The sequence below is a fragment of the Gossypium hirsutum genome, chromosome D04, assembly GCF_007990345.1.
Source record: "Gossypium hirsutum isolate 1008001.06 chromosome D04, Gossypium_hirsutum_v2.1, whole genome shotgun sequence".
Classification (NCBI taxonomy): Eukaryota; Viridiplantae; Streptophyta; class Magnoliopsida; order Malvales; family Malvaceae; genus Gossypium; species Gossypium hirsutum.
This window is the reverse complement of record NC_053440.1, coordinates 8,722,404-8,794,492: the sequence shown is the minus strand read 5'-3', so window position 1 is coordinate 8,794,492 and position 72,089 is coordinate 8,722,404. Positions and strand designations below refer to the sequence as shown.

The window sequence follows — 72,089 nt, the reverse complement described above, 5'->3', positions numbered from 1 at the left end:
TGTTTTTTATTTCCTTCATTTAAAAAAATGAAATAAAATAACAGAAATAAAAAAAAATCGACAACTACCTCTTCAAATTTTCTTTTTTGATTGCTGTTTTTTTTATTCATTCTCTATAAAAAAATACATTGATGAATCATGGCTTTTATAGCCGAAAAATACAACGTTTTATGCTATTGTTTTTTGCTGTGTCTGTTGTGCTTTTTTTGTCTTATCTGCAAGTACTAGGCGGGTGGAGGATGGCGTACGGCGGTGGTGGCGCAGGTGGTGGCAGCTAGGGACAGCGGCTGAAGAGGGTTAGGGGCTAGGGTTTATTTTTTGCTGAAAATAGTTTAGGTTGTTGGGCTTGTAATTTTTGGTATAGGGTTTCTAATTTGGGCTTGTATTTGGGTCTACTAGATTTAATGTAATTTGGGCTTTTTTTATTTTATGTTTTATTTATTATTTGTTTTTTTGGGCCCGGGCTAAATTGGGCATACTACAATGTTTTAATAGAGAAACACAACTATTCTCTTTTGGGAATACCTAGGGGCGACGACACCTAGTCTCTAGGAGTAGGGTTGCTACCCACTTCAGTCACTAGGCTAGATCTTTCGTCTCATAGTCCATGCGGTCTTAGGTGATTTCTTCGTTTCAAATGCGCCTAAGTTAGCTAACTCTCGCAAAGTAAGAATTCTCACAAAATTCTTCTTAGGCACCAAAATATAGTAGAAGCAATCTCAAAGATAAAAGAAGCTTGAAAGAGCAAAATAGCCATAGAAAAACAATTCACATAAGGTGTTCGAGTAAATGCTCTCAATTTATTTTTTAACTTAAAAAATATGATACAATGGATGATTAGAAATGAGGGAAGACTCTCTATTTATAGTTGAGCTCCCTCAAAATCGACAGTATAGATTGAGTTACATCAACGGATGAGATCAAAGCCTATTTGTAACACCCCTACCCAACCCATTCGCCAAATCTGGGTATAGGCATCACAATTGAACCGACTATTGTACGTATTCATAATTCACTAAATTTAAGAGTCAAACTATATTTCCTATTTATTTACAAACTGTACAGTAGTGCCTATAAAATTTAAAATAAAGATTTACTATCTCAACTCTGGTCTTTGTAGAAGCTATTTCATTACAACATATTTGTTCCATTGGCGAAGTCTCTGAAGTCCCCATCCTATGTGCATAACTCTATTCTAATGATAAGTCCTTGATTTCACACGATCTGACTTGGTCTCCCTCCGAGTCCCTTATCTTGTGTATCCTCCAATCACAAATCAACCCTCGTAAGTTCAGATGAATTTAGTGAGTGTCTTTTTCATAAACATACCCCACATTGTCAGGGTTTAAATAGTAATACTAATAGTAATAATGCAACGATTCCCTGCTCATTTGGGCATTTCTCATGAATCGTCATAGTGGACTTTTTCCTAGTCCAAATCTTAGCCATTGGTAGATAGACCGTTGAGCAATTTCCTTCCAACCATGTTACCGCCATCATCCAACCTTGACAGTTCCACTGAGTGTCTCGCTCTCTCTGCAATCTCTACCCTTTACTTAATCCCTTTCTACCCTTTGTCCCCAATGTGGGTATATTCTTTCCACCACTATGCCCTATTAATGAGGCCTTTCGTATTATGTCCTCAATGGCCATGCAAAGGAGAATATAAGCAAATATTGACTCATTGATTACTTAATTTAATATTTATCTAATATTAAGTTACATTATGTGGTTGGATAATAATGCGAAAAGACAACTTATATTAGCAAGTAATCTTAAAAGTTCATAGTTTGATGAATTGAAATTGAACAAATCAATTAAAGACTATTATGTCATTTATCAAGTCCAATAGGGGAGACACCTTCTCTTGGGTGGCGGAGTGGTTGATCCTAGAAGATAGAGGCATAGATATGATTATCTAAATTGACAATACATCAGATAAAATCCAAGTTGAAATAATATTGAATTCGTTTATGAATTTATTTACTTGAAATGTTCATAATGTGACTTACCTTAATCTTGAGTAAATGAATGACTAAACATCATGACTCATGTACTTTAATATACTGAATGTCTAAAATCAAAACAATAATAGAGTTGATGTACTTTGTGTTTTAAATCAGATTTAGTGTGAGTTTAGATGGGTGGTGCGTTTAGCTGTTGTTAGTGTAAAAACAACAGTGGCGGTGAGATAACATACTGTAGCATGAGACAAAAAGTAAGCTAAACGTATCACACCGCATCCCACCGTCCATCCAAACTCGCCCTCAAACTTTTCATTTTTTTTGTTTATTTTATATGTCTAGCCTTGCTCCTTAGTCCTCATTAATTTGTCGATCATTGGGCCCACCAAGACCTCATCCCCACCTATATATCCTCAATTATGTCTGCCCTCAAGCAAACCTCAAAAAAGACAAACTCGTTCGAAGCAACAATCTAAAGTCATCGATTCTTATCCTTTTTGGCATTAGGTTATATTTTTTTACCCAACCTGAACATGGTGGTTGTTAATGTTAAAAAAAATGAAAAATTGAATCTACATAAATCTTCTTCATGTTTTCCCCCTTAAATTGTTTTATTTATAAGATTATTGTTTTATTTATAAAAATATTATTTTAATAATTAAATTTCATGTTAACAAATGATAATAATATACATTCGTTTATTTATAAATAATTTTATAATTTTGTTTGTATTTTTTATAATGTCTTATGTATTTTTATTGAAAAATGAACTTTTAAATAATATTTGTATCTTTTTCTTTGTTTTAATTTTTAATAATCAAGACTAAATTGATAGAATGTGTAAAGTTGAGCACTAAGTTTATTGAATTTTTAAGATTTAGGACTAAGCTGATGAAATATGCATTGCAGGACTAAATTTGTTATATTGCTAATAAAAAAAAAAGGCCATTGCTAGTAATTTAATGGAGGAGTGATCAAAATATTAAATTTCAATAACGTTAGTGACTAAAATAGAAAATTTTAAATTTAAGTAGGGGTGTACGTTCGATCAAATCAAATGAAAAAATTCGAGTTAATCGAGTTGACGAATCATATTTTATCATCGTAACTCTCGAATTGATTCGAGTGAGGTGGAATTCGAATCGAATCGAATCAAATATATTTGTTTGAGTTAAATTTAAAAAATGACTTTGGATCCTTGTAACCACTGTCATTCACCGTAATCAAATTTTCTATTAACTTTCATCTTCTCATAATTTATTTATTAATCTTTTATATACAAGTTAGCTTCTTTGCTTGATTAGTTGCTTCAATTTTTTTTTTGATTTTTGCTACTATTTATTTTGAAATTAAAAAATATTAAATATAAAAAATGTAATTTTTTAACAAAAGTTATCTTAAAGATAAAATGTGAAATTGATACTAGCATATAATTTTAACACGAATATTTTATGGCATCATCAATACTTCAATTTTAACATAAATTTTTAAATATTTAATATGATTAAACAATTTAATAATATAATTAGTACAAAATGTGAAAGGTAATAAATAGTAGACATAAATAAAATTATTACTATTTAGGTTTATGGATTTTTTGGATGATTTTCTATTTGGGGGTAAAGGGTGAAAAATAAAAATTTAGGGGGGAAATAAAAAGTTTTGAGAGTTAGGGAAGTAAATTTTTTTTAGGGGGGGGGAAGTAAATGGGGAGAATATATTCAAAAAAAAATTGGGGGAAAATGGGTTTGGGATAGATGGTGGTGGGATGGGAGGGAGTAAAAGTATTGGGGTGAAAGTAAAAAGATTTGGAGGTTTGGGGTAAAAATGTAAAATATTATAATTTGGTATTCAGCTTATTCGAGTTATTTGAGTTTTTCCAATTCGAAAATTAAACTTGATTCGAATTTGAAATTTGAAAAAAAATTGAGTTGACTAAAATAACTTGATTCGTTTAACTCGAAATTCAAAATATTTTTCGATATTTTGAGTCGAATCGAATTTTGCTCCTCTTAAATCTAATTGACCAAAACAAAAACACACTAAGTAACTATTTTTATAATTATCCCAAATCACAGCCCACCATTTTGAATTAAAATATTAAAGAAAAACTTTCGTTGACTTGTGGGATTAGGCACAAGGCCAAATAATTAAATCTCCAAAAAGATGGTCCAAGTTCAATTAAATTATTTAATTAATGTTCCTATTTAAATATCTAAAGTCAAAATTTAACATTTCCTTATGAATTATGTCGAGTAATGATTGTTTTGTGAGAAGTCTTTGAAGTATTGTCCATCCGGTAGTTAGTCAGATTTTCAAGTAATAGTCAGTGTTGTTCTCGGATTGTATCGAGGTTTTGTTTCCGCCTTTATTGAGAGCCAACATGCTGTGAGTAATTTGATTCACAGAGAGAGAACACCTTGAAGAATTGGGCCATACCAGGACGCCATTGGGCGAGACACTCATGTCCCCTTAGTAAGTGGCCTTGTGTCCACGTATGGCTCGATTCCTCAAGGTGCTCTCCTTATATTAGTGAAACTGCTCATGGCACATTGACTCTCGATAAAGACGAAAGACAAAATCTCAATACAACCCGAAAGTAATATCGATAATTATTGGGGTCTAATTGACTACTCGAGAAATAACACTTTGAAAACTTCTTTAAAAAGAGTACCACCTTCAATCAAATAAAGTAATAAATAATAGATATAATTGTTTGCAAGGTCGGAGAAATAAAGTTATATAAAGGTCCATGACAAAAATAACAGTTACATGATTTAGAGAAATTAACACAATAGTTCAACATAAATGGAACTAGTTCTCTCATTGTGCCTTCTATCTCTACCGGCCTCCACTACTGGTGCTTCAAATGTAGGTCTCTTCCTCATTTTTGTATAAAAAAAACAAGCACATGTACATGTAAAGTATTTGTTACATTCTATGATGCATCCACTATTCTTTTTTATAAGAAAATCCGCATCTGATACATTTTCATAAACAAGTATAGATATACATGAAATATTTATGTCGGATACAATATTCCTATCTTACGTTAACACTTGAGTTCGACAAATATAAATAGTGAAATACTTATGTTAGAGGTAAAAATAATGATGTTCAGGATTGGCTAAACCATGGTGGAAATATGCTAAATAGGAGATTTGCAGACAAGGAAACCATGATAAGCCCTAAAACAGCTTCAAGACTACGATTGAAGTGGAAATTTAATGCAGGTCAAGATATTTCTGCAACACATGCAATATTTGATGGAACCGTTTATTTCCTAAGCTGGGATGGATACATTTATGCTGTCAAAGCATCTAACGGAGTATCGAAGCAATGGTTAGCATGTAGCAATCACATGTTTTATTATTATTATTATTATTTGGATGTAATGATGTAACTTAGTTGTATTCCAACTAAGTTTGTTAGTGGTAGTAGGTGGTGATTTATTTTAAGTGGATGTAATGATGAAACTTAGTTGTATTCCAACTAAGTTGTCAAGTTGTAAGCTTGTATAAATAGGCTTTATGCCATTTTAAAATATGAATGAATTCAATCAAGATTTCATCCATATACTCTCTATTTTAGCTTTGCTTAAAATTTATTTCATTTTTCTTCTTTGTTTCTGCCGCAAGTCTCGATTCTTGCTCGGCAAGCTTTTTGTTGAACCTTGCTATTTGTTGCACTTAGCTCCAACAATTGGTATCAAGAGCCTATTTCTTAAGGGATCTATTATACAAATTCATGGCTTCATCAAGCTTTTCATCAGCTGCACCTCAAGTCTTCAATGGAGAAGGCTACCACATATGGGTGGTTAAAATGAAGACCTACCTACAAGCTTTCGATCTGTGGGAGGTAGTCAACTCAGATGTTGAACCAGAGCCACTTAGAGGCAATCCAACAGTGGCTCAAATCAGGCAGCATGCTGATGAGAGGACCAAGAGGCACAAAGCCATGTCTTGCATCTAGAACTCAGTGTCAGATGTGATTTTCACAAGGATTATGGCCTGTGAATCACCAAAACAAGCCTGGGACAAGTTGCAAGAGGAGTTTCAAGGGACAGAGAGGACAAGGCAGCAACAGTTGCTGAACTTAAGGAGAGATTTCGAGAATTTGAAGATGAAGGAAGAAGAAACTATCAAGCAGTACTCTGACAGGATTATGGCTGTGGTTAACAGCATAAGGCTCCTTGGAGAGCAGCTCAAGGAAGCTAGGATAGTGGAGAAGGTTATTGCAACTCTGCCCGAGAGGTATGAGGCAAAAATCTCATCTCTCGAGGACTCAAGGGACCTGTACACCATCTCCCTGACAGAGTTAATCAATGCTTTATATGCTCAAGAGCAAAGAAGAGCAAGTAGACTGGAGGAGCATCAAGAAGGTGCCTTTCAGGCAAGAACAAACACTGCCTACAAAGGCAAGAAGGCCTGGAGAGACAAGCCAAGGACTGATGTTGCAAGAAAAAAGGGTCAGACTTGCAAGCACTGCAGAAGGGCTGGTCATCCAAAAGAAAAATGCTGGTTCAATCCAGATGCTGTATGTCAGCATTGTAAAAAGAAGGGTCATGTTGAGAGAGTCTGCAAGAGCAAGGCCAAATCAAGGCAGAGTCAGTTTCAACAGAAGAAAGCTGAGGCTCGAGTAGCTAAGGAGGACAGTGACCAAGAGGAGCAAATCTTTGCTGTGTTATGCTCAGCTGCTCAAGAAAGGTTTTCATCTGGTTGGCTTCTAGACAGTGGATGCACCAACCACATGACACCTGATGCTGCAATCTTCAAGTCTTTAGACAGAAGCTGCAGAACTAAAGTCAAGATAGGAAATGGACATTTTATTCAAGCTGAAGGCAAGGGTGATGTGCTGATATGCACCCCCACAGGTGCCAAAGTGATTTCAAATGTGCTTTTGGTGCCTGAAATTGACAGAAACCTGCTCAGCATAGCTCAGTTGCTGGAGAAAGGTTATTCTGTTGTGTTCAAAGACAACCAATGCCAAATCAATGATCCAAGTGGATCCAAGCTGATGGCAGTTCCTATGGCTAATAAGAGCTTTGTAGTTGACTGGACCAGGGAGTCAGACATTGCCTACACAGTCACATCAGATGAATCCAAGCTTTGGCATCAAAGACTGGGACATGCCAACTTCATATTGATGGCTCGAATGGTCAGAGAGGACTTGGCTGAAAACTTCATCAACTCAGTGGATCATGATGATGTGTGTGAAGTGTGTCAGCTAGGAAAGCAGGCCAGACTCCCATTTCCCTCGAATCAAGCCTGGAGAGCCTCTGAAAAACTCCAACTGGTGCACACTGATGTGTGTGGCCCTATGAGGACTGAGTCATTAAGTGGAAACAGGTACTTCATACTGTTCATTGATGATTTTTCAAGATATTGCTGGCTTTACTTCCTAAAACAGAAATCAGAGGCGGCCTCAGTGTTTTGGAAGTTCAAGACTGCTGCTGAGACTGAAACAGGTTGCAAGCTGAAGTCCATAAGGTCTGATAATGGGACTGAGTACACCTCAGCTTAGTTCCAAGCCTTCTGTGATAAGGCAGGCATCAAACATCAACTTACCAACACATATACACCTCAGCAAAATGGTGTAAGTGAAAGGAAGAATAGGAGTTTGATGGATATGGCCAGGTGCTTGATGATTCAGAAGAATCTGCCTAAAGCACTATGGGCAGAGGCAGTTAACACTGCAAACTACATTCAAAATAGGCTTCCAACCAAGGCCTTGGATCAGAAGACTCCATTCGAAGCCTGGTTTGGATTCAAGCCATCACTGGCTCATCTGAAGGTCTTTGGATGCATCTGTTATGCTCATGTACCTGCTGTCAAAAGGGACAAATTGTCTGAAAGGGCTCGACCTGGTATTTTGGTGGGCTACAGCACTGTTAAGAAGGGCTATAGGATCTTAGATCGTTCAACAAAGAAAGTGTCAGTCAGTAGGGATGTGGTATTTGATGAAAAGTCATGTTGGAACTGGGAAAAACATGAACCTGAGGAAGTTTCAGAAGGACTTGCAGCAGATCAAGCTGAGCCAGATCAAAATGTTCCTGAAATGGATATTGATGATGAACCAGTTAGAGGAACAAGACCATTGACTGAGATTTATGAAAGAGCTCATGTAGCCATAGCTGAACCAAGCAATTTTGAAGAGGCTGAAGCTCAGCAAGAGTGGAAGCAGGCAATGGCTGAGGAGATTAGCATGATTGAGAAGAACCAGACCTGGGAATTAGTTGAAAGGCCAGTCAAAAGGAAGATAATTGGGGTGAAATGGGTGTACAAAGCCAAGCAAAATGCTGATGGTACCTTGAACAAACTGAAAGCAAGGCTAGTTGTCAAGGGGTTCAGTCAGAGGTATGGCCTGGACTACCTGGAGACCTTTGCACCAGTGGCCAGGCTAGACACCATCAGATTACTGATTGCCTTAGCAGCATAGCTCGAGTGGAAGATCCATCAACTCGATGTGAAATCAGCCTTTCTGAATGGTTTCTTAGATGAAGAGATCTATGTTGAACAACCACAAGGGTTTGAGATAGCTGGCAGAGAGCATATGGTCTACAAACTGAAGAAGGCCCTATATGGCTTAAAACAGGCTCCAAGGGCCTGGTACAGCAGAATCGATGGCTACTTGACTAATTTGGGATTCGATCGAAGCAAGAGTGAGCCAACACTATATGTCAAGAAGCAAGAGACACAAACACAGCTCATTGTATCCTTATATGTTGATGACCTGCTGGTGACAGGAGGAGATCGAGCAGTGCTGGTCGATTTCAAGACCAAGATGCAAGAAGTATTTGAAATGTCTGATCTAGGGGAAATGTCTTATTTCCTTGGAATGGAGGTGACTCAAGCACAAAATGGGATATTTCTAAGTCAGAGAAACTTTGCCACAAAGATTCTGACCAAGTTCTCCATGCAAAACAGTAAAGCAACTAAAACACCTGTTACTGTTGGAGAAAAACTATCGAGCCAAGGTGATTTTGAGAAGGTTTGTGAAACAACCTACAGAAGTCTAGTTGGTTGTCTGTTATATTTAACTGCCACTAGACCAGACATAATGTATGCTGTAAGATTGCTCTCAAGGTTCTTGCATTGTTGCAATAAAAAGCATTTACAAGCTGCTAAGAGAGTGCTTAGATATGTCAAAGGCACTTTGAGCTATGGTTTAAGGTACAGCAAGGAAGGAAATCTGAAGCTGGTTGGCTACACTGATAGTGACTGGGCTGGCTCGATAGATGACATGAAAAGCACCTCAGGGTATGCTTTCAACCTTGGTTCAGCCATATTTTCCTGGAGCTCGAAGAAGCAAAGTCTGGTGGCTCAATCTACTGCTGAAGCAGAATATGTGGCAGCTGCAAGTGCTGTCAACCAAGCCATTTGGCTAAGGAAAATCTTAGCTGATTTGAAAGTGCATCAAAAGGAAGCTACTGAGATCTTCTGTGACAACCAATCTTCAGTTGCAATTGCTAAAAATCCAGTGTTCCATGGAAGAACAAAGCATTTCAGCATCAAGTTGCATGTTGTTCGAGAAATGGAGCAAGCTCAGGAAGTGAAGCTGATCCATTGTAATTCTGAGGATCAACTTGCAGACATTTTGACTAAAGCCCTTAATGTCACAAGGTTCGAATGTCTAAGAAGGAAGCTAGGTGTTTGCTCCATGCAAACCAAGGAGGAGTATTGAAGCAATGGTTAGCATGTAGCAATCACATGTTTTATTATTATTATTATTATTATTATTTGGATGTAATGATGTAACTTAGTTGTATTCCAACTAAGTTTGTTAGTGGTAGTAGGTGGTGATTTATTTTAAGTGGATGTAATGATGAAACTTAGTTGTATTCCAACTAAGTTTGTTAGTGGTAGTAGGTGGTGATTTATTTTAAGTGGATGTAATGATGAAACTTAGTTGTATTTCAACTAAGTTGTCAAGTTGTAAGCTTGTATAAATAGCCTTTATGCCATTTTAAAAATATGAATGAATTCAATCAAGATTTCATCCATATACTCTCTATTTTAGCTTTGCTTAAAATTTATTTCATTTTTCTTCTTTGTTTCTGCCGCAAGTCTCGATTCTTGCTCTGCAAGCTTTTTGTTGAACCTTGCTATTTGTTGCACTTAGCTCCAACAGAGGTCTTGTTTGGAAGAAAAAATTGCAACAGCTCACTGGCCTTAATTCAACAAAGGCTGTATCCAATATAGACCTGAATATAACAGTGTCAAGAACAACTCCGGTGATTGCATATGATTTGCTCATCTTTGGAATGAGTGGACTAGCTTATGTTGTTGCAGTTAAACGATCCAATGGAGAACTTGTCTGGTTAACCCAACTCGATAAACACCCCAAAGCTATTATTACCATGTCAGGAACTTATTACAATGGTTCAGTCTTTTTCTGCTATATATCATCTTCTTATGCTCCTCAACTAGCTAAAGGTTTCAACTTGATTCATTTTTAGTTTCTTTTTTTTTGGGAAATTATTTTTCATTAAAATTTTAGGGTCTGGTCAGGATTATACTCATTAAAATACTCAACTTTTTATTTTATAACTATTTTATATATTTTAATTAAAATATCTTAATTTTTATTAGATTTTATAATATGATTTTGCTTTAATCTTGTAAAATTTCTAAGCATAGAAAAACCATTTTTCTCGAGGTCAGATTGCGCTTTAAAAGTATTTAATTAAATCAAGTTGGAAGTGTATTCAAGCATACATACATAAAAATCAAGTTGAAGTCGAGACAAATCAAAAACCCCTTGAGCTGTCCTATGACTGCAATCACTAGTTGAAAGCTATGGGAGATGTCAGATAGAGAGGTTTGGTTTTTGAAAGAAAATAGTTAGGCAACTAAAATAATAAAATTTATAGCAATTTGATAGAAACAAAATTAACCATTTGTCGTTTGAGCATTGTATAACTAGATTCTGTCATGTAATAGGCAATATGGCAGACTGATTGGTTTCAATTCAAATTGACTCAGGCATTTCTATGTTGGCACATCTTCAAGCGGGGTGACTGTCAGCATTGAACAATGTTGTATCTTCTGAGGAAGCTTTGTCAAACTAAATGCCCGAACTGGAAAAATCTTGTGGCGAACCTATATGTTGCCTAACAATTTAGGCCAGCGCGGGGAGTACGCAGGAGTAGCTATTTGGGAAGTAGCCTGTCAATCGATATCCGCCGGAACCATGTATATATTGGCACAAGGAACCTCTACTCTGCACCTAAAAATGTAAGAAACTGTCAGGAAAGACAAAATAATCGAACAGATATGCCTTCTACTGATGAATGTGTGAAGCCTGAAAACCACTCAGTTTCGATTCTAGCTCTTATTTTGGACACTGGAAAGGTCAAGTGGTTCAATCAGTTAGGGGGCTATGACGTTTGGTTTTTTGCATGCAACAATGTGCCCAACCCAAAGTGTCCTCCTGGTCCCAAACTCGATGCTGATTTTTGAGCAGCCCCAATGATGCTAACAACATATGTCAATGGAGTTAAGAGAGATCTTGTTGTTGCTGTTCAAAAAAGTGGAATTGCTTGGGCTTTGGACCGTGATAATGGCAACCTTATATGGTCCACTATAAGATGTCTTCAATTTTCATATTATGAAAACAATTAATTCATTATCTTTACACTGTAACAACCGACTTTCGAGACGTCTCTCTCAAGATACCAAGATCGGAAGTATTGTTCCTTGAACTATCAATTGGTTTAGTTAGATGACAAAGCCTTGATGGGGTATAGTATAGGTAGGGGGAGACGTCTTGGAACTCATTTCTTACATTACATCCATGCTTAACTGGTAATTTGGAATGTAGGAAGTTGGACCTGGTGGCCTGGCAACAGGAGGAACATGCTGTTGCGCGGAAGCGTGTGAAAGAGTAAAATTATTGTACTAAAAAATCACACTAAGTTCAATTCCCAGGAAAGAGAGGTAGATCACGAAGATCACTTAAATACCAAGTTTTTCCTAGCCAGAATATCCCTCTATCGTAATTTAATAGCACAATAAATCACTACAATCACATTCACAAAATATGCAAAACAAATAATAAAGAACACCAGAATTTTAACGAGGTTCAGCAAATTTTGCCTACGTCCTCGGGCACTACCAAATATATTTCACTCCAAAAATTACAAGTGAAATTTACAAATAGAGAGAGAGAATAATGCCTTAAGTAGAGAATGGCAATTATGGGATGAAGAAAGTAAGCAATGGTTAGGCCTATTTATAGTTGAGGTTCAAGGATCAACTTGCAATGTCCCTATACAATTAGGGACCAAAATTGCAATTATCCCATGCCAACTTTTAACCCAACTTGCCAACCAATATTACTTTCTACTTTCGGTGCCCACCCTTTTTGACTTTTCAAACAATGTGGGTGGGTTCCAATAATCTCCACCTTGAAGATTTGATTAGGATAATCTTATCTTCACACAATTTTTTCTGCCTTTGACAACAATACTTGATAGTGCCTTCTTCAACTGTTAAACTTGCAGGATATTAATCAAGTTCAAACAATGTTCGAACTTGGTTGCTGTTACCACCTTGGTCATCATATCTGCGGGATTATCTGCAGTCTTGATCTTCTGAAGACAAATTTTCCTCTCTTCAATAATTTCCCACACAAAATGGAATCGTACGTCGATATGTTTTGTACGTGCATGATAGACTTGATTCTTTGCTAAATGAATAGCACTTTGACTATCACAATACACGTTAATATGCTCCTGCTCACTATACTAACTGCCTGTGAAATGTCGGGTCTTGTACACACCATTGCATATATCAAGCTACCTACTGCATTAGAATACGGAACTTGCAACATGTATTCTCGTTCCGTATTCGTCGAAGGAGATAGTTGTGCAGAAAGCTTGAAATGAGAAGCCAACGGGGTACTTACAGGTTTTGTCTGCTCGTTCATGCCAAACTGCTGTAGTACCTTTTTCAAATACTGCTTCTGAGACAAGCTAACTCTATCATGAGCTCTATCTCTCCATATTTCCATGCCGAGAATCTTTTTAGCTTCTCCTAGATCTTTCATCTCAAACTCGAGATTAAGTTGAGTCTTCAATCTTTCAATCTCAACTTTGCTCTTAGATGCTATTAGCATATCATCAACATATAAGAGCAAGTATATGAAAGTTCCTTCTTGTAGCTTCTGAAAATACACGCAATGATCAAATTTACTTCTTGTGTACCTTTGCCCTTTCATGAACTGATCAAATCTCTTGTACCACTGCCTCGGAGATTGCTTCAATCCATAAAGCGACTTTGTCAGTTTGCAAACCCAATTTTCTTTTCCAGCAACCTTGAATCCATCTGGCTGAGTCATATAGATTTCCTCTTCCAAATCACCGTGTAAAAACGCGGTCTTCACATCAAGCTGAACTAGTTCAAGATCATATTGCGCAACCAAGGCTAGCAAAATTCGAATAGACGAATGCTTCACAACTAGAGAAAACACTTCATTGTAGTCTATTCCTTCTTTCTGAGCGTAACCCTTTGCTACTAATCTAGCCTTGTATCGAATTTCATTTTTATCAGGAAATCCTTCCTTCTTTGCATATACCCATTTGCATCCAATTGCCTTCTTTCCCTTGGGTAGTATCACCAACTCCCAGGTCTTATTTTTATGAAGAGACTGCATTTCTTCATTCATTGCTTGCTTCCACTTTACACCATCAGGGTTACTTATTACTTCTGTGTAAGTAGAAGGAACATCATCATCTGTAATTGGAAGTGCATAGGCCACTATATCATCAAAGCGAGCAGGCTTACGAATCTCTCTTCTTGGCCTTCTATATACAATTGAATCTTGTTGCTGTAGAGGTTCTTGGGTAGGAGCCTCTTCATCATTTGTCCCTTCAATATTAGTTGGATCATCGTTAACCTTTTCAAGCTCCACCTACTGCAAAGTACTACTGGTTTTGTCATCCTTTTGTGAATCCTTGTACTTCAACATGGTTGATTCATCAAAAGTCACATCTCTACTGAAAACAATCTTCCTTGTATCAGGACACCAGAGACGATATCCTTTTACTCCATCAGTTATACCCAAGAATAATGCTTTCTTTGCTCTTGGGTCTAACTTAGATTCTTTTACATGATAATATGCAGTGGAACCAAATACATGCAAAGAATCATAATCAGTAGCAGATTTACCAGTCCACATCTCCATAGGAGTTTTTCCATTTATTGCAGCTGATGGCAAACGGTTAATTAGATGGCACGCATATGTAACTGCCTCAGCCCAAAATTCTTTGCCCAATCCAGCATTGGACAACATACATCGAACTTTCTCCAGTATAGTTCGATTCATTCGTTCTGCCACCCCATTTTGCTGTGGTGTATCCCGAACAGTGAAGTGTCGCATAATGCCCTCATCTTGGCATACTTGTAGAAATGGATCGTTTTTGTACTCAGTACCATTATCTGATCGAAGTCGTTTGACCTTTCGACCAGTCTGAGTCTCCACCATCTTCTTCCATTTCAGAAATGCATCCAAAACTTCACTTTTTCTTTTCATTAGATACACCCATACTTTTCTTGAATAATCATCAACAAAAGTAACAAAATAGTGCATACCTCCCAAAGAAGCTACTTTGGTAGGTCCCCACACATCACTATGAACGTAGTCCAGAATTCCTTTCGTATTGTGAATTGCTAGACCAAATTTTACCCTCTTCTGCTTGCCCAGAACACAATGTTCACAGAATTCCATTTTGCAAGAATTTGCACCTTTCAATAAGCCTTGCTTCACCAATGTCTGCAAAGCTTTTTCACCAGCATGTCCCAATCGCATATGCCATAATCTGGTAGCCTCTGAATCTACATCTTTTGTAGAAACTGTTGATGTTGATCCAATAACTGTACTTCCATTTAAAAAATACAAGTTATTTCTTCTTGTGCCTTTCATCATCGTCAGTTGCCCAGCTACTACTTTTAATAATCCATCTCTCAAAGTGATTGTGAGCCCTTTAGATTCTAGGGCATCTAATGAGATGAGATTTTTCTTCAGGCTAGGTACGTAGCGAACATCTGTCAAGACTTGGATTGAGCCGTCGTGATTCTTCAATTGGACTGTACCCACTCCCATTGTCTTACAAGCACTATCATTGCCCATAAGAACAATTCCACCTTCTAGCTCTTTAAGACTAGAAAACCAGTCCTTATTAGGACACATATGGTAAGTACATCCTGAATCCAAAATCCACTCATCCGTTTGACATGCCATTGCCATGCCAACCAAGCTAAAGTCTGACTCCTCATCATGCTCCGCTACATATGCATTAGAAATAGCCTTGCCCTTTTGTAGCTTAGGACAATTCTTTTTCCAATGCCCTTTTTCACGGCAAAAGGCACATTCATCTTTGGCAGGTCTCCCTTTGGACTTTCCCCTTCTACCAGATTTGCTGCTGTGTGAACGACCTCTTACTGTTAAGACTTCTGCGGTTGTATCTCTGTGATCTCTTTTATCTTTCTTTCGAGTCTCAGATCTATACAACGCACTACAGACTGCATCAAATGTGATCGTGTCCTTCCCATGAAGTAATGTGGTGGTAAGATGATCATATTCATCAGAAAGGGAATTCAACAACAATAATGCCTTGTCTTCATCTTCAAATTTCTCATCCAAATTTAGCAAGTCTGCTAAAATTTTATTGAATGAGTTCACATGGTCATTCATCGACATACCGGGTGCATACGTGAATAGATAAAGTTTCTTTTTCATATAAAGCCTATTTTCAAGACTTTTCGTTAGAAACTTTTCTTCCAGTGTATCCCATAACTTCTTCGCTGATGTCTTCCTCATGACAGAGTACTTCTGCTCTTTGGCCAAACATAAGCGGATTGTACCACACGCCTGTCTATTGATCTTGGCCCACTCCTTGTCATCCATCTTGTCAGGTTTTTCTTCAAGGGCTATATCTAGCTCTTGCTGACATAAGACATCCAGGATCTCACATTGCCACATACCAAAATTATTGGTACCGTCAAATTTCTCTACTTCAAATTTTGCATTTGTCACAGTAGTCCTTGCTGATGACGATGCTGCTGCCATTTTTCTCCTCAATCCCAACTACTGTATACGTGAACAGTACCGTATATGTGAATAGTGCCGTATACGTAAATAGTACCGTATACGTGAATAATACCGTAAATGGTCGTATTCCCCAAGTACGAACTTGGCTCTGATACCAATTGTTGCGCGGAAGCGTGTGAAAGAGTAAAATTATTGTACTGAAAAATCACACTAAGTTCAATTCCCAGGAAAGAGAGGTAGATCACGAAGATCACTTAAATACCAAGTCTTTCCTAACCAGAATATCCCTCTATCGTAATTTAATAGCACAATAAATCACTACAATCACATTCACAAAATATGCAAAACAAATAATAAAGAACACCAGAATTTTAACGAGGTTCAGCAAATTTTGCCTACGTCCTCGGGCACTACCAAATATATTTCACTCCAAAAATTACAAGTGAAATTTACAAATAGAGAGAGAGAATAATGCCTTAAGTAGAGAATGACAATTATGGGATGAAGAAAGTAAGCAATGGTTAGGCCTATTTATAGTTGAGGTTCAAGGATCAACTTGCAATGTCCCTATACAATTAGGGACCAAAATTGCAATTATCCCATACCAACTTTTAACCCAACTTGCCAACCAATATTACTTTCTACTTTCGGTGCCCACCCTTTTTGACTTTTCAAACAATGTGGGTGGGTTCCAATACATGGGGAGTTGCCACTGATGAAAAGAGGATCTACACCAACATTGCAAACTCTGGTCGCAAGAATTTCACCTTGCAGCCATCCACAAAGGTCGCCACTGCTGGCGGATAGGTGGCTATGGATTCTAAAAATGGCCGCATCCTTTGGTTAACAGCCGACCCTAGTAATGGTACAGCCAGTGGGCCTGTGACCGTGGCTAACAGAGTCCTAATTGGTGGCTCCACATTTAGACAAGGACCAATATATGCCATGAATGCCAAAAGTGGAGAAACCTTGTGGTCTTATGAAACAGGGGCCACCATATATGGTGCCGTGTCAGTTAGCAATGGATGCATCTACATAGGCCATGGATACAAGGTTACACTTGGACTCTCCAATCCAGAATACACTGCTGGGAACTCACTCTTTGCCTTTTGCGTTGCTTGATCCACCTCGGCAAGATAAATTGCAATAATATAAGGCATTTAATCTTCAATAAAGCTACTATTTCCTTATATGTTTTTTAAATTTGCTGGTGAAATAATGGACATCTCTCTACTCCGTTCTCTTGATAAAATACTTAGAATGAGGATTCAATTTCATGGTAATTACCTTGTTAATTAATTCAAGTTCTTAATCTACTCACAACTAGTATCCAACAAACTCATATAAGTATTGCAATGACTCAAATATTTGTAATTTTTATAATATCCGAATATGAATTTGTAAAAATAATTTTCAAATTCACTGTCATTTTCATATGAATATTCAAATCGATTAACATTATTTTCTAGATATTCAAAAGGTTAAAATATGTTAGTGTTGGAATTTAATGCCTTAAGTGTAATTTATTTGTCATTTTTACTTTTATTTTTTGATTAGATTAGTTTAATAAAATTTAATTATTTACATTAATATCTTTCGTATTATGTCCCCAATGGGCATGCAAAGTAGAATATATGCAAATATTGACTCACTGATTACTTAATTTAATATTTAACTAATATTAAGTTACATTATGTGGTTGGATCATAATGCGAGAAGACAAGTTATATTAGCAAGTAATCTTAAATGCTCATAGTTTGATGAATCGAAATTGAACAAATCAATTAAAGGACTATTATGTCATTTATCAAGTCCAATAGGGGAGACACCTTCTCTTGGGTGACGAAGTGGTTGATCCCAGAAGATAGAGACATAGATATGATTATGTAAATTGACAATACATCAGATAAGACCCAAGTTGAATTAATATTGTATTTGTTTATGAATTAATTTACTTGTGATGTTCATAGTATGACTTACCTTAATCCTGAGTAAATGACTGACTAAGCATTATGACTCATGTACTTTGATGTACTGAAAGTCTAAGTTCAAAACAATAATAGAGTTGATGTACTTTGTGCTTTATCATGTCAACACAACTCATATTAGAAATTACCATGTGCTAACAAGTTCAACAAACCAAACCAATTGAAATCAACTTTACTATTTTTAAAACTACTAATCAATATAACATTTTTTTGGATTTGGTTCTACTTCATTAGGATAGAATTAGAGGTGCTTCGATCAGGCCCAATTAAAATTTTAGGTCCCTTTGTTAGGTTTGATCCGACTTGAAAAAATGGGCCTAAAATTTATCCAAGTCCAATCCGTATAAAAATATTAAAATTTGGGCCCAAACCAGCCTAGCCCGTATTATTTTTTTTACATTATTATTTTTATATAAAATTTCTTTTAAAAATATAATACATCAAAAATACTAAAAACATTAAAATAAATGTTTCCCAACAAATTGAAAATGCTTCTAAATAGTAACAAAATTAACAATAAAACAAGAGTTATACAATAACAATAAAATAGTAGCAATATTATAGTGAAATGGTAGCAAAATAGAGAAAGAACAACAAAAAAAGCAGCCAAAAATAAAACAGCACAAAGAAAACTCATTTTTTTTACATATTCGAGCTAGGTCCGGACCGAAAAAGCCTTACCCGAGGCCCGATTCATTTTTTAAACTATTCTTTTTTTTCCCAAATCTATTGTTTGGACTTATAGTTTTACCCAAACCTTTCCACTTTTTGAACGGCCCATCTCGACCCATGAGCAGGTCTAGATAGAATCTACTCTATTATGTTTTCATTCATTAATATTTAATATAATGATCATCACTATTAAAATGTCAAAAAAATATATAAATGATAACTAAATATTTATTAAATACTAATAGAGAAAAAATAATTGATTGAAGTGAAGCCTCAAAATCACATAGGGTTTTAGAATACCACCAGTTGTAGGGAGAGGATAGAGGCAGTACATAGCCCATCATTTTGAATGCAAGTTTTAAAGGTAAATTTTTGTTGACTTGTAGATTAAGGAATTATACCAAATAATTATCTCATGCACTCTTCTTCGTTAATGAGTTCTATCTAACCCCTCCTTTCCTTATGAACTAACATGTGCTCTCATGGCAATCCCATTAACATATAGGGTTTCTTTGAGCGTACTCGAATGGCGCTTATTGGCAAATCTTTATCTACGATCCTTGGTTCTACCAACCTTTGTTTGCTTTTACGCCAGGCACCACTGGTGTGTCCACTTCAATGAATATCCCAACTGTGTTACCTCTCTGTGTACTTTATTGGCTTTTACAACTAATACATCTAGTGGTCCTTTCCTCTTTTATACTTCCCCTTTTATCGACTAATTTCCTCGACCCGATAACTATCTGGTTCTTGTCCACACAATCAATCATGATTATCCACATGAGGTTACCGTCCTAATGGAATACTCCATGCTTAACATCCCTACAGACTCTACAAGCTATCATAGCCATGTTGTGGCTTTACTCTCCTGGTCCCATATTTGATGTCCTGATGGACTCCATTGGTTGCTATAGTCTAACTATGGTCATTCACTTTAGGATTCCTGTGTTCAACGTCCCGTCGGACTCTCTACGATGCTATAGTGTCTTTCAACTATGGTCTTACTCGTTCTACCACCAAGTTATCTCTTGATGCCATAACATCTTTCAGTTATAGTCTTACACATTATAACCCCGTGTTTACTGTCTCGGCGGACTACTCCGGGTTTAACATCCCGTCAAACTCGTAATGATGCAATAACGTCCTTCAGCTATGGTCTCAATGATTTGATCATCAATTCAGTATTTTGATGACATAGTATCTTTTAGCTATGGTCTTACACAATATAACCCCATATTTATTGTTCCGACGGACTACACTGGTGGTCATAGTCCAACTATGGTCTTACACCTTACCTTCCTCGTGTTTATTGTCTCGGCAGGTTACTAGGATGTCATAACGTCTTTCAACTATGGTCTTAGTCCTGTATACCCTAATGCTATAACGTCTCTCAGCCGTGGTCTTACTCATTTATTTCATGACGCCATAGCATCTTTTAGCTATGGTTTTACTAAGTTCTAGGCATATAGCCTCCGACCAATCCCATGGCCTAGCCATGATCCTTTACTCGCTCTCTCTATCACATTTCATCCATTCCTCTATTTGCCTTCCAATACTTTGATGCTCGAACGCTCTAGTGTCCCCTTTACAAGGCCCAAAGCTTCCCTTATCACGGTTTGCACTCAACAATATCATGTGGTGATATCTAACAGAATTATCCCATTTCTCTTTCCTAACTTCATCTAACCCATCATTTATCATACATTCTAAACCAAAATGGCGGATACTCATAAACTTATGAAAGCATGCATCATGCCTTTACAGTTTTGGGTTTGAGTACAGAAACTTACCTGGTACACCTTAGCCTCTCCAAATTAGTTTTTCCAAATGCTAGAGCTCATATTTTCCTGACAGCTAAGCATGACAACCAAATCATGGGTTAAACCTAGCAATCCCAGTTCAAAAATTGTTTTCGAGAAACATACAAAACCCTTAGATATGGTTTTTGGAAACTCTTAACTTTGTTTCTAAATCTTACATACCACGAAAGACTTAGAACCTTACCGACTTACTGGTTTTTCTATTTTTCTGACTTAACCCTCACGACCATCGCTCCATGTAGAGCTTTCCAATACCATTGCTTCCTCGAAACAACCATAGTAGATGAAGAAGAGGATAGAATGAAATAGACTGAGAGGAATCCGTCTGATGATTCATTTCAGCTATTTAAAACCCTTTATGCATGGTCATCAACCGTATATCAACCGTTCATCCATAATCATTTTGTCTCCCACTAAGAGACCGACTGGTTTTAATTCAACCTAACTAGACTTGGTTTTCAACCATATCCCATTTCGTTCCTAATTTTTCTTGGTTTTTGAATAGAGACCGCCAGTTTGCAGTCTCTTTCAATTTAACCGCTAAATGTTCTAAATTTCTGGGTTTAAAGGATTTCGGGTGTGACAACTCTCCCAAAAAAAAGAGATTAAATTTCATGTGAAAGAAATCTATTAATAAAATTTTATTAAATGGAAATAATCTTCAATGAGTGGAATTAAAGATATCGGTTCAATAAACTATTACGTTCGGTAATTAAAAATTCTACTATGAATTTGGAATATCATAAACTTAATTGATTACTTGAATTTAATAACTCATGATAAATTAATTAGTTAATTAATTAAATTTGATAACTCATATTGAACTTTATAATTAACCATATGAAAGAATGTAAAATAAAAGATGCATAAAAGTAATAATGTATGCACTTGTTATACATAATTTTGTCGATTAATTGATTCTCACTTTTTAATTTTTTGAATATGAGTCTTACTTTTTTTATTTGATAGAAATTCACGAAATAAATTTTATGATGAGTTTACAATGATTATCTCTCTGTAACAACATATTAGCATAAATGAATAACAATTACCTTAAGTAAAATCGATTCGGAAAGATTGTTTGCGAAAAGCACTGATTTTGTCATGGTAATAAGTAAGTATTATTATTTTAAGTATAAAAGAGCCCCCAACTTGGACAGAGTTGAATATGCTTGAAATCAAACTACAAATTTATTGCATTAAAGTTTTCAATCTTGACCTTTTAGCTGATTATGAAATTTGGATTTCTTTTATTAGCATCTACGTTCGGTTTATAACAATTTTGTCTCGTTAATTTTTGCTTGTAGGTAAATAATTAAAATATATATACATAAGTTTTTTCGTAATTTTATTGTTCATTTTTGCTATAAAGAAAATGAAAGCGTTTTCTCGTAAATATATATATTATATATTACCTGAGTAAAATATATACTCAATTTATATGCTATATTTAACCTTTTGCTAAGTATACAAGCCTTTCTAAGTGTTCTCCTATGACGTTAATTAAACTAAAATTCAATTAACCATGCAGGTAACAACATGGGAATTAGTTGAGAGAAAGTCCATACTAATTGATATCGAAAAATTTGAAGATTAAGGACTAAAATGAAATTATAATAAAGAGTTAGGAGAAATGGATGAAAATACCCAATTTAAAATACATGACAACATTTGCAAAAATCAGAATGTATAACAATCTCAAAGGCCCGATTTTCTTTTCCCCCAAAAAATCAATTCTTGAGTCCTTTGTCATCAGAAGCTGGTTTAAAGGCACTATTTAAAATGGAGAAAGGCAAAGAAGACTGAAGTAATGAACTTCTTGTTTGAGAACTTGAAGATGCCAATCCATTGAAGTAGCTTGATGAACATGATGATTGACCTTTCTCATTTTGAGAAACTATGGCCTGCATCAATTTCTGACCAAAATGCTGAGCTTTTTGATCAGTTTGGTCTTCAGATTTTGCACTGTTACAAACCACAGATGAAATTGCAGCAGCTATTACTGATCTGAAGCTTGGGTCTGATGTGATTACCTTCGTTAAGGTTTCTGTCAAAGACTGTTGAGAGGCTCCCCCTTGCTGATTATTACCCGGTAAAGACTGGTAAATCTGGTTTTGGGACTCGTTTCCAAGGATTGAGTTACCAGGCTGAGTTTGATAATATGGCACTGCACCATAACCAGGATAGCCATTGCCCCAAACTGCAGGCAAAATGTTGGATTCTGATGAAGAAAAGTTGAGACTTCGAGGAAATCTGGGAAAGCTTGTAGGGAAGCTGTTGAAATAATTAGATGAAGATAAAGGGGAATGGGAGGGGGAAGAGGTAACGTCTAGAGTAATTGTTGGGGACAATGATGATGAGGTTGAGTTGGATAAATAGAACTGTCTTGTTGTGGAATTATCATGGTGGCTGAAGTTTAATCCATTGAGCCCTGGTTGAGATGTTGAAGAGCCAGATAACATCATGGAAGCGGCTGCTGAGGTGGTGGAAGCCATTGCAGTCGCTGAAACTGGAAGTGGGTGATTGTGATTCCCTTCATAAGTTGTAATTAAGATTGACATATCCTCGGCGCATCTTTGCACCTACATATATATCACCAAGTTTTATCCCTTAAACCTAAATTTCATCCGAAAAAAGTCCAGTTTCGGTCGAAGAAGAAATCTTTACCTGCTTTCTAACTGGACAACCTGATGCAACTGTGCAACGATAGTAAGCTCTGGGGCATGGATTTCCTTTTGAAATTTTCTGCCCATATTTCCTCCATTGGCATCCATCGTTCATCTGTAATGGAACTAATGAATTATACTGAATCATAAAAAAGAAACAAAAATGATGGAAAGCTTTTTACAAGTATTGCAATACTAACAGTTGGTGCATCACATCTAGCTCTCACAGAAACCCTAGCTCTCTTTACATGGTTTTGTTGATCTTCATCTCCATTTCTGCTTGTTGTCTTTTGAATCTTGTTTGGAGGCCATGTTTCTGCAGCACCATCATCTTCCTTCACTTGATCTTCTGAACTCTTTTGAGGGCTTGACAATTGAAATTTAGAGTCTAATCCAAGAGTTAAACCGGCTTTGATCTCTGGGTCATCTTTACTTTTGATTGAGCTTGTTGTTTTCTCATCTTTTACAGACTCCATTGGAGTAGTTCTTCCGAGGGAAAGTGAAACAAGTTCAGGTTCTAGAACAACTGGTTCATCATTATGATCCGAAGAAATTGATGAACATTTCGATTTCTTGACAGCTCCTTGTTGAAGGATTTCAAAGAAACTTAATTGAAGAGACTTGTAATTCTCCTGGATCTTCTCCAACATCTTCTTTAATCTTTCATTTTCTTCCATCACCTCACCCATCTCAGCTTTTGCAGATTCAAGTTCATCCTCCTAATCCATATAAGTATATATAATCGTTAATTAAACTAGAATGTATGATGGATTTAATGTACAAATCCATATTAATTGCTCACTGCAACTACCCAAAACTTTTGTTGTTAAGTTTTATAGATCTAAACACCAAATTTTGCAAAATTTTATAAGATAGATAAATAAATAATAAAAAGTGTCAGCTACATGTATGAGAGAGGTCAACGGGCATTTAATGCAAACATCTACCTCCTTGCTATCCACCAAGTCTTCATGGCTAGGTGATGATGAATTCAAATCAGCATTTTCATGTAGTTTTCTTCTATTTTCAGTCTAATACACAAAGAATTGAAGAAAGAATCCATTAGCAACTTTTATCATAATTCATAAACCTTTCAGGAACCACAAACTAGACCCTGATTGTGAGAAATTGACACCCAATTCTCATATATTTAAGAACAAATCAAACCAGTTAAATAAGGATCACTGAATATATATACATAGTCTATACCTTCTTAGCTTCTGGACTGCAATCTTCTTGATGGCAGGCAATGGCTTGAGCAATATCAGCATCTGTTGTAGGCATTTTCATCAACAAAACCTCCATTGTTAATTTGGGAGGATAAAGAAAAGCTTGCCTTCAACTCTTCTTTTATCTCAATTTATATATATATATATTTCTTATATGAAAAACCTTCCCCTCCTTATAATACAATCAAAACACAGTTGGCTTTCAAACAAAATTCAACTATGCTTAGTGGTCATCTATCCATTCTTACACAGGCAAACACAAATGTCAACACCCCAACCACACTTCCAAAGAGTATTTATTCCTTTTTCCTCTATATATTAAAAAAAAGTGAAGAAATCAACTTCAACGTTCAAGAATTCAGAATTTAGACGAAGAGAAAATGATTTTGAAATGAAAGAGAGAGAGAGCTAAAATTGCGGCCAATACCCCCATTATTTTTATATATATATTTGAAGTTTGAGTTTAGGCCTTAGGGTAAAGAGAGAGAGAGAGAGAGAGAGAGAGAGAGAGGACATCACATGGGGTTAACAGTCAAAGTTGAGTGGATAGGTAGCCATGGTTTCTTGGGCGGTGAGGTTTCAAGGAAGGATCAAAGTTTCAACGGTTGCTGGTGGTGATCTAGTTGTGGCCTTTGTTTTCGTTGTCAAGTTCCGGTCAATACGCTTGCTTAACACGGATTCAGACTCTGTCCCATATGCCATTTTGACCTTTTTGCCTCTTTATATTATATATATATATGTAAGCTACTTCTTAAATGTCGATAGCAAAGCTTCAACTTGATCAAGATTTAGGTGTATATATAGAAATTTTTCAATGCATTAAAACAACTTTTAATAATTAAATTTATACAATGTATTCTGCAACTCCTAATAGATGTAGCAGAAAAAAATTCAACTACAAACTATAGTTTTTTGAACAAATCAACAACAACATATTAAATAAGTATGTAAAAAGATACTTTTATGTTAAGTCATGTACGTAAAAGTTATCTCTTCTCCTTTTCTTTTTCTTAGTACAATAGATGAAAAGTTTTCAATCAACTTGCCGGTTAAGAGTTTATATTATGTTAACATAAGAAGATATGAACATATACAAGTTGGCCAACCGCTGAAAAATCTTCATTGAAATCTTAATTATAGTGTAAAAAAACTAATAAAAAATTCGCTTTCAACATGTGTTATTTAAATCAATAAAACATTAATATTACTAATGAATCAAAGCTTTATTTTAATATAAATTTTAAATTTTAATTGTATTATGCATACTTTATTACCTCCATCAATTATATATGTTGTATATTGATAATGTTGTTGATTGAGATGATGTCAAAAGTCAGCTCGACACTAACTTAAGATTGATGACAACACTATGATAAACAATTGTAGTGCATTTAGTATTTTTATTATGATGTATTTACGTGTTTAAATTTCATTAATTTTGCTCGCAATTTAATCTATTTTCATTTTAATATCGTACATATTCCCTGTGTTATTATTAATTAGTTTCAAACCGTACATTTCATTGTTTATTATATGTTATATTTAAACACACATCTGTGTTGTAATTATGTAGTTTCGACGCGTATACGGTGTGATAGTATTTCTAGTATTAATAATGTTCTTGACTGAGTTGATATCACAAGTTAATTCGACATCAACTAATGATTGAAGATAACAACATAATAAACAATTGTACTCATTTAGTATTCTTAATCTGATGTATTTATGTGTTTAAATTTCGTTTTACTCACAATTCAATCTAATTTTTTTTCCATTTTAATATCGTACATATTACATGTGTTATTATTAATTAGTTTTAAATCATACATTTTATTATTTATTTTATGTCATTTTTCAACACTCCAATATTTTAAATACGTAATTATGCATGTGATAGAATCCTTATAACTTAGCATAGTTTTTTACTAAACAGAAAATGTTTCCACTTTTTCTTATACACAATAAGTTCTTAAAAACATACAGACAAATTTCTTTGGCATTTTTTTTCTATCAATGACTCAAATTTTAGTTTCTTCCTATTTTTCACTATCCTTTAGTAGTACATTTTTGCCATTACAAAAATTCTAGAACATAATTGATTTGCATATTTAATAATAATTTAGAAAGAAAAAAAATGTTTGCTCTAAAATTTTTGAATTTTTTTAAAGGAGAATTTATTAATTCATTTTTATGGATGGAATCGTACAATACGGAAAAAAAAACAACAAACACTTGTAGGAAGTGAAAGATAAGTTTCATTAACACGACAAAAACTTTAGCCTCAACATCAAATCAATATTATGGCACGTTAACGATTGGCTCTGTCACAAGTACGGCATGTTTGAAATGAATGCAAGCACTTAAAATGATAAGGAAATTAGTCTCGGATGGTCCAAAGCAACGAGCAAAAATCAGCAAAAGAACCGAGAATCCGCTAATCTAAAGAGGAAGATAACAAAACCATCCCTAAAACCACTTGCAAAAATAAGACTACATGCATAAGTAAGACTAAAAAACGTGCTACAAGAGAAAATAAAAACTTCTAAAAGTGAAGACTTATTAAACAATGGAAAATAAAAAAATATAAACAATTTAAGATAACATGCGTCCAAACCGACTCGTAAAATCATTTATTATTCCGAAATACTCTCAAACTATAAATAGATTAAAAAGCCAACGAAGAGTCATCTACTTTCTAAGAGAAAATGCTGGCGGTAGATGGAATTTTAGCGACCACAAACATCGTAGAAGATTGATGAGAGAGGAAAAAAAAAGGTGAATTGTAACCAGCATAAAAACTGATATCATCCATGAACAAAACAAAAGAAAAATAGTAAACAACTTAAAAGCTTTCAAACTTATAATAAGACAAAAAAAAATTTACTTACAAACACATCCTTAGTTAAAAAAAAAAGAAGAAGAAAAAGGTAATTTTTACTAATGATGAATATGCTATTTTTTTTTTCATCTTTTGATTCTTTTCACTTAATTATTTCTTTTAGACTACCAATCAAACTTAGGTTAACTAAAAAAAATTTAAAAAATCTTGGCGTCATTATAAAATAAAATAAAATCATGGCTTAATTCATAAGATTTTATAAATATAGCGTAACGTATCTCAAACTAAAAGTTGTATTATTTAGCCTAAATAAAAACATTGTAGTAATTTAAAGTACATGATTTCTCAAGGTGTTATTATATAGAGTTTGAAATCTCAGTTATTATAATAAACTTTATTACCCATTTATCAAATTAAATGTTTGGTGGATGGATCGTATTCATATTACGATTAAGTTGGCCATAAGAGCAGGTCACCAATATTATTTTTAGCCGATGAAGTTTGAAATTTATATGGACCTTCGACCTATGGTTAGGAAATTGTATTTGTTTAATTACTTAAAATAATATATAGTTAATAGAGGGATTTATTCCTTAATAGAATACTAATAGAAGAAGAATTTTTGGATTAGGTTGCTAATTTTACAAGTCAATTATGTTCATATTTGTTTAAGACGAATCTGAAATAATACAACTCGATTTACTATTTATCTTATAAAATATATATTAATATTAGCATAAATATTTTTGAAATATAATAATCAATCAGTTTTTCAAACCGGACGAGAGAGACCAAAATGGAACCTTAAAACAAACAAAAATTCTACTATCCAAATGACAAGACCCGTGAAGTAACCTTGTTTTAATACCTAAACGTAAAGCATAAGCCTTTGAGAGACGAGGTTGTAAATGAAAGGGTCAACGCGTTTTAGCATCATCTTTGCATTAAAATCAAAGAAAGTATTCGCTCAAAACCACTTTAACATCTATGTATTTAAGACTTGTAATTAAATGCAATGCTTTAAGCAAGGATACAATATCTATTACATGGCAATCCTCATTTAACATAAGATTATGAACCAACACCAAACTTATTTTACCCAATTTGGGACTTTTTTATTCTTCAACAATTGAGTCAATGAAAGACTTGAGAACTTTATTATATTTAATTTCTATTTAAAATTTATTCTAAATTTAAAATTCTTAGGTCATGCATTTATTTCTATTGAACATGGAGTTATAAAAGATATCGCACGCATAGAGAAAAATATAAGGTACTTTATTGCTTAGTTTAGCTTTTAAGGAAACTTTAATAATTTATGGGCTAGTTGTAACATTGACGCTCTTATTTTGTAATCTTTTTCCTATTTTATGGCCTCGCTTTTTTAAATAGATTAATTATAATTTAATTTTAATAATAATTATCTAAACATATATTATTTATTTTGTAAAGTCCTTAAAAAATTGTCTTCAATTTGAACCAATAGATTTAGATAATCTAAATATATATTTATGCACTAATTTTGACCAACTTGAAGTTGAATTCAAATGGAGGTTAGAATTGAGTTGTTTACCTTTTAAATAAATGTATCTCATTATTAAATGCTCATCTAAAAAGAGAAGAAATTAAAACAATAGGAATCATTGGCTTGACAATACCAAATATCTTTTCACACATAATAACAAAAAGAAAATTGTTAAGACATTTTTCATGGATTAATAAATTCACAAATCGTGAGTCATCTTGGGTAGTTAGCCTCTTATTTAGAACAATGTCAAGCTGAAGTTGCGCAGCCTTTTTCATGATAATTTCAAAGTAAATTATAAAGTCAAATCCATTATTATTATTACTATTACTATTATTATTACTTTGTATTCTTTAAATTTGTTTTACTATCTATATTCAAGATTCGTATTTCTTTTCATTGACAATGTCGCTTTTTAATACTTAAACTTACGTCTTCTCTTGAGAATGCAATGTATCTTATCACTTCACCCAGCACTTGATTGTTATTATTGTTATTAAAAACCCGAAAATATAAGAAAAGATATTACACTTTAAACTCGAGTGACTTTTACCTTAACTAGAACATGCCCTCGTTATACTTCGAAAAATTGAATTACAATTTTAAACATATATTAAATAAAAATATAATGATCAAATTTATAAGTAATTATATTTAGACCTAACAATGAAATTTTTATAACAAATTATATGAAATGTTTTATGGACTGAGATATCAACACAAACGCATGAAAAAATAATTAAACATGACAAAAAAAATACCATGAACATAACATAGATATATCAACATGTTAAAGTCTATTAAAATAAATTATTAACATGTAATGCTTTTATATAAATTTATAATATTTTGAACAATTAAAATATAACACAAATTATAACATAATTATAAATGTTATTTCTAATGTACAGAAAGTCAATGCGCCAAAATAGCTTATATCATAACATAGTTTAACTTAACACTGAATAAAGTTATTCATATTTCATTAATCGAACAATAATTTTGGATGCAATCAATGTTAGTCAATTACACATGAACTTAGATTTAATATGTAATATGATACGTGAACTTTAATTTTTTCAATTATATGCATAAAATGTTGATTTTGATTCAATTGTAAACATTTAAAAAAATAAACAGATCCAATTATTTTCATGTTGGATAAATAAAGTTATTTTTTATATGCAAAAAGTAAGCCTAAATTGATGCTACATGTGTTAATGATTTGCAAAAATTGAATTGAAATTAATATTCACGCATCAAATTATAAAAAATCAAAGTTAATATATCAATTTAAATATTAAATAACAATTCATGTATAATTTTGATATATGACCTTGAATATTTTGTTTTCAAAGCATACAAATAATCTTCCTAATTTACCCAACCTTTTAGTTTAATTATAATATCCAAAGCTTTTACAAGTTAAATTCTAGAATTACATTAAATTTGAGGACAACTTTATAGATGTACATTTTTGGTTCCACACTCTAATCATCCTTTTTCTGGAAATCAACGGATGCAAGTACCGTTAATCAATTCAGACCTATCATCTTGTACACCACTACTTACGATTTCATCGCCAAGATAATTTGTAACGTCTTGAAATTTTTGGTGTCATCAATTACACCATCTCAAAAAAAAACTAATGGAATTAATTTTCGAGAACGATCACCGTAATAATTTTATCTGTATTAAATATATTTGACATCGAAAAATGTTGAAATCGATTTGAGTTGAGAATGGTTAAAGTAGGGATATGGACTAAATTGTAAGAGGACAAATTAGAAAGTCAACTATGAAGAAAAGAATTGAATTATTTCAGAAATGAATGGAACCAAATGAGTAAATCGACTAAGGTTGTTATGGCAATTAAGCCTTTAACTTAATTGTTGGTGGATGAATACAACTATAACCATTGATCAACTTTAGTTCCCACTTACTTTGATTATCAACCTTGGATCAAGGTCTAAAGATCTCATGAAATTAAAGGGTTTACCCTTTTCTTTTTGCTTCTAACCGAGTTTTAAGAAAGAGGAAAGAAAAATTGCTATGTTTTCTCTTAAGATCGATGGGAAGGAAGAGTCAAAAAGAAAAAAGAGACAGAAGCCTTATACCGTAAGTTCCACCCCCTAAATTAATGAATTCAAGCTTGAATTTTGTTGGAAAAGAGTCTTAAATTATTAACTCCCTTGGCCCATGCTTAGGAGAGCTTCAGTTGTAGAGGAAGTAAGTTTGGTAGAGGTAATGAAGACAATCTGTTAAGGTGACAAAGGTACGTAAGAACTAGTTTATTCATAGGTGGGTACGTTTTTATTTAAGTTATGTCCATAGAGTAACTTGTATTTTGGTGGTTCACCCTTGAGTTCGGCTAAGTACTGGAGTGGAGGAAACTAGGCTTCAATATTGCATGCATGGTGTCGAATTGCATTATTTATATGTTTGTTGGGTTAAATTATAGTATAGTAATCATTGTTTTTAAAATTGTTGTATGTGAATTGAAGCGTGGGTAATGTGGATGGTGACCGGATCCTGGGTTACTCTCGCAGTATTGGTATTTGCTTTGGGCCTCTGACGGCCTTTTCCTGGCATGCGTGAATGGTTACCGAAATGTGCGTTTCAAATCTGATAACATGACAATGGTTGAGCTGTTACAGCAAGGAAGATCGACAACAAGTGGTTTGGTGTTAAGCAAATTAATAAGTGTTAACACCTACGGTGAGTTTAATGTAATATGTATTGAATGAACGAAAACTGTACTAGGTATTGAAAGAATGAAACTGCACCAAGTATTCAAAGAATGAAAATGTATTGAGTAATAAAAGAATTCTTTTGTATTTAGTCTAGTGTAGATACTTTGTACATTATAGCAATAGTATTTATAGAATATATGAGTAACTGCTATTGCTAACAACTTAACTGCTTGAATAACAAACTAACAGCTACTAGGCTAGCTCAATAACAGAGTTAGCTAGCACAGTCCTTATCTATACCCTTAACATTCACCGATCTTCCCGACAGGTAAAACCCGAAGAAGATTCTGAAATCTTACAAACGACGATACAGAGAGTGGCTTGGTAAGAATGTCAGCATCCTGTTCACATGCAAGAACCTCACCAACAATAACAGAGCCATCTGCTACCTTTTCGTAAACAAAAATAGATCAAGCCCGACATGTTTGAATTTGGAATGTAAGACAGGATTAGCAGCTACGACAACTGCACTAGAGTTGTCACACTAAATGGTAGGTGGATCGACACTTTAAAGGTGTAACTCCTTTAGTAACGAGACTAACCAAGTAATATCATTGGTAGCTACAACAAGACTCCAATATTCAGCCTCAGCCGTAGACCGTGAAACAACCTGTTGTTTCTTGGAACAGCAAGAGAAAGGTGTGTGACCAAAATACACACAGTAGTCCGTTGTAGAGTGTCGATCATCAAAATCCAGCCTTCAGTTAGCATCCGCATAACCAACTATAGAAAGCCGAGTAGACGAAACAATCCCATAATCAAGTGTACCACATAAATATTGCATAATTCGTTTTAAAGCAACCAGATGAACAGTAGTAGGCGCATGCATGAACTGGCAGATACAATTTACCGCATAGGTAATAACAGGATGAGTTAGGACCACATACTGTAAAGCACCTATAAGGTTTCTATACTCAGTAAGATCACGAAGACGATCCCCGTCATTCTTGGATAGAGTAGACGGGCTAACCATAGGAGTATGAACACTCTTTGCATGAGACATGGAGCTCATGTCAAGTAGATCGCGAATGTACTTTCTCTGACAAAAATGAAGACACCCTGTAGAGGAACGAGTAACCTCAATCCCTAGAAAATAGTGGAGGTCACCCATATCTTTAAATGAGAACTCGTCATTCAACTGCTGAACAAAACTATTTATATAGTTAGGCACACTTCCGGTAATGATAATATCATCCACATACACAAGCACATAGAGAGTGGAGTTAGTCGTAATTCTAACAAACAAAGATACATCACATTTGGAAACATCAAAGCCAACGGAAAGGAGAAAACACTTCAATTTATCAAACCAAGAACACGGAGCCTGATGGAGCCCATATAAAGCTTTCTTCGGATGACAGACAAAAGGTTTGCCATTCGAACCATATTGAACATACCCTGGAGGTTGTTGCATGAACACCTTGTTAGCAAGATCGCCATTCAAAAAAGCATTATTCGTATCAACTTGACGGAGCTAGCATCCTTTGGATGGAGACCGCAATAGACAGAATGACGAGAATCGTAGCAGGTTTTACTACCGAATTAAACGTTTCCTTGAAATTATACCTAGTTACCTGAGAGCATCATTTTGCTACTAATCGAGCCTTTCGACGGGCAATAGTGATATCAGGATTTTTTTGACTTTGAAAAGCCATTTACACCCGATTACCTTGCGATTAGGTAGTAACGGAACAAGATCTCATGTGGAATTATTAATGAGAGCATCATATTCAGCTTGGGCTGCAGCACGCTATTCTATGGTAGAAAAGGCCTCCTCAATTGTGTGAGGCTCAATAGCCTCAACGGACAAAGCCTTGGGCTTAAAAACGCCAGCCTTAGACCGAGTAACCATCGAATGAGTATTTATCAGAGGCAAAGAGGATAACGGAAGAAGATGAGAGGATGGAGTATTAGTGGTAGACACAGTAGGACTAGGAATACCATCACCATCGGGTAAGGAGGAAGGATTGTGTGGCTCATAATCAGAGCTCACCTCAACCTAAGGATCGCCAGAGAAAGAGGGTGAGGGACAGAAACTAGGAGTGAAGATGATGCAGGTGGTAGAGCAGGTGAAAACTCCACGGGCTGAGAATGGAAAATCTTAACAAGAACAAAAGTTGACATAGGACCAGACGAAGACATGAAACCCCTTGTAGCAGACGAAAGAGACAAACACCTTTGTTCATCAAACACAACATGACAAGAAATGATGATCTTACCATCCGGCATAAGACATTGATAACCTTTGTGTTGAGGACTATATTCCAAGAACGTACAAGGTTGAGAACGAAAATCCAACTTATGACGCAGAAGCGGAAGTAAATATGGAAAACAACACCCAAATACTCGTAGATGATCATATATGGGATCTTGTCCACACAGAGCCCTATATGGAGTTTGTCCGTTCAGAAGTGAGGTAGGAAGACGGTTGATGAGATGAACAGCACAGCAAAATGCATAGCCCCAATATTCTATAGAAAGATTCGCTTGAGCCAAAAGTGTGATACCCATGTCGACAATATGCCAATGTTTGCGTTCTACCACACCATTCTATTCAGAGGTATGTGGACAAGACAATCGATGAATTATCCCTTGAGTTGCTAAATCAGACGTGAAAGTTCAAAATTATCTGCCTCAATCACTCTGAAACTGTTTGATATTTCCCGAATTGAGCTTTGACTAACTGCTGAAATTGAACAAAGCAATCTACTGCCTGATATTTTTGACTAATAAGATAAATCCACATAAATCGAGTGCATATATCAATAAATGATACATAATACCAATTACGACCACATGCAACTAATGCAGGCCCCTATAGATCAGAGACAATCAAGGCAAACAGATCATTATATTCAGTAGTAGAGTTGAAAAGGGGAAATTTATGAGAGTTCCCTTTTTGACAGGTAGTACAAACATTATCAAGGTAAAATTTAGCAGAAGCAATATCACATTTATCTAAAACAGATTTAACAACAGAAGCAGAGGGATGACCAAGATGTTTGTGGCATAGAGAAAAAATAGCACCATTGTCATATTTATTCTAGAGTCCAACATAAGTAGTAGAAGGAGCTTCAACAGACTAAGTAGACGTAACTGGCGGAGAAAAGTGATAGAGCCCATCACGAATGTGACCCATAAGTAAAATTTCCCGAGTCACGATGTCTTTAACAACACAATACGTCAGATAAAATTCAAAAAATACATTATTGTTAGTGGCAAACTGAGATACAGACAAGAGATTCTTCCGTATATTCGGTACGCACAAAATATTAGATAAACGAAGCAATCTAGACTGTGTAGGTAAAACTGAATTACCAATATAAGAGATCTTGGAGGGAGTCCTGTCACCCATTAAAAGAGAAGATGTACCTGAGTAGGGTGTAGAGTCATGCAAAGCAGAGGCATTGCGACATACATGATGTGTAGCCCTTGAATCTGGATACTAAGATGCAATTCCAACGGGCATAAGAATATAGGAATTAGTGTTGTCACAGTTTGAACCTAATTGAGTGGCATTAATATGAGACCCAGTGGAGTCAGAAACATCGAATGCATACAAGTCAGGTAGACGAGGGAGCCCAATGTATAGGTCGTACCCAGTGTACACATGAGCCCTTGGTTTGGTCCACCAGGGAATGGACGGCCCAGACACATTATAGACACCAATACCTGAAGCCCCAAGGTCTCTTCCATGGCCAAGAGAAGCAACAAACTCTACACAATTCGAAGTTGGCCCATTGGGATGAGGAGGGTCTTGCGGCCCAAAAGAAGAGGAGGCTCTCCCAAATTTTAGAATTGGGCTAGACGGTAATTACCCATTAAAGTGATCAAGCCCAATCGGCTTAGCATTAGCAGACCTATTAAAGTGACCAGGCCCAATCGGCCTAGAAACCCCATCATTAGCAGACCTGGGCGAATGGTACGGTGAATGCCCAATTTTAAATTAGAATTTTAACCCAGCATAGGGCCCACAGTAAAGACCATCAGTATTTTGTAAGAATGGGTTAGAAACCCTATTATCTCGAGACACAGGGGGGGCAACATACGGCCAAAAATTTCTTCCCGAAAATTTACCTTGTGGCTCCACCGAGGCAGAACCATTAAGTGGATCAAAAACCAGCGACGAAAACGACATACCAGGATAATGATGATCTGCTAGATTCGGCACTTGAACAACCGACAACAGGCCATCATACTCACGGTTATAACGAAAAAAGCACTTCTGGGCTAAATGTCCAAACTGTCCGCAGATCTGACACTGTATGTGGAATCGAAACTGACTCTCATAGCCTTCAGACGAGAAATGACCACCACAGACAGAGCCCACCAGAGCCAGTGACGGAACGATTTCCAAAAGATTGGCATGAAGAGGCGCGTCCTATATCGCACGCACCTGGCGGCTCTCATACTCGAGTAACACGTCGATGAGATGTTGAAGTGGCAGAGGCTCCGACGAGAATGACGCTAAGGTAAGGATGGCGTCAAACTCTGGAGGTAAGCCCGCAAGTACTATTTCTACCTTTTTTGCCTCCAAGATCCAAGATTCAGAAGCCTCTATCAAGGCACTTGTATTTTGAATCTTCGCGACATATTCTTTGACTGAGAGACTGCCTTTTTTAAGTGAATGAAGATCGTGACGAAGGGGAGAGAGCTTCATACCTGTAACTGTAATGAAGAGACGAGTGGCGGTATTCCACACATCACACGTCGTTCAAGCCTCCATAAAAGAAGATAGGAGTGAGGGATTAATTGTGGAGAGTAACCAGGAAGCGAGTAACCTATCCTATTGAACGAATGCCGAGGCATCTAGATTTGAAATGAGTGGGCCCTTCGGAGATTGCACAAAGCACGGTGGAGCAGGTAACATTCCATCCAAAAAATTAATTAACTCGTATCCTTCAATAATCAACCAAACATGCTGCTGCCATTGGACGAAAGTGCCTTCATCCAACTTGACAGTCTCATGACGAGGAAAAGATTGGATGAGCCTAGCACCAGTAAATGCCGAACATCCATGCTCGATGGAGGCAGAATCAGTAGAAGCTGCGGTGGTCATGAACGCAGACTAAGAACAGGTATCCAGCACCTTAAGTGACTGATACCATGTTAACACCTACGGTGAATTTAATGTAATATGTATTGAATGAACGAAAACTGTACTAGGTATTGAAAGAATGAAACTGTACTAAAGGTGGGTTTGGATGAGTGATTGGGTGCGGTGCGGTACGTTTAGCTTACTTTTTGTCTCACGCTACAGTATCGCTACAGTATCTACTCTCACCGCCATTACTGTTTTTACACTAACCGCAGGTAAACACATCGCTCATCCAAACCCATCCTAAGTATTGTAAGAATGAAATTGTATTGAGTAATAAAATAATTCTTTTGTATTTAGTCTAGTGTAGATACTTTGTACATTATAGAAATAGTATATATATAATATATATGAGTAACTGCTATTGCTAACAACTTAACTGCTTGAATAACAAACTAACAACTAATAGGCTAGCTCAATAATAGAGTTAGCTAGCACAATCCTTATCTATACCCTTAACATTAAACTTCTGCAGAAGGATTGGGAAGTAACTATACAACATGTTTTGAAGAATTGTAATACTGTAGCAGACCACATGCTCACCTACAGTATGTTGTTCGTTTTGAACGTCATCAATTTTTTACTCCCTCATTGAGTATTAAATAACCATGAGCTTTGTCCAAAGCATACCATTTCTCCTTTCATTAATAAAAATTCTCATAGATTGAGAAAAAAAGGTACGATTCAATACTGAACTTGTCTAGCATCTCAATTTTGCAGCGTGTAATGAGAGGCGTGTGGAGTTTATGGCTACATTGCAATCTCCTACTTTCAAAAGGGGTGTCAGCCTCGTACCATACCGTTATCTCGGTGGCAGATCATTTTATGCAGGACTGGACAACAGCTCGTGAGGGTTTTGGACGAGTGTAGCAAACTGATGCCAGACTCTGAATGCTAACTGGATTCGACCGAGGAGAAATCTTGTGAAATATAATTTGGATGCCATAACTCATGTCGCCTAGGGTGTTTTCTTTTCTTGCCATTCTTCAAACCCATGACGACAATTTTTTGCAGGGGTTTCTGGTTCCTTTCCAAGTATCTATGAACCTCTCATGGTGGAACTCCTTGCTATCTGCGAGGCTCTCTCATGGCTTAAGGACCTAGAATTTGATAATGTAGTTCTTGAATCAGATTGTAATGATATGATTATGGCTCTTAATTCGTTTGAACCTTTCTAAGTTTCGTGTAGTTGTTAATATTGCTTTTTGTCGTGTGCATCCTTTCAGCACTTGTCATTCCATTGGACTTGACGAATTGCTATCAAGGCGGCTCATGAGCTTGCTCAAGTACCCTTGTTTAATGCTTTGTGCTTTTTCTTAAATTGCATCATTTTGCTTTTTCTTCTAGTACGTTCAAGAGACATAGGTTTCAGTGTATAGGGTAAGCATGTTGGCTTGGGTTTATAAGAGTTTATCATTGTAACGACTCGAATTCTAACGGTGTCAAAAAATACGATTTTGGAATCCCATTTTTATAAATCGAGTCTGTAAATATAAAATAGGAATATTTAAGGAATTAATGTGAAAATATAATAAATTGGTTAAGTAATTTATCCAAAAAGAAGGGATTAATTAAGGCTTGGGGATTAAATTGTAAAAATCTAATTGCTATTGAATTTTAATTTAAAAAATACTTAAAGACTTAGATAGCAATTATCCAAAAGATTAGAATGGTTAATAAACTATTATTCTATTCAGGTTAGTGGAAAAAGATGATGGATGTCACTTAAGTTAATTAATAATAGATTAATGTATAAGAAATGCTTTAATTAAAGGTTAATAATAGTTAATTAAGTTAATTAAATCATTAAAGTTAGTATAAATAACAAAGAAATGGGGAAGAAAGATGAAAACACTTCATCTTGTTACTTGTCCCCCATTTTTGAAGAACCAAATAAACCTACAACATTTCTTTTACATTTGACCAGAAATTCAAGTCCTTAAGTAATTTTTCTTTGATTTTTTTATAGATTTGTGACACCTCAAACTCAGTCGGGACAATTCGACTCGAATTTCAAGCGACACATTAGTCACCGAGGTGACTCTCCGTTAATCACACCAACCATCCATACTCACCATACATATACAGAATATTTCATACAAGCATTTAGTCCTAAAAGCATGTTTTTCCAAATCAAATAATAACTCATATAATCAAATGAATAAGGCGTACCTGAATTTTGGCAGGCTCTACTAGCTGCAGAATGTCTCATTAGTTCATATAAGTAGTATTATATAATTCAAGCAGCAGTTTCAACCAAACAAGCAAACACGGAGATTTAAAAGTCCCAAAAATTAAACAGTCCGAAAAAGTTCATTTACAACCCTTGAAAAAAAAAATGATTTATTAATTTTCTGAAATTATCTAAGTCCCATTCTAAGTCTCTAGCCCGAGAATGTCCTACATTGCCTTCTTGGGGTTTTATAAGCTGACGCACATACTATAGAAAGAAAGTTTGTGCAATGGATCACTGAACTGCCACCCTCCTCGCTATTTTGCGCTCAACTTACCTGAAGGAGAAAAGAAAAATAAAAAGCTAAGCTTGGGAAAGCTCAGTGAATACACATGTATACAACACTCAAAAACACCTCAATTAACCACATACCAAACAACTCACATAAAAACAAATCACATATAATAGACCGTATATCATCAGTTCATATATATATATCCAACCCAATTCAGTTCAGTGATATATTGGCAGTTTGTGAAAAGAAAACGTAGTTAAATCATATACTCATTGGATAAACGGGTCTCCCAAAACACACCCTAAAACTCACAGAGTCATTCAAATCACCATATAAGTGTAGCACGAATGCTCAAACTCTCCGAAGACACACACCCTTACTATCCCCGATGAATGGAGCATTGCTCAACATTCCCTTATTTCTCCATCGAATCATCAGGCCACAATGCCCTATCATATTCCCTTATTTCACATAGCCGTCTGCTCCACATGGTCTACCTACACGGTCTGCACGATTTCACACAATCGTGTGGTCCACATAGCCTACACAATTTCACACAGCCATGTGGTCCACACGGTCTACCCACACAATCTACACGATTTCACATGGCCATGTGGCGTTGGGAAATTTTGAAGAACAGCCCAGTTTCATGATTTTATCAAGTTTCTAATGAGTTTTTGGGTCGATTTCACACACCTGATTGTTGATTTAATTGACTACACAACTGGAACTCCCAAAAACCTACAATTGTTCACCACCTTGTACTTATTAACCAAGAGAAAACCCATCTAAAATCACATCCTTAAACCGAAATTTCTGTCCCAAAATCACAATTCAATTGCTTACTTCTTTGAAACAACACCCAAAACCGAGCCTCCTCGACCGGAGAATCCTAATGCACAACCCTCTCGCCTAAAACAAAACCAATTGGACATTTAATAAAATATAGAATGAAACTAATATTTTAAAGATCAATCTTGACAAAGAACGAGTTAAATCGAACAATAACAGAAAAATCGACGACGAAACTTACGCTATTATCTCTTTATGACTGAAACCGAGAAGCAACGCAACCCCCACAATGAAACCATCAGCAAACATTAATAATAATAATAATAATAATAATAATAAAAGCTTCCAAGAAAAAAACAAAGAAAAGAAAAGAGAGCAAAAAGGAAAGATTACACCAACTAACGAAAAAAACAAAATGGGGGGCTGTGGGTATGTTATATTGATTCTATTAGTATATTCTATATTAATATACTAATATAATATTATTAATATTACTGACTCCATTTTTATTTTCTAATCTATTTTATATTTTAGTATATTTTACATCTAAATTATATAGAAAGTTTTTTTTATATAGATTTCATTTAATCGATCGATTTAATAGATTTAATATAGATTAAATTTATTTCTATTTAGTTTAGAGTTCTAAATAGAGATAATTAGAGTCAAAATCTTTTTATGCATTTATATATTTTATGATTCTATAAATGAAATGATATGTTATAAGTCTAGATAATTAGAATGAAACTCTTTCTAGACTCAAAAATTTGAATTATCTTCGAATTCGAAATAGAAATGAATGGAATAATTAGTTCTAATTATTAAATATAAATAATTAGTTCTAGCTATTACACTATAAAAAAGAAATTAATTTAATTTTAATAATGAATAAATTTAATTGTCATTTTTATTTTTTTAGTTATCTTATTCTTATTATGGTTATATAAAAGGATAAGAATAAAAATGAAATTAAAGAAAAAAAGATGCAACCCATAGAAATAAAATCCAGATCATAATGAGACTCCTTTCTTTTGTTTTCATTCATAAAGACAGAAGCTAAGACAAAAAAAAAGAATCGATCGTTCGAGTATTCCACCAAATTACTTGAGAAAACTGAGAGTAAGAGGGACATATATATGTTATCTTCTGCTGTAGAGGGAATTGCACGTATAGAGATTCAAAAAGGACTGAATCTAATTCAGGTGATAATCTATATGGGATTTCCTAAATTACTAATTGAAGATAAGCCAGGAAAAGTCGAAAAACTACAGATAAATGTGCAAAAAGAACTTAATTGTATTAACCGAAAACTCAACATTGCTATTACAAAAATTGGAAATCCTTATGGGCACCCTAATATTCTTGCCGAATTTATAGCCGGACAAGTAAAGAATCGAGTTTCATTTCAAAAGACAATGAAAAACTCTATCGAATTAACTGAGCAAGCGGATACAAAAGGAATTCAAATACAAATCGCTGAGCGTACCGACAGAAAAGAAATCACACGTCTTAAATGAAGAAAATTTAGGAAATTTTTTTCAATATTTTATTTCCCAACTCACCAGATTTTTTTAAAAAAATAAAAAAAATCAACATCAACTTTCAACAAATAGCAAGTATTTCAAATTTGCACACATCAAATTCAGGAATTGAACTTAAGACCTAAAGTAAGCTGACACCTTTCCACTAAACTAACCAGTTCGTTCTATCAAAATTTGCACATAAATAAGATTTAAGCCAAAAGACTAGATATATGGGTTGAGCTAAAAATTAACAAAATCCAAACCTAGAATCTTGCACACACAACTCCAACTCTTAGCCATTGAACCAAATCAAATTATTTATCAAAATTTCCACAATTCTAACTCAAAAATCTAGATGTAACCACTCTTGGTTTCACTAATTCAATTTCTTTTAACCCGGCTTTTAGGATGTGACAAATCTAATATTGAGGAGTTAAATAAAGTATAAATAAAATACTAGAAAAATAAAAATATTATCCTAATAAAAAATTAAAATTATTATTTTTACAAAAAGAAATTATAAAATAAAAGTTCCTAAAATAGATCATTGCCCATCAACTTTGTTTGTGGCCTAAAACTTTTACGACAACCTGCATCTTCAACTCTTTTTTACTTTTCAGGTTTGCTTCTGCACCTAATCAAAAATCAAGTAATAAACCCAAAATTAATGACATCTTGTTGAAGAATTTTTCGAAATTAAGCACAATAAACATGTAAATTGGGCATATTATCAATATAATATATAAAAAAAAAACATCAAATTAACTCTTATACTATTTTTAACTCTAAAATTAATCTATTGTTATATATAATTCTAAAACTCTAAACCTTAAACCCTAATATTCTAAATCCTAAACTCATTTAGACCTAAATCTTAATCCAACCCTTTCCCTAAAAATCATAAATGTTAATATTTTAAATTTTAACCTATCATACCATAAATCATAAAATTAGTTCAACAAAAAACCTTAAACCTTAAACTTTAATTACCTTACTATTATTATTTTTAATTTTATTTAATTTTTTACATTAATTTTATTTAGTTAATTAACACTAATTAAGATTAAAATACTATTGACAATCGAGATAGTCAGGGCAATTTTAAGGGGGAAGGTAGTGGCCTTGCCTTCTCCAAAAAAAAAATCAAAATCATGAAATTTAGTCTTTTTAAGTTAATATATGATAAAATTGTATTTTGACTCCCAAAAAATGAAAAGAATTATGATGAGTCCCTTTAAAAATGATGAAATAAAAAATTAATAAATGATAAAAAATATATTTTAACCTCTTAAAAAATTTATAATTCAATTTCGACCCCTACTAAAAATTTTTTGAATTTGTCCCCGATCTAGTGTTAGAAAGCATATGATATTAATTAGGAATTCTTTTAAAAAAATATCAAGATACATTTTATTGGATGCCTAAAAATTTACGGGTCATTCTAATATAATTTGAATTCTTTTTATATTTTTTATATTTTAAAAATTAGAAATATAATTTTATTGATGCCTAAAAACTAAATTTTTAGATATCATTTAATTCCAAAATTAAAAATCCGAATAATGTAGCATTTTGTTAGCAGGTTTTAAATTACTTTTATTCTTTTACACATATCACTATTTCCTAGTGTTTTTATTTTTTTATTCACATCTTTTTAATAATAATAATAATAATAATAATAATAATAATAATAATAATAATAATAATAATAATAGTGATAATTAAGTTAAAGCCTCAATCCCCATACAACAAACTTACTAGGCAATAGAGAAGGGAAAACACCACGATTCTTCTCTACAGTTGCATGTAAAATCCGTGTTATTTTATTAATCATGTTATATCTAATATTATATTTTAATTAATTTTGGGTAAACTGAACAAATGGTCATCCAATTATGTTATGTTTGTGTTTTGTTTTAGTCATTAAACTTTAAAAATTTTCAATTTAAACATTAATATTTGAGTTTGTTTCTATTTTGGTCATCTATCGTTAAATTGACAACAAAAAACTTTTTTCTAGCTGATATGATAATAACAACACATTTAGTCCTCAATACTTACATATTCTATAAATTTGATCTTAATTTTAAATAGTTCAATAAATTTAATTCTTCACATTTACAAATTCTATATGGAATGCATTGTTTTAAAAGTTGAAAGCTTTAGTTAGGAAGTTTGAGGATTGAAATGTCTCTGTTTTAAAAGTTAAAAGTTTTCGTTAGGAAGTTTGAGAATCAAATTAATAGAATTTGTAAATGTGAATGATTAAATTTATTGAATAATTTAGGATTAGGACCAAATTGATAGAATATGTAAGTATTGAGGACTAAATGTATTAGTACACTGACTCAAATTATTATTATTATTATTAAGTTACGGGTGACTAAAATATAAGAATGAAGTCAAATATTAATATGTAAATTGAAAGTTTTTAAAATTAAATAATCAAAAGGAGCATAGTTTCTGTAATTTTTTAGATTAATATTATCGGAAGTTGTCTTGGAATAAAAAGCATGCAGCAAACATTTTTGGAAAAGAAAGAACAACTCAGTTAGTTGATTGATTATCATCAGTACTGTTGCACATTTATATAACATGACGCTGCTGATCTCATCATCAATCATCATATAAACTTGTTGAGGAACATGGCACGAGACAAAACACCTGTTGTTGTTTGATTTATTTAAAGTACAAGAACCTTAAAAGTCAAACCATGTTTCTTGCCTTGTTCCATCAAATAAAGAAAGAAAACCGCTGTAAATAATACCCTACCTCCATTGTCCCCTTTGTGAGAGTCTAGTTGAAAGACGTAGATCTTGAATACAGTAAAATTATTGTATTAAAAGTAAAAATATTTTTTTATATTTTTAATTAAAAAATAGATAAATTAATTTTTATACGTTGGATAAAAGAGTAAACCGATCATTTCTTTTAAAAATTTTATTCATTTGTATTATTAAAAAAAAATAGTATGACTGATAGAATAATTAGATAACAACATGTAGTTTCAAATTACGAAGTAAATAATGAATGATCCAAATAAAACAAAATAATCAATTTAAATATTATTTATATGGTTAATTTTAGTATTGACAAAATAAACAAAAGGACAAGAAATAAAAGCCAGGCTCCAACAATGTTGCTATTTCACATGAGAATAGATATTCAAATCTTTAATTTGGCTTAATTTCATTTTAAATCATTTATATTTTACATGGTTATGATTTAAGTCCTTATTTCATTTAAGTAACTTCATCATAATATCTTATTTTATTGATATCTTTATATTTAAGCCATTTTATTTATTTATTTTAGTTTTGATTCTAAATTTTTATTTTTATTTTAAAATTTAAGATAACTTGAGTTCTAACTTTTGGGTTTTAATTGTGTTATTAATTTATAATTTTAAATTCATTAATTTTTATATTTAGTTTTAAAGTTAAAATTTTCATAGAAATTTTAATTTAAATAATATTTTTTATTTATCCTTAAAAATATATAGTTTAAGGTTCAAATTTTAAAAATAAAACATAATATAATATTTATCATACAAATAAATATTATTTAATTAAAATATTTTTTTAAAGGAAATTAAAGTTAAATAATATTTATCTTAATGTTAAAATTATTTTAATATTTTTCATAAATATTATGGTAAAGATAAATATTATTTATCTATATATTTAAAATTTATTTATCCTTTCATAAAAATCCGTAACACAATTTTAATTTTAATATTTTTATTTTTATTTTTATTTTAAATTCTAAATTTAAATTGATAGATTTTAATGATTAGTATAAAGTTAAAAAGTTTATGGAAATTTAATTTAAATAATATATTTTTAATTTATCCTTAAAGAATATAGTTTAAAGTTCTAAATTTAAAAATAAAAATAATATGATATTTATCATAAAGAATAATGATATTTTATTAAAATAAAGTTAAATCATGTTTATTTTAATATTTATCTTAATATTAAATTTAAATTTAATACTTATTATAAAAAAAAAATTTATTCAATTAACATAAAGATATAATTCTAATTATTAAATGATTACTTCATCTATATTTAAAATATAAAGTCATATATCTTATTTACTATATTGCATTAAATTGTGGCATAATGACTTTTTAAGCCCTCCAACTTAAAAAAAAATCATTTTAACCTTCTATTTAACTTTTCACCCTTAAACTTGTATTATTTGTCAAATTGCCTCAAAATGGTGACATCCACGTTACCAATCAATTTTTTCTAAAACAAAAAAAAATATTTTATACTTTTTTTAATAACTATAATAATTTTTAATTTTTAAACTATTTTACAAATATTTTTAAATTTTTAAATTTAAAAGTTTAATTGTTAACGTGAAAATCCATATGAATGTACGTCAACAAAGTTACCAAACAGTTAACATTTTCATCTATTTTAAGGGGATTTGATAAAAAATACAAAATCAAAGGCTAAAAAAGACGAAAAGAACTTTTTTTTCTATAAAGTTGTGGCCAAAAAAAGTCATTGTCTAATTTAATAATAGTGAAATTATTTTTCCTTCAAAATTGATTTTTTAAATTTTTTAAAAATTGTCATGTAATTTATCTTAAGTAATAAATTTTAAATATTTCACTTCTACCAACATCGCTATCCATATTACAAACAAAAATTAGTGAGTTACATTTTAATTTTTTTCATAAGTCAAATATATGTTTTTTTACTTATTTAAAGCTTTATTTTATACCAAAATATTATATAAAAGATGTAACACATAATCCATACCTGCCTTCCAAAACATAGAACATAATTCTACTTTTGCTAATTCTAGGTTATTCAATATTCTGGATTTTAATCCCTTTAAAGGCAAATAGCATCAAAATAAAAGTATGCTACTTTGGGATAATGCTAAAAGGATCAGAAGAATTACTACTTGCATCAACTTCAGTCATTTACAATATGACAAAACATGGGGGGAAATATGCAGAAATAAATTAGAAAAAGAGAGGTGCCCTATAAATATGCACTTCTTAACAATTTTCTCATTCAACTACAAACTTCATCCGGTGCACTTTACAACAGTTTTGCCCTTTTTCCCCCTTTTTTTTTCTTCTTTTTTTTTGTTTGTTATTTTTCCCTTTTATGTACAAGAAACTGTGGTGAAAAAAAAAACAGAGTACCCATGTCCCACTAAGAGGGAAAGAAGAAAAAACAAAAAAGAAAATAAGGAAAATAGAAGTTTCTAAAGCTGGAACAGCAACCACTGACAAGACAACATGGATAAGAAATTGGACCAGTGTACAAAGATGATATGTAATGAGACTTTGAGACTTTGAGATCAGTTTTCCCTGATAACGGGACCAGTGTACAAAGCCCCCTCCACAACCAAATCCTCAGGTTTGTCCCTCTCTTGAAGCCAAGCATACTTATCCTTCTCTTCATCCGGAATTGATACTTGTTCATCACCTGTATCATTTTTTTACTCTTTAGTTTGATTTCAATAACCAAACATGATAGGGAAAATTGGATTAAGTTGTGGGAAAGGGGTACCTGAGAATTTTGTGAATGGGTAGGCCAAGTAGTACGTACAGTGCCGTCCTTCGAGATCCGAGTAAGGAGGGCCTAGAACATCCAACACCGTGCATGCTGTGACAGCAGTGAAGCAATGCATGTTGCCTCCATCAGCTGGATAAAGTATGGAGGTCTTGCAAGGTGCGGTCAAGTTGGAATCGACTTTAACTTTAGCCATCCGAACTTCCGAACGTTGTGCTGCTGTTACCATTAACAAAAATGGTGTCAGGGTAAGCTCTTTCCATGGATGATGCTTTTAACTATTGTCGTTAACAATTCATAAAAACACAGTAAGCATCTATATTCTACTAATATAACTTGATCCAAAATCGATGCCTAACAGCATCAAGAATTTGGTTTAACATGATCAATCTATTTTCTTTGCTATTGAAATCCCAATAATGGAAGTTCATCCTGTCCTTTATAATGCGAAAATAATAGTAAAAAATTACTTCATAAAAATAAAAACTTACTTTGTGAAGGTTCCGCAACAGCTGATGCACTAGGGGCACCAACAACCCAATCGTACGATTTGATGTGCATAGTTCCGAAGAGAAGCTTACTGAATACCGTCATTCCAGGATGATTGTGAAGCGGAAGAACGCCGGATGGAGGCAAGCAAAAGATGCCCATCTGCATTACATGAAAATTTTTACAACTCTCAAATTATTGCCTGATAACCAAAGAAGCATTTCAATTAGGTTGTACTTACCGAAAACTTTTCGCACTCATGAATATGCAGGTAGGTTATTGTTGGAGCTCGCCGAGTTGCTTGCGGACTGAAAAATGGCATTCGTGGACTAAGACCAACATCAACCGGCCTAATTTCATCTACACCAATAAACAAAAAGAAGCATTGTTAGTTAGTATCACACTGTCTTCATCACTTAACACTTGCTTGAGAGATTAAACAACTAAATGAAACGAAATTAGATATTTATATCAGTTCTATCTCTTCCCAAACTAACCAACCGAATACAGACAGGATGGGAGAGTTTGTATCATACATAACCGAGTTGCATGAAAATTAGAGCAAACAAAAGGAAAAACAGACATGAGATAATCTTCTATTTGACATTTCAAAGACTGAAACGCACGATACCAAGCTGTCACATAATTTATTGAGAGACTTTAACCGACACTTGGACAATAAAAAAACACACGCACAAACACAAAAAATACATGTAATAATGAATCACATGCAAGACCGACATGATTAAATAGCAATGCACTCAACCCAAACAACAGAAGTACACTTCCCAACATTTTTTTACAGTTTATCTGCCTAAATAATGTGACATAAGTACCTACAAAGTAGTTTATGATATCAGGTTCCTATAGTCCTCAAATACAAACAAATGCATAGGTGGATGAATGATAAGCCAATGACTGAATGCCAAGGAAACCCCTTTGAAAAGATTAGTAAAATATTATTATATTTATAGAATGAAACCATTTTCAAGTTTAGGATCAAAAATATAGTTCAGGAACACAAATGCTAAACCAATTTCAGAAATTCATGGTTAATTATCCCCAAACTTCAATCAAATTCGAGACGTATGATCTTAAATATCAACACATTTAGGGACTTTTGGATATGAATAAACTGAATTTAGACTCAAAAAGTCAACCTGCGATCCACTATAATCACACTGAAAAAAAAAACATACCCAAAAGAGCGCTAAGCTGCTCAATTTTATCGGGGGGAGGGACAAATCCAGTCCCGGCATGGGCGAAAACGTCCTTGCAAGCATCGAAAAGCCGTTGAACGGGGTGCACCACCATCGTCTTCTTCTGCCGCCGCCGATTTTTCCTTCCCCTGCTATCTGAAGTAGTAGTATTCCTATTCTTATTCGTATTGGAACCTTTATTAGTGTTTTCTGTATTTGCTTTGGCTTCCTTATCCAATTCACTAAAATCTCTCCCTTTTATATCAGCCACGGTTGCTCTCCCCATTTACAATTCTGAATCAACTCTATCAGAGGCATAGACACAAACAAAAAAAAAAGGAGCCAAATTCCGATATGGGTAGTTCTGAAAACTATCGAAAATTGGAAAACAAAATCTGGATATCAAACAAAAAGTTAAAACAACAGAGAAAATGCTGATGAACAAGCCAAAAAAAAAAAAGAGAGGAGGAAAACAGGGTTTAAACAGAAGGAACAGGGGACAGAAAAGAGTGGAGCAAAAATTGTATCTTCTTAGGTAATTTAGGATGGGATTTTCGTACAAAATGAAAACAGAAACGTGAAATATGGCATCGCCGGAGGAGTTTGGTGAAAAAAAAAAGGGAGAAAAGATGAAAGGGGAGTATAAAAAGGGGAGGGAGACAAGAAGAAGAAGGGGAAATAAATGAAGGTTAGGGTTAAGGTGAAAGAATGAACAGTTGGTATTTGATAGAGAGATTGAAAAACCAGGGGCCATGGTCTTTGGATACTACTTCACCTGCAAACGCAAATCTATGGGCTAATTTCAAACAGCGGATTTCTATCTTTTTCTCTCTCTCTTTTTATATACGCATATATACCCCCCAATTTTCTTTTTCCTGCTTTTACCCCTTCGCTTTCCTGGTTTCTACAACATTATGACCCCTGCTCTCACACTATCATCTAAATATCTCCAATTTATTTTATGTCTGGCTTTTCTCTTATTGTTTTTTCTACATCTTTTCTGTTGATTTTAGTCATAAAACAGTGATTTGCCCTGTATGCCCTTAGTTTTAAAAATGCAGTAAAATATTTTAATTTTTCATTTAAGAAATACTTTTATTTTTTTATGAATTATAATAACAAGTCTGTCTCGAACAACAAGCGACTCAAATCCAAACTACACCTAGAGTAATAAACACGGCCATCCCATGGGGTTTAAAATATTTTCTTTTTGAAATTAAATTTATCCCACACTCACATGGAGAAATAATTATATAATAAATACATTTATGAAAAATATCACATTGTAACCTATAGATACTTTGGTTATAATGGTAAATTTAATTGTTTATTCTGCATATTTTTTAGGTTCAAACTTTTCCTTTTGATTAAAATTTTATTATATAAAAAGACAAAATAATCGCTTTATAAAAATATAATTTAATTTGTATATAAAGGATATTTATTTTTACGCTAACTCAGTTAAATTCTAGACATTTCAACCAATAATTCATTTGATTTTTATATATACTTTTTTAATAAATATATTTATTACACATCCACATCATGATTGTACATATATTATGTAGTTAAATTAAGACACACCCACGATGTGAGTGAAATAAAATTTTAATATTTATAAAAAAATTTATTCAATTGGATCATAGGCAAAGTAATAAAGTACTCATAAGAAACTCAATAAAAGGATTAAATATAATATAGATGTAAATATATTCATGTATAAAAGTTTCATAACTAAGAACATTTTAATTTACTAAAAAATATTTTAATATAAAACATTTTAAATATCAACAAAATAAATACAAAGATATTCCAAAAGAGAGAAAATTATATTTAAGATCATTAGTTGTCTATACAAATGAATATAGATCATCTCATACTTAAAACCCAAACCAGTGTTGGAAATTCCAATTTCAAATTTTATTTTATTTTATCATATTTTTGGAATTTTATTAACACAAATAGAAATATTGACTTTTCTTTTTGAAATTTTAGGCATTTCTTGGAATTTTATGAAATTTTAAATATTTTTTATAAAATAAATTATGAAGGTTTTTTAGAATTTTATGATTATTAGATTATTTTTGAAATTATCATTAAAAATATAAAAATACCACACTAATAATATTTTAATTATAATTCAAGAGCGAAATAAAATGTTAACCCAATGTAATTATGCTCACACCTCAACTCGAAATGACACAATTTTGTATTCAAAAAAAGAAATTAGAAATAGTAAAAATATGATAAATAAACTCATGATAAAAATATATAAATATTTTTAAAATTCATAAAAATTATTAATTATATTTTAATTTAAATAAATTTTTAATATTTAAATATTATTTCAACACATAAAATATAAAGAATATATGACTGAGACATAAATTCATCAATTGTTTTTGGACAAGCTACAAAATTAATCACTCATGTTCGAGTAAATTTATATTTTAATCACTAAATTTTTAAAAAAATTATTATATAATCACATAATTTTAAAAAAATTATCTTTTGAGTGAATTTAATCATTTTCATCTGTTTTCTTTTTTAACTTTTTCTTTTCCTTTCGCTTTTCATTTCTCCTTGTATTCATGGTTTATAGTTATAGAAAAACACTCTTTTTAGTAAAAATCACAAAACCAATCAAGCCCTACAACTTAATTTGCATTCAATTAAGCTATTTTATTTACAGTTTTCGTTTTTTTATTACATTGAATGTTAAAATCAACTAACGGACTAATCGGATAGTGGTATGTGGCTATTTTATTTTCCTTATAAAAATCATAAAAAATTTAAAATATATATTAAAAATTTTAAAATGTTATATAAACTTATAAAGTTTATTAAAAAATGAAAATTATAAAAATGACTAAAAATAATAAAAATTTATATGAACTTGTAAAAATTTGTAAATTTTATAGAAACTTATAAAAATTTCATTAAAAAAGCTTACAAATATTGTGATAAATTCTAATAATAACATATAAAACATGTTTAAAATTTTATGTAAAATTATCAAAATTAATTAAAACATATAAATATTATAAAATTTATAGAAAATTTTAATAAATTGTAAAATTATAAAATATAAAAATTATATAAAGTCATTTATTACTTCCTCATTTTGAAAATTAAACTCCTAAAATTGGAATGAACATGTGGTATCAGACCAAATTTTGGATAATAGGAGTAACCATCAAATCATTGGGTTTATTTTCATGTAGAATAAAATATTCTCGACCTTCCACAGGTAAAACGATAATCACAGGATCCTCTTTTTTTATTGATAATTTATTTTTTTTATTTTTTTATCTCTAATTTTTAAGTAAAGTACATTAGTTTGGAACTTGAAAAGTTAAAGAGTGTTTGTTAAAAATCGCATGCTATAAAGTGTTTTCAATACAATTAGAAATTATAAAACCAAAATTTTACTATCTAACGGTAGCAAATATTAGCATATGTCAGTGTAAAATATTTTTGACAACTATTCTCATTATCTAATAGTTGGTCTGATGTCATGTGTTTATTCTGATTTAAAGGGTTCAATTTCCAAAATGAGGAACCAATAAATGACTTTTTATAATATATATTTTTAAAAATTATAATTTTTAGAATTTTTATTTTTTAATAATTTTATAAGTTTATATAAAATTTTAAATATGTTTTATATTTTTATTATTTTTATAAATTTGTATAACATTTTTAGAATTTTTTCCAAGTTCTTATAATTTTTTTATATTTTTTATAAGTTTGTAATTTTAATATTTTAATATTTTAATATTTTTTGTATTCTCCATGTCCATTTTACGGTCTGTGTTCGGGGTACTTGACTATCCTTCCCAGCAATATCATCTCCAAGGTTTGAACCTGCATTCTTTCCTTAGGAGTGCAATGTGTCTTACCATTACACCCAACCACTTGTTGATTTTATGATTTTATTTACAAGAAAAATGAAATATTAAACTAGGGGTTGCCATGTGTCACTATCTGATTCTTAATTGATTTTTTTTGTTAATGTAAGAGCTCAATTGGATGTGAATTAAGTTGAGGGGCTTAATTGATTTTTTTATTTTCTTTTCTTATGGGCCTTTTAATTTTATATCTATAAGCCTTTATTTATTTTTCCTTCTATTCTTCTTCTTCTTTTGTTGTTGTTGCTTTCATAACCTTAGCCACTTATAGTGCCACCGTCACATTCAAAGGTCTTCTTCAATCACAACAACAATAAAAAGAAAGCTATTTTTAGTATTTATACATCTAAATATTAAGGACACATCGAGCAAATTGTCATCAACTACAAAGAAAATATTCTTTCTGTAACATCCCATACCCAACCTAATTGCCAAGTCTAAGCTACGGGATGCCACATTTATTTTCGGAGCAACTACGATCAAACACAATTCTATTTAACCATATATACATGTTATTAATTGGAACATTCATTCACTATATGATAAACATTCATTTTCAGGTCCTTTATGAGCTTGCAAAAGCTCTTAATGTGTCTCGGAGCCTAATAAGGACCAAACTGTAATGTTTGCAAAATATCAGGCTGGTGTCACAACTACGTGGGTTCCTCGTTGCGACGACAAGGGCTCGACGTCGCAACATGACCATCTGTTTCCAAAAGGGTCCATTTGATACCTATTTAAATCATTCAAACACATAACCAATTCTTCCATTCAGCCATTTAACCAAAAATGACACATTTGTATGCTCAATTCTACCCACAAAAAAACACTTAACAATTACATTACTCAAAATGTCATTTAATACATTGATATCTATGACAATTTCAACCATTTTGAACCATTTGAACATTTGGTACCAAGTCATTCCATTTAACATAACATAACATGACCAATTTCAATTTCAACCATCTCAAACATGACATTTACATTACCATTAACCTTATTAAGTTAACCATTTCTACTCAAGTATAAACTTATTCATCTATGATATACCAAACCGACTCAAACCTAGGTACATGCCATATATTAAAACGAAAGGACTATACAAATATTGTTGAGTCGAGAATCATTAGCTTGATGTTGAATCACGTCTGACCTTGAGATTTACCTAAACCTGTGCACGGAATAAACAAACCATACGCTTATTGATAAAGCTTAGTGGTACTTTTATGGTTCAAGTCATAAAATGAACATATTTAATATAAAGATTCAATCCAATTATACCACAATTCAATCAAATCAATTTACATAATCAATACTCAAATGCGCCACTTATACACCATTCCAATTGATAATCAAACTAAACATACTATACCATACATTCTATTATCAAGGATGTAGTCCTTTCCATTTCAAATTCATATATTCATGAATACATCATTATGGCATTCAATCTTATTTCATCCATTGCTATCTAATCATTCATTTTACAATTCAATTCTCTTTCTCGAGTCTATTAACTCGTTCGAATTTGATTTGGTCCCTAGGGCACATATAAATCAATTAGTAGAGGTCTTTCACATACTGTTGCTTTCCAAATATCATATTTATACTAGTATACCAATTCAATTACTTTAATCTCAATTTTCAATTCAACAAATCATATTTTATAACCATATTAACCAAACACAAACTTAGAATGGATACACAGATCTATACTTTGTCACCCGAGTTGCTCGACAATGATGACTTTGAAACATGTACATACTACCACCCTAGGTTGCCCGACAATGATGATTTTCACAATCTAAATGATCTGCCATCCTGGGTGGCCCAACAATGATGACTCTCTATATACATTCTACCACCCTTGGTTGTCGACAACAATGGTTTCTAATCATATCTTAACCCTATGGCATGCCAACTATATCTAACCTTATCCAAACAATTAACAGGGTAATCAATATTCCAATTACATTATATAACTAATTCACATATTATCATTCTCAATTCATCACCAATTACCAATTTCCTCATATCATATAACATTTTTCAAACAATGTTCGTATCTTATATCATGTATAAATTTAATCATGCTACATTCCATTTTATTCAATTATGTCCAATCTAGATTTTCAATACAAATAGTAATGAATCAACTCATACTACAATTATTAACTCACCTCAATACTCAAACATACAATTTAACATAAATATGAAATTAATAGACTAATCTCGAATCATAAAAGCACAAACCAAAATCTCGCGTCACTTGTTGACAATTCTTGTTTTTCCTTTCCCTCTTGACGGATTGGTGTTGTCTTTAGCTACATTCAAATAAAAAAAATATCAAAATTCATCCAATTTACATTCAAATAAAAAGTTAAACATATTTTTCATTTTGTTCAATTTAGTCCCTAAACTCGAGATGTAACCTTCCCAACCTAGCCTAAACATTAGACTTGAGTTCGAAAAATTACATTAGCCACCGAAGTGACCTAGTAAGCTATTAGAGTTTTTGAAAACGGTCCTTTTAAAACATTTTTTAAATTTTTTTAGAAAGCTTAGTTAAATACTTGATTTATTATTTATTAAGTTTTATTTATTATCTAATAGCGGAAAAGATGACAATTATTTATGTTTTCAATAATATTGGGGTTCATCGAATAATAATAGCCTAAAATCCTAATTAAAACTTATAACTGAATCTCATGCAAAATAAAATCAAGCCTAAATCATAGGTCTCATGCCACGATTTATCTGAACTCTAGAAGACCATATCGAGCTCCAACCTTGGTACTGTGTTAGTATGATCATAAAACAATGCCTTACTTTTATTAAAACTACTTCATCATCTAAACCACTTTCAAAATTGCCAAAATCAAAAGAATATATATAATATGTATCTCCATTGGAACTACCATCTATTAGAACTGTTGACTTAACTACTTTTTTTAGAACTGTTGACTTAACTACTTTTTTTTTCTCCTCAAGTCATTACCTTGACTAGAAAAGTTTGTTTTAGCCTCTACATCTTTTTCCATAACATTTTTTTGTATTTTTATCTATATAAGCTCTAGCATATTCCTTTACGGTTCGTACTTCATCTTCAGAGCTATCCCACAACCAACACTATCACCTATACTTCTTGAATTACTAGACCTGTAACACCCTAGAATTTTTATTTTTGTTCTTACGAAGGTGTGACATAACTGTGTATCTGCTTCAGTGGTTAACTGTTCTGGGTGTGTGTGAGGTCCCAAGTTCAAGTCGGGACTTAGGCAAATTTTGGTATTTTTATGAATAAGCCCTATCTTTGGTCAGTAGGCTTTTAAGTAAAAGTTGGCAAATAATTAATAGAATGGGCCTGTTGGTCTGGTAGATAAGTGGAGTGTTAGTGTGAAGGAGATCCTGTGTTCAATTCTTTGTGATGGCGTGGAGACAATTTTTTGCTCCAATTTCAACTAAGAGTTGTGTTGGGGCAAAATTCTGAGTAGTTGTGTTTTAGTGGGTTAATAAGGAGTGATTTTAGGAGATAATGGGGGAGAGGTTATCAAAAAATAATCTGATTATCTTTTTGTTGCAAAAAAAAGTAGAGTTTCAATTTTCTCTCCAATTACCCAAACTTTTTCTAACGTTTTCTTCTTCTTTTTTTTCCCTCATCTGTCGATTCTTTCCCCTAGTTGCTACCGAAATTTCTATTATTTTTCCCCTTTCATTTCTTTCTTTATTTTCCAATTGATTTGGTTATTCATCATTGGTTGCGTGTGTTCGGTAAGTAATGATTTTGTCTATTGTTAATCGTTCTTGGTTAATCTCTGAAAGGGGGATTCCTTTTTGGTGTTTAGGAGTTAATCAATGGGCTGGTGGTTTTGAATCGACGCTGTGATTGTGCGAAGTCGTGGTTACTCAAGCGAGGTAAGGGTTTTGTTAGGTTTTTAGTCGAGTTCCTTCCAAAATTGGTTGATTAAAAATGAATTAAGTGATTAATCTGGAGATTTGTTGGTCGATTTTTAGGTTCTGGAGGCTTAGGAGTGCTTACGCATCAGAAATGATACCAGGTGTGTACCTGAAATGCAGAAAATAGGATTTGGCGAAAAGCTGAAATTACTTGTTGTTGAGAAATAAGAGAAATAAGAGAAAATGATGTGAAAAATTGTAGAGAAAGGAAATAAGAGTGTTATAAACTTGGAAATCAACATTCTTCACTAAAATAGTTTTGGAGAGCTGCAGTAGTCTAACTTTGAAAAATCATCAAAAATAGTGAAAATTGAGTTAGAGGTTAAATAAAATACAAAATTAAATTTTATTGAGTCTAGTTTTTCATGGAATAAACAGTGTAAGAAATGAAATTGTAAGTTATGAGATATAATGAATTTTGTGAGACAAGGTCAAAATGGGTTCGGGTTCTCCTGTTCTGACTTCGGAAAAATCATCAAAAATTGTAAAAAATAAGTAGGAGATTAAATATATATTTTTAAATCCTTACCGAGTCTATTTTCAAGAGAAACAAACGAAAACATCATCCGAATTCTGTACTAATAGATAAATAATTTTTAGTAAGGAAAAGTTGAAGCTGTCAAACAGCAGAATCGGATAGATTTGAAGATTTTACTGTACTTATTTGATAAACTATAAAATCTAAAAATTTTATGGTGAGTCTAGTTTCAAAAACATTAAGCGGATCTTAATTTGGAATTCTGTAGCTCAAGATATAAATAATTTAGGGACAATGACTCAAGTAGACAGCTTTGAATGAACATATAAGTAAATAGTGAAAACATATATGAATATTTAGCTAGCATGGGATACATTAAAAATGGATCACACAGCCAAGGCCAATTTGGGCCGAGTGGGCCACACGGGCACACACGGGCGTGTGGGCCCATTTTTATCGAAATATTTCTAAGGTTGCACGGGTCGCGCAAGTCGACTGTGAACCTACTGTAAGGTTGGTAAGCGTTACTTAAACCCCTAAATGTGTGAAATTGACTGAATGATATCTGTACTGAGCATGTTAATATTTGAACCGAATATATGTACTGAAATTGCATTATAGCATATCATTCATTGTATGTTGCATTGCATTGGATTGGGGGTTGTTATTTGGAGTAAGTGTACTGGAAGGCTTTAAGCCTAATTTACTGGTAGCTTAGCTACAAACTACTTGGAGTGTGGGGATGGGTGGATTGATTATATCCCCACATGGAGTGTAGGGTTGGACAGAGATGGTGTGTAGAGGCTGGATGGGTAGGATTTTGCTACTGCATAACTGTTACTGCTACTGATACTGTGATGGGCTAAGGCCCTACTGCATTTTTGACACTGTACTGAGATGTGCTAAGGCCCAAACTGTCACTGATATTGAAAAGGGCTTAGGCCCAAGGCTGTTCAACTATGCACTGTGAATACTGATTATTTGTTTGTTTCTGCGGGATTACACACTGAGTTTGCGTAAACTCACTCTTTTTGTTTAATATACACAGGTAATCCCTAGACTTAGACGGATTAGTGTGACGGAGGACTCAGCAGTGACCACAAAATTTTTTGGACTTCATGGTTTTCGATTTACGTTTTATGATTTAATTATTATTAATTATTTGGGTTGTAATTTAAGGACCCTCTAGGACTTTGGTTTTAAATTTTGGGTTTTTATTTATTTATTTTACTTTATGGATTTATACCTGCTGGTTGTAGGAAATTCAGTTTTCAAAAAAGTTAAAGTAGTTTCTAAACGCATGATCACTTAGACTGTTTTATTAAAGCTTTCGCAACGAGGGCTGTTTCAAAAAAAATGTTTTAAATGAATAAAGATGACTTCCTAAGTTCTAACAAAAGTGTACTAAAGATAATAGCATGGAATGTTTTCAACGTAACAACGATGTTTCAAAAACACTATCGTGTGACATTGCCAGATACGACCATAACGTCTAGGCTGGGTTTAGGGTGTTGCAAGACCACTCATCCTTGATCCATTGAGCCTTACCAATATTTCTCGTATATTGCCCACATTGGTCAACTACATTAATATTCCCACCAACACCTTCACCCTCATTACACTCCCCACCCTCATTACAATCCCTACCAGCACCTTCTGCCTTTGTAGTTGTCCCATCCCCTGTAACATGTCTACATATGGTAGCATTGGCAATTCAACAACTTCAGGTGTGTCAATGCCATGTTCTACATATACATGTAAGGAACCTAATTTCCTAAAATGATTACTCATTTCAATAAAAATTATCATAGCAGTTTCTAGTTCCATCACTAAATCCTATGCCAGTTTCATAGTAGTAGAAATTCCTAGCTAACCTAAAATCTTTCTCTTCTACTATGCCAACTAACACATAAAAGGATAAATAATCAAGGTTTATGTCCTATTCTTTTACTATACCATCAACATATGATACAATAATGTTCTATTCAAAATTTCCATCCAAGTGCATGTGTAAGGTGTACTCGGGACAAGCCATTTGTACTGCACGAAACATAAATTAACAATATTAATTAAAGTATTCATTAATAACATATTAAACAACATATCAAAAACCAAACAACATTTCACTATTCCTTACCTTTGTTACCCATCCACAAAATAACAAAAGTTGCACTTGTTTGAGCCAATTACAGTAGAGAGATTCCATTTGCACTGTGAACCTTAAATCCAACACAAATCATAGTTAAATAAGAAAAAAAACAATAAACTAAAATAAAGATTTAACAATGGAAGTTTAAACACATAAAATGTTTGAGATGAGATTTCAACAAGTCAAAAATCACGATAGTAAAAGTTACTCTTACATCTTAACACAAAGAAACCATAAACTTAAATCAAAGTACACAATCATTGAATCGGTCAAAATTAGTGTCAAATCTATTTCATTTATAAACCCTAAAATAAAAAAATATTTTAACAAGTCAAAACCCTAAAATTTATACTTGAAACCCTTTTAAAAAAACCCTAAACATGAGTTCTTTGAAAACAATTGTTAAAAAATTTTTAGTGCTTTAAATTTAGTAAATTTGTAATGACCCAACTTTTACCAGTGTCAAAAAATGCGATTTTGAAATCCATTTTCGTAAACTGAGTTCGTAAGGATAAAATAAGAAGATGTACAGAGTTAGTATGAAAATATATTAGAGATTTGTTAAGTAGTTTAACCGATAAAATCATTAATTAAAGCTCATGAATTAAATTGTAAAATTCTAATGACTATTGGGTTTTAATTTAGAAAATATTTGGAAACCTAGTTAGCAATTATCCAATAGACATAAATGGTTAATAAACCATTGTTTTATTTGAGATAGTAGAGAATGATGATGATAGCCATTAAAAAATTATAATTGTAATTAAAATATGTAAACATTATATTATTGGAATCAAGCATGATTAATTAAGGTTAATTAAATTTTAATCATGGTATAAATAGAAAACTAGTGGGACGAAAGATGAATTTATCATCTTTCTCTTACAACTGTCCAAGCTAAGAAAGAAGAAAGAAAATTTGGTATTTTCATCTTCTCCATTTCGGTTCAAAATTGGCTAATGTAATCAAATCTTTTTCTTGAAATTTTTATAGATTCTTGATCATGGGAGCTTGATTTAGCTAGCCCATGTATCAATTTCTTCAATTGTTAGACATGTAACAATACAATTTGTCATTAGAGTGAAATTGATGAATTAGGCTTGAATGTGAAGACATTTGTAGTTAGAAAGCTTGAATTATGTTAAGGATTAAGTTAGACATTAAATTAATCTTGTTAGAAGATTTTGTGACGCTAGAGACTAAATTGAATAAATTAAAAATTATCGTGAAATTATGCTATAGATGAATAGTACAATGTCCCTAATGAAAGAATATGAAATTGGATTTTTATTCAATGTTAGATATTGAAAAATATGAGTATTACGAGTATAAGGGCTAAAATGAATAAAATGCAAAACATGTTGAGTATGTGTTTTAATGTGATTTGGACGTGAATTGATATTGTTTTTATAATTGAATTATCGAACGTATTTAAAGACAATGTCAGGCCGTCTTGAGAGAAAAGAAAGACGAGAGTCATAGATGAGTGACGAAAATTTTTGGTTTGTACTTTTATAATTCAAGTTTAATATATAAACTTGCATGATTGTTCCAAACTAGCTATTGAGGTAAGAATTATTATTTGTCTCATGAACCAGTTCATGTTTTATGATATAATATGTTGAGAATTGAATTGATATGATCATAGCATAACCAAGCATGATATGCAAATATGATATGTGAAACATGTTATGATATGTAATTGGAACATTGGTACCCTATTAACTGTCTTGGGCAAAGTCGGGTGTAGTTGACATGTCATAGAATTAGTGTACGAGATTATACTTCGATTTATACTGATGAGGCACGAAGCGCATATTATACTTTGTTTATACCAATGAGGCACAAAGTATAATTTTTACTTTGAACGTTTCCATGGGGCATCGAGTGTCAGATTAGTTTGATGGTTGGATGATCCATGTATCAGTCTTGAGTCTGTATCTAGTTAATAGGGATTTTAAAACACGAACTTACTAAATGATAGTTGATATTGATTGTTGATTAAAAATGGTATGTTATGAATATATATATGAAATGTGACAAATGATAATATGTGAAAGATTATGCGAACCATTAAAACGAGCCCTGAGGGTCAATATGGAAACAAAATGAATCAATAGATTCGAGAAAGAAATAAGAAAATCATATGAACAAGTAATATTCTATGAAACATAAGTGAATGAAATATGATGATAGAGATATAGTATGGATTGCTCTTATGTGTTTGCTAAATGAAAGATGACATGAGTTGTTATTTGAGACATGAATGATGCATTGGAATTGTTGGAAATTATATCATGTTTGAATGCAATCCTAGCATGCTATGTTTATTGTATTGTTGATTTGAATCATGAAAGTACTATTGAGCTTTACTGTTTAGCATACAATTTGTTTATTCCGTGTAGGCATCAGTAGATCTCGAAGTCTCAAGGAGTAATTCAACATTTAGTCAGCAACTCTCGACTTAGCAATGTTTGTATAGTTCCTTTACGTTCCAATATATGGCATGTACCTAAGGTTGAGTCAGTTTTATAATGTGAATGGTCATTTTGGAACTTTGTTTAGAAGATGTTAACTTAAACTTGAATACGTGAATTGGAAGAGATGTTAATTTTAGAATGAATGCATATGGCTACTTGATTTTATGTACTAAAATGATTATAGTGCTGAATTTAGTTGGCATTTTAACTAATGCTCAAAGATGTTGTAATCCTAGCAGGTGAAGTCGCGACTACAGTCTCTTGTCCTCGCGACGTGAACTCACTAGTAAGTGGCATTGCAACCATAGTTTCCCTGATGTTGTGACGTGAGTTTGCTAGAATGTAACATTGCGACGTCCCTTATTCCATGGTCGTGGTGATACTCATTGTTTTTTCAAATTCGTGACATCCCCTATTAAACTTGCGACGATAGGACCTTGATTTCGATGTCGCGACATGATCCCCTCAATGTCACAATGTCAACTTAGTACTTTGCAGAACTTTTCATTTTAGTCTTCAATCAATCTCAATTCTTCATAAGAGTTTCCGTAAGCTAGATTAAAACCTGAATTTGATCAAATAACATATTGTAATTAAGCATTAATCCTACTGATTTGTAAAAATTGTTTTGTTGATATGAAAATGCCATATATAAAACTCGAAAATTGAATCGAGTATGAGGTGTTACAAATTTATCGATTACAAACCTTTAACATTTTACAAATACAAACCTTAAAATATTTATTTGAAAATGTTTTAACAAAACATTATATTTTCTCGACAGCTTCTGAAAATTTGAAACATCTATAGTCATGAAACTTCAATGAAATATTATTGAAAAATCAAATCAAGAAATAATTTCAGTCAAATATGTTAGGAACAAATGGATTTTGGGTTTCTTTAACAGTTGAAGAACAAGGGCATTGGAAAGGGTATTGAAATTGAATGGGTGAGTGACATTATTATTAATAACTTTTAATGAATTTAATTTTCTTCTAATAGGGGAAAACCATGACACATGGTGTTCCTTGATAGGTTGGAGACGCCATGTTGTTAAAAACAGGTGGCGTTACAAAAAAAATAATAAAATAAAAATGTATAATAAAATACAAGTTGGGGTGTTAATATAGGACAAGACAAACTTTAGGGGCTAATGTGGGAGAAGGTGATAAGTTCAGGGGCAATTTATCATTTTAAAAGCTTAAGAAGTTCGAGATACTATTTCTAAAACAATTTTACACATTTTTAAAGTGCAAAATATTATTTATATTTTCTTTACAACTAAGTTTAAGTTTAAATAAATTCTTATAGCTGTAACTAATAAATATTTTAATTGTTATTTAAATAATAAAAGTTTTATAAAACGTGACCGATCCGTGCTTTACACGAGTTATATTATGTAAATATAATCAAACAAAATTTATTAAAATATATGTGTTAAATTTTATTTATATAAAATAATAAAAAGGGTTCAAACACGATTGTTGACATCATTATGAGTTTATTTATATATTAAAAAAATGTTTATTTATAATTTCAGAAAATAAGTATGAATTTTCATTTTTTTAAAAATATCTTTTTCGATATTTTTGGAATTTATGAATTTTTTTAAAATTATATTAAAAAAATTCTAAAGAACTCCCAAACTAATATTTTAGCTATGTTTATGGGATAAATTAAGTAAATTAATATGTGACATCATTATTATTTAGATATTAACAATAATTAAAAAACAAGAGATCAAAACACTACGAACAATCATTTTATAATTTTTAATAACATAAAAAATTATTAATAATTAAGACATCACATGATATTTAATTATGTTAAAACTATTGATGATTGAGTTAGGAACTTGGAATCTAATTTCGTATCATAGGATGCTGTTTTCACATAATTAATTTAAGCGACATTCTATATGTATATATGTATTTGTGTGTATAACCAGAGGGCTTTATCGTTACAACTTGATATTTTAATTTATGAAATTCTAGTTTAAATTTCAAGATAAAATTGTTGAAATTCCAGGAATATTTTTGGCACACCCATATAAAATAGAAAAAAAGGACCAAGTACCTATCTACACTTGTATAATATAAAACTTAGTGAGTTTTCTATATATTTTTTAGTATATTATATCATGGCTAAAAACTTTTAGCTAAAAAATATATTTATTAAAAGTTTATGTAAAAAATTAAGATTTTCAGAATTAGTCATGTTATTGATTTGTTCATTTGATTCATTAGATCTGTTTAATTAAATAAATTGTTAAAAATTTATAAAAAATAAAAAAAACCAATTCAATCATTTTTAACTCGGTCCATATCGGTTTGAACCACCTGATCTGATATCTCTCTCCAAACCGGTACCTCGGTTGGTTTCCAGGCCGGTCCAACTCAAACAACCATGTAAAAAACAAATGAAGCTTTGGTTGAATAGATAAAATTAAAAGTTTAGATATTATAGTGTTAGGTTTAAATCTCATTATGTATATTTTTTTACATGGATTATTTTTTACATGTATCTATTATAGTGTTAGGTCGAATTCACACTTCTTAGTTGCGGCATAAGAGTTGATGGAGCAAGCCAACTCCAACACCCTACTATTTGCAGCACCTCCAACTAAGAGTGGTTCAACTAACAAAGCATTATCACATTTGAACTCCAGCTGCCTAAAACCAGTCTCCCATGCTATGATGAGTCCTTCTAAAACAACTCTTGATTCGACCTTGAAAATTGTATCCTTACCAATCCTCATAGCAAAACCACACAGCTAATTTGCGAAAGCATTTTTAAAAACTCCTCCAATTGAAGCATTATTAGCAAGAGCCAAAACAACACCATTTGTGTTGAGTTTGATTTGCCCTATCTCCGATGGCATCTAGTGTGCAAGGGCGACCTTTGAATGTAAAAAAAGCTGAACTGAACTTGAGTTCACAATACTTCTAGCCCAAGTAAATCCTAGAAAAACAATATCTTCGATGCAACTATGGTTATTATTAAAGATAAAATTGTTGCAACTTTTCCATAATAGCCAACACAAAATGGAAAACAACATTGACCAATCCTCCTCATCATCAACAAATCCTCCTTGATTTGTCAAATTCTAGACTAACCATTCATTCAGATTTTTTGAGAAGAAAACATTTCTAGTAATGTTAGGAACAAAATGTCAAACCGCTTTCGAAAATTCACAATCTTGGATTGCATGAATACTTGACTCAAAGGAATTCCCTCATCGAGGTCAATGTCCTTCATTAGTCATGTGTCTTCAAGCCCGCTCACCAAAGGTCAAGAGCTGGTTTTGCCAAAGCAGCCAAAGAAAAACATGAACTCGTTGTGGAGCCATATTCCTCCAAATTAGGTTCCAATTCATAGATGGATAAGCACTACCAAGTGAGGAAAGGTTCTTATAAGTTAGATGGAAAAACACGAACTTTGTGTCATTTTAATTTCATACCTAGATAATTTTTAGCTTATTAAATTAGATAGTTAATTCATTTAATTTAATTGAATCACATTTTCAACTCATATTATCCACCTTCACCAATTTGTTAAGTTATAATTTTTCACAAAGACGAAAACTCGATACACTTATCACTTTATTACTTGATACGATTGTGTACACATTCACATTTTCGTCGTTCCAAGTTTTTGGTGTTGTTGCCCTGGGACTGTTTTAAAAGACACTATTTGTGAAGTTGTCAATTTTGTATTTTGGATTCTTTTTCTATTAAAATTTTAAATTCATCATTTTTTATGATTATTCCAGGTGTTTATGAGTATTGATCCAATTATGGACTTACTCCTCACAGATCATGAAATTGGAAGGACTTTTAGACAAAGGAGAAGACAAACAGCTCAAAGAATGACGGGAGATATGAACCTTGAGAACCTGAATCAAGGAAATGAGTAAATCATGTTCAAAATTCCATCCTTGTTACTGATGACAGGGATTGAGCCTTAAGATAGTATATCGTGCCTCTATTTAATGAGCTTAAAGCGGGAATTAGAATACCTAAAATCGAGGCACGATAATTCAAGCTGAAGCTAGTGATTTTTCAGATGCTTCAAATAATGGGTCGATTCAGTGGAATGCCTACGGAAGATCCTCACCTTCACCTCAGATTGTTTTTGGAAGTGAGTGATTCTTTCAAGCTAGCCAGAGTACCTGAAGATGCACTAAGGCTAAAGTTGTTCCCATATTCACTAAGGGATAGAGCTCAAACCTGGTTGAACTCATTGCCACCCGATTCCATTACAACATGGCAAGAGTTTGCAGAATGTTTCATTATGAAGTATTTCCCATCTAGCAAAAATTCTAAGTTACGGAATGAAATCATGACCTTCCAGCAAATGGATGACAAATCTCTATATGAGGCATGAGAAATATTTAAAGAGCTATTAAGGAAATGTCTTCATCAAGAAATTTTGCACTGTATTTAGTTAGAGGGGTTCTATAATGGTCCCAATGCTTATACGAGGATGGTGGTAGATGCTTCAATGAATGGTGCTCTCCTTTCTAAGTCTTATAATGAGGCTTATAAAATTATTGAGAAAATTTTCAGCAATAATTACCAACGACCAACCAACAAAGCATCCTCAAAAAGACGAGTAGCAAGAGTACATGAAGTGGATGCCCTCACTTCACTAGCAACCCAGGTATCTTCGATATCCTCAATGCTTAAGAATTTTACTACTAATGGGTTTAATAATGTTGCAACTTAACTATCTAATTAATTTGACAACATAGCCTGTGTATACTATGCGAAGACACTTGGTCAAAAATTGCCCATCAGGCCCAGAGTAAGTTTTTTACATGGATAATTAGAACTAGAACAGGGGTAGGTAAGGATCGCAATCTAATTTTTACAACCTATCATGGCGAAAACACCCGAATTTTTGTTGCAGTAACCAATTAGTTAGACCGAGTAACACTTATGTGAAACCCAGACCAACCCAGCCACTTGGATTTACCCAACAAATTCAGAAACACCACAAGTTGAACCTTCCAATATCTTGGAAAACCTATTGAAAGCGTATATGGTAAAGAATGGCGCCACTCTAAGAAATTTGGAGAATAAAATGGGTCAACTTTCTACTGAACTTCGAAAATGAACAGAAGGTGCTTTGACCAATGATACGAAAAATCCAAGAAATCCAGGCAAAGAACATTGCAAAGTATTGACTCTAAGGAGTGGAAAGAGATTAGAGCCTAACACTGTTAAAATTGAAGAGGAGCTCACTGATGCTCGAGAAAAGTGGAAGTTCAACCAAGTGTTGAAACTTCATCTTCAGAATCTATAAATTTTGATAAGGTAACCCCTAAACCAGTAAAGAAATATGAGAATAGATATGGAGAGAGAAGAGAAATTCTAATTAGGTTTGAAGAGAAATCATAATCTTTTTCTAATTGGGAGAAATTGGACTAAATAGTTAGGCTTTTCAAATTTGAAGGGGTTCCATGGTAATTTCCCTTTGTTGTAGAAAATAAAAGGGAAATGAGGGAGATTAGAGTAACTCAAACCTGGTATGCAAATGAAGGATGTAGATGCTTAACCATTTAGGTTATTGCCCATTCTTATTAAGCTTTTACTCTAAATTATATTTATTTTAGAGTGACTTTCATCCTAGTTTGCTAAAAATGAAAGAAAAGAAATGGGAGAGGAGTGGAGTGGATAGAACCTAGGACCTCTAAGGAGTATATTAGCTACTTAACTATCAACTCTAGGCCATTTTTTGGTCACTTATTTCAATTAACCCCCTTTGGGGTGTTACACTAAAGACAACTCTGCGAATTTCTTCATTAGTAGCCACCATCAATAACATGTCTCGACCATTTGCCAATAAAGGAGGAAACTTATCACGACAAGGAAAGGTCCCCATTACATGATTATCAACAGTGTAGAGATTCTAGAAAAAAACCCACATGTTACTATAAAATATAAGAATCAAAATACTAGCCCAATTCACCAATTTTTAATCCCTCAATTTTTTTCTGCTTTCGCCTAGCTAAAGTGCCGCTAAGGAAATACTTAGTATTTCTATCACCATTAGTAAGCCAAATAGTTTATGATTTCTGAAACCAGAGAATCTCCTCATGTTTAAGATTTCATCAATCTCTTCTTGCAACTCAGACTCATGAGATTGTAGACATAATGATGATTGAAGCTCCAAAATGCTCTATATACGATTAAGTTCTATTATTAGCTTCCTCTTTTGAGAAAAAATATTTCCATAGACGCGCTTATTCCAATTTTGAACCACTGTCTTAAATTAATCCAAGTTTGAACCAACTTGAAGATCACGCTTCCAGTGATTACGAACTAGGTCCCTAAACTCTAAATGTAACAACTAGGTTACTAAAAATCTAAAAGCACAACAACTTATATTATGAGAATTAGAGCTCAAAGATACCAAAATCGGCTGATGATCAAATTTCAATATATAAAGATGTTGAGCAGAGCAATTTGGTGCCAAAGAATCCCAATTCGAGTTACATATGGCATTATTGTAACAACCTGATTTTAGCCCTAATCGGAATAGTGGTTTTGGGACCACAAATTAGATTCTAAAAAATATTTTTAATATTATTTTTTGTGTTAATCATGTGTGAATTTACATGTGTGAAAGTTTCGTGAATTAATTTTATTATTTGTGTGTTTAATTTAATAAAAGGACTTAATCGCGTAAAATGTGAAATTAACTAATTAATATGTAAAGTGCTAACTTGCTAATGTCTTTATAATGTGAAGTCCCTAATAGGAAATTTGGCCATTTATTTAAATAGTGGACGGCATTATGTTAAAATATATATAGTTTTTATATTATTTATAAAGCTTATAATATATATTATACTATATTATAAAGTTATTATGATAATCATAATAAAAAAAGAAGACAAACATTAAAGAGGCCATTATCACCTATTCATGGCCGAAACTAAAAGAGAAAGAAAATAAGAAACAAGCTAGGTATTCGGCACTTTCAAGTCTTGATTAAGGTATGTATTTTGTTGGGTTTTTAATAATCTTTATGTTTTTGAGATCGTTGCTTTAAATACTTCAAGACCCATGTCTTAATTTTGTGAACTGTGGATGATTTTGAAATGTGCCATTGATGAATATTTGAGTTTCATGATGTCAGCTGATAAAATATGAAATATAAGTGTTAGATTAACATGTTTTGTCTATTGAATTTTTGGTGAATTTGAGTAATTAGGGCTAAATTGAGAAAATAAATTTTTGAGGGACTAAAATGAGAAATAAATAAATGCATGAACTTGTATGAATACAAGGAAGATTCGGCCTAACTATGCTGTTGTGAAATTTTGTGTATCTTGTGTTTTATGCAATAAGGACTAAATTGTAAAAAGTGTAAAATGTCAGGGTCAAAATGGCAATTTACCCATCTATGTGTTTTTGGATTAAATTGAGTGAATTGTGTGTTAAATTAGTTAATTTTGAACTTATTTAGATCAAGAATTGAAGAAAACAGAATTAGATCGAGGGAAGTCGAAAGTAGTCGAGTAGTTGATTTCGTCCGTTGATATCCGAGGTAAGTCGATAAGCATTTAAATGTTGTTAAATTCAAGAATATATAAATGATAAGTGATAAATTAAATTATTTTATTTGTTATATGTTTTGGCCGAATGGGATAATTGAGATAGGAATTTTGTTTCGAGTTTGATTCGATCGATAATCAATGCCTAAAAGTCCCGTACGAACCCTAGGAATAGATAGGATACTTATGTCATGACATATGACTCCGATATGTGTTTTCGTGTAAGACCACATCTGGGACGTCGGCATCGACCTGTGTTTACGTGTAAGACCCTGTCTAGGACAGTGGCATCGGTATGTGATTACATGTAAGACCACGTTTGGGACGTTGGCATTGTACGAGCTTTCTGATTATCCGTGTATCCTTTTTAATTCCGAACGATTCAACGGGAAATGTTAAGTGAAGACCAAATGTGAAATCGAAATAATAATAGTGTTCAGGTATGTATTTATATCATGCTGAATTAAGGTAAACTGTATATTGAATTGATGATACAAAGTTATTTGATATATGAATAATATGTGAGCATGCTCGTGCTTATAAGTGATTCGATAGTATAAGGAGATTTGGCCTATTATTATAGTTTTTGAATTATAAATTTTTAAGTATACAAGTATTTGAGTAATTGTGCAATAAGCTTTATAAAGTTAAATGTTTACTTTTATTTGATTTGGTTGGCTTGGTAAAGTGGTTTGATATTAATGTTAAAATGAATAATGTTTGCTTACGACTTTCTAATAGATTTAGAAGTCACGATATGATCTCGGGGATCACCAGCAAAGTCTATCACACTATCGACATCTTTTGGGTATTTTGATAAATTTTTGAACTCGATATTATGGCATGTATAGGCTTGCTTATGTTTTTGGTTAGTTTTGGAACATGTATATAAATGGCCATGCGAAAATGGCTCATCTTCTTTTGATCAAATTAGGTGTTTATGTATATGGTCTTTATGGTCATTGAAATGGAGTTTATAATTATGCATATTTGATTATGGTATAAGCTTGTGATATGAAAATAAATGTGATATATGTAGTTTGGACATATTAAATTTGGTTAAATGATTAGTACATGTATAATTGTTATGCGTTGGATGATAAATTGATTGGTTATGAGTTGAACTAAATTACCGAATGTATATATATTGTTGCTAAATGAAATATATGCGTGGATAGATACTAGCAAGTATATTATACTTGTATGGTGTAATTTGGCTTTTGGTATTATGTAGATTCGGTTATGATTTGTAAGTATAGAGCTATGTTTAATCCATAAAACTTTGATAATTAGTTTGAAATGATATTGTTAATTATGTATATTCGACTATGGTATGAGTTTTTATATATGTGCATATTGAATTCGGTTTAAGAATTTAGCCTTAGCTTGTTATACATGTAATATAATTGCCGTGTTTATGTTTGTGTGTATAATTTTGGTTAAGTAAGTTTATGTTTAACTTGTTATTATGTTTTGATAGTGGGTGATGAATTAAGTTACGAGTATAGTAAGTATAAATCTTACATGGAAATATGAAAGTGTTAAGCCATTAGTTGAATCATTTGATTTGTAATGGATGGTATATTATATGTATATGTATATAATAGCCAAGCTTCATTAGGTTAAGTTTAAGCTTGAATATATTTATATATATATTTGGCCTCATAGGTATTTGCCAAATTTGGCTATTATGTGCTTGTATATTTAGTTAAGTGAGCTATTAACTCGTTAAATTTATAACTTGGTTATGTAGCATATTCGATTATAGTATTTGATTAAAATAAGTTCGGTTATATTTTTTTATAATGTGCTAAGGATTAAATAATTTATATGCAATGACCTAATATGCTTATGTTGACTATATGGGGATTGTGAAATATGGATGGCTGAATATGTCTAGGTTATTTGAGTTAGGTTGAAATGGTAAAATGTGCATTTTTAATTTGCTTGAATGATTAGTAATGTACTTGAATTAATTATTAAGCATGCAAATTTGTTATACTTGATTTGTTTCATTTTTATCTATGCTATATAAAAACATATTTTATATATAGTGCATTATTCGGTTGTGTATAAAAAAATTCATAAGTTAACTAAAATTTAAAATAAGCTTTGTGTCTGGTAATGCCTCGTACCCCAATTCGGCGACGAACACAGGTTAGGGGGTGTTAGATTTGATTGGTATCAGAGCTACGGTTTAGTTAATTTTAGGACTAACGTAGCGCGTATGAGTCTAGCTATACATGCCATAATTTATACTGAGATAGTGTGATGACTTCTGACATCTGAAAATGTGTTTTCGTATAGTAATGGATCCTGATCGAGCCGTAGCTGATGATATTGAAAGTATAGCGCCTTCTCCCGTGCAAGGGACTGGGTCGGTAGATTCTGGACCGACCTCAAGTAACCAGGAGGGAGAGGCTACACAAGCCTTCTACCAAATGATGAACGACTGGTTTACTCAATATATCCGAACTAATCCCGCTGCACAACAACCTCCACCCCCGATTAATCCATCTTTGGTTCCTGTTATACCTCAAGTGAGTGATCCGATGAGATTACTTAAGCCTCCTGTTGATAAAACTCAAAAACACGGGGCTTAAGAGTTCAGAGCCACTGATGATGATGATGCTGAGCAAGCTGAATTCTGGCTCGATAATACTATTCGAGTGTTTGATGAGTTATCTTGCACCCCTGATGAGTGCTTGAAATGTGCCATATCTTTGCTACGGGATACTGCATATCACTGGTGGAATACACTAGTATCGGTGGTTTCGAAAGAGCGAGTGACCTGGGAATTCTTTCAGACTGAGTTTTGTAAAAAATACATCAGTCAAAGATTCATTGATCAGAAACGCAAGGAATTTCTTGAATTGAAACAGGGTCGGATGACAGTGACAGAATATGAGCGAAAATTTGTGAAACTC

At 32.8% G+C, this 72,089-nt stretch overlaps 2 protein-coding genes and 1 long non-coding RNA gene across 6 annotated transcripts; all 3 read right to left on the bottom strand.

Moving 5' to 3' along the window:
* Positions 1-22,046: 22,046 nt before the first annotated feature.
* Positions 22,047-24,760, bottom strand: LOC107958791 (probable WRKY transcription factor 72). Of its 2 annotated transcripts, XM_016894668.2 has the most exons (5): positions 24,372-24,758; positions 24,110-24,193; positions 23,363-23,881; positions 23,164-23,277; positions 22,047-23,078 (listed from the first exon to the last, which is right to left on the bottom strand). In XM_016894668.2, the coding sequence occupies exons 1-5, from the start codon at positions 24,465-24,467 to the stop codon at positions 22,227-22,229; spliced, it is 1,665 nt and encodes a 554-aa protein (XP_016750157.1). In that variant the 5' UTR covers positions 24,468-24,758; the 3' UTR covers positions 22,047-22,226. The 2 variants fall into 2 exon arrangements, with proteins under 2 accessions (XP_016750157.1, XP_016750158.1); XM_016894669.2 differs by lacking the exon at positions 24,110-24,193 and having other exon boundaries at positions 24,372-24,760.
* A 14,123-nt stretch (positions 24,761-38,883) lies between these two features.
* Positions 38,884-40,259, bottom strand: LOC107961351 (uncharacterized). 2 transcript variants are annotated; one of them, XR_005912422.1, is made up of 4 exons: positions 40,108-40,259; positions 39,921-39,986; positions 39,771-39,815; positions 38,884-39,116 (listed from the first exon to the last, which is right to left on the bottom strand). It is a non-coding gene; the product is annotated as an uncharacterized lncRNA (long non-coding RNA). The 2 variants fall into 2 exon arrangements; XR_001701264.2 differs by lacking the exon at positions 39,771-39,815.
* A 6,114-nt stretch (positions 40,260-46,373) lies between these two features.
* LOC107958793 (plant cysteine oxidase 2) lies at positions 46,374-49,529 on the bottom strand. Of its 2 annotated transcripts, none has more exons than XM_016894670.2 (5): positions 48,621-49,529; positions 47,663-47,781; positions 47,424-47,583; positions 46,930-47,151; positions 46,374-46,845 (listed from the first exon to the last, which is right to left on the bottom strand). In XM_016894670.2, exons 1-5 carry the CDS (start codon positions 48,904-48,906, stop codon positions 46,718-46,720), a joined length of 915 nt encoding a protein of 304 aa, XP_016750159.1. In that variant the 5' UTR covers positions 48,907-49,529; the 3' UTR covers positions 46,374-46,717. The 2 variants fall into 2 exon arrangements, with proteins under 2 accessions (XP_016750159.1, XP_016750160.1); XM_016894671.2 differs by having other exon boundaries at positions 46,930-47,148; positions 48,621-49,442.
* Positions 49,530-72,089: the final 22,560 nt, after the last annotated feature.

Excerpts from the sequence above, each read along its gene's own strand:
- LOC107958791 (XM_016894668.2), bottom strand. The coding sequence starts at position 24,467 with ATGGAGGTTTTGTTGATGAAAATGCCTACAACAGATGCTGATATTGCT. Across the intron at positions 24,194-24,371 it reads GCAGTCCAGAAGCTAAGAAG|ACTGAAAATAGAAGAAAACT; the intron begins GTATAGACTATG and ends TTTGTGTATTAG. Across the intron at positions 23,882-24,109 it reads ACTTGGTGGATAGCAAGGAG|GAGGATGAACTTGAATCTGC; the intron begins GTAGATGTTTGC and ends TATATGGATTAG.
- LOC107958793 (XM_016894670.2), bottom strand. The coding sequence starts at position 48,906 with ATGGGGAGAGCAACCGTGGCTGATATAAAAGGGAGAGATTTTAGTGAA. Across the intron at positions 47,584-47,662 it reads ATGAGTGCGAAAAGTTTTCG|ATGGGCATCTTTTGCTTGCC; the intron begins GTAAGTACAACC and ends CATGTAATGCAG. Across the intron at positions 46,846-46,929 it reads CCCATTCACAAAATTCTCAG|GTGATGAACAAGTATCAATT; the intron begins GTACCCCTTTCC and ends AAAATGATACAG.